The sequence below is a fragment of the Labeo rohita genome, chromosome 16 (assembly GCF_022985175.1).
Source record: "Labeo rohita strain BAU-BD-2019 chromosome 16, IGBB_LRoh.1.0, whole genome shotgun sequence".
In the NCBI taxonomy this organism is placed as follows: Eukaryota; Metazoa; Chordata; class Actinopteri; order Cypriniformes; family Cyprinidae; genus Labeo; species Labeo rohita.
Window position 1 is genome coordinate 10547796 of NC_066884.1, and position 59160 is coordinate 10606955.

A 59160-nucleotide genomic window follows, 5' to 3' on the forward strand; every position below is an offset into this window, starting at 1 on the left:
CGTAGCACAGCTAGCGGAGAATGTGTGCCAGATCGGGATCCAGATACCCACCCGGCATCCAAGTCTGACTCGTTTTTCCCCCGCTGACAAATTTTCTGTGCCTCTCAGTCACACTTTCTCCTTCGAACGTTCACACACTCGCACACACACTCCATCATACGCACCTCGTTATCTTATTTGCCACTGTTGGATTTAGCAAGCCACCTTTCGTTGTGTGCGATATGCCACACAGCCTTTCCCAGAATGCTTTGCTCACGACACCTGGCTTGCATTAATTCTGGTCTGAGAAGTCTGGCTGAGAAGTGAACGAGTGTTATGCACTTTGCTCCACTGTTTTTTGAGCTGGAGTGTGAGGAGGGGAGAAGGGGTGAGGAAAGGTTCATTTGGTTTGGGGTTCTGCTCAGAGAGCTGCTGTCTTTAAATCATAAAAAATATCATTCACAGGCAGCTGAAGGTTTTAACCCTTTAAGAAACTGCAAGAAATGGTTAAGAGGAAAAATCTATTTTCTTACTGAGTGAAATAACATTATTGTACTAGTTTTCATTTTTCAGCTTTAATGAAAAAATATTTACCTTTCACAAACTTGGAGTCAGTAAGTTTTTTTAAAGAAACTATACTTTTATTCAGCAAATTCAAATTGGTCAAAAGTGACTGTAAAGGCATTTAGAATTTTATTAACTATTTTTGTTTCAGGTGTTTATAATTAGAAATGTTCCTTAAGCACCAAATCAGCATATCAGAATGATTTCTGAAGGATCATGGGACATTAAAAATTCAGCTTTGCCGTCATAGGAATAAATTACATTTTAAATTATATTCAAATAGAAAACAGTTATTTTAAATTGTAAAAATATTTCACAATATTACTGTATTGTACTGTATGTTTGATCAAGTAAATGAAGGCTTGATGACCATAAAGAGACTTATTTTTAAAAAAAAATCAAAAAAAAAAAAAAGAAATCTTACTGACCCCAAACTTTTCAACATTTGTGTGTGTAATATTGTTTTTAGTGTTCGTATTTGCAGGGTGCGATAGCCTGGGGGATAGCCCTCCTCTGGTTTATGTGCCTCTGCTTAAATTATTTTTATCTCCTGTTAGCATAAAAAAAAACATCCCGTGAACCTGGTCCGAAGTCCGGTTCTGAATCAAATGATTCCCTATATGCACTTTGAAGTAAGTCCCGTTCCGAATCAAACGATTCGCGATTCGCGCTTTGAAGTCCTGTTCTGAATCAATTGGAGCGCTTTGAAACAGTGAATCACTTTGGGACGCAGTGGTTTACCTGATTCGGAGTTTCAAAAAGCACCGCTGATACTGTTAGTAAATTGTGATCACGTTAGACACCGTTTCCGTCATATTACAAACATTTCATGACATGACACTCATCTGGTACTTGCCTAAAAAAGACGCTTTTTTTGTTAACAGAACACAAACACTGGGTTACTTAGGCTATTGCCTTAATGGATTTGGGTTAACCTTGAAATATGTTTAAAAGATTGATCCAAAAAAGGATCCCTTAAAGGGATAGTTCACCCCCCAAAAAAAAAAAAAAAAAAAAAAAAATCCCCATGATTTACTCATCCTCAAGCCATCCAAAGTGTATATGACTTTCTTCTTTCAGACAAATACAGTCAGTTATATTAAAAAATGACCTGCCTCTTCCAAGCTTTATAATGGCAGTGAATGGATGTTGATACTCAATATTTCAACAGAAGTCCAATAAAGTGCATCCATCCATCATAAAATATGTTCCACGTGGCTCCAGAGGGTTTATAAATGCCCTCTGAAGTGAATCGATGCATTTGTGTAAGAAAAAGGTTCATATTTTAAACTGTGTACACTGTAATCTCTAGCTTCTGCTAACTGTTGTACGTGCATTTATGAGAGAGTGGCGTTTCAGTAATTTGCTTTTTCTGTCTGTTTTGTTATAGGAGGTTCAGGGAAGGGCCAGCGGACCAAAGACCAGAAGAAGAAGTCCAACAAGCAGAGGCTGCGCTTCCGGGCTCAGAACCAACACAGCGACCACCTCGCCTCTCTTCGAGCCAGCCAGTAAAAAAAAAAAGAAGAAAAAGAGACTTTTCGATGGAACAAAGACCACAAAGCTGCTAACCCATGCTCCACACACACCTACCCTAATGAAAACACACCCGCGCATCCAAACGGGATTATTCACACTCATGCGGTCACACTGTGTCTCTGTGCCTCCTGCTGCTTCCCTCACCGGTGACACGCCCCCCCCCGACCCGTGACCCCACTGTGATATCATGGAACACTATAGCAGCTGTTCATATAGCTCATATCTCGTCCTGTTTGAGGAGGAAGAAGAGAGAGACTGAGCTGGAAGCACAGAAAGCTTGGGCCTGGAGGAGCAGAACGAGCACAGAAAGGAGCAGAAGGGATTAGAAACGTGATTGACTGTTAATGATGCCCTGAAAAACAAGAGAGAGACTTATCTGTATTTATGTACAATTTACACCATTCCCTTCATTAAGAAATCAAGGCAGAGTGTGTCATGTATTGCCTTTCTTGTCCGATAGGTACTTTGTTTTTCATAGCAATGTTGCGAACCATGCATAGTTGCGAAATTATTATTCTCAGCACAAGATGTTTACGTCCAGACCGCTTTATGCTTTAACTGTATATTGTGGGTAAGAATCTTAGTTGTTCAACTAGCATGGCCACAAACTCATGTGTACATAGTTGGTGAGTTTATCTAATAACGGTAACATTGATGATAAATATAAAAAAAATTACTGTATTTTCAGTATTGACACCTTCGGCGTTTAAATGTGTAAAGGGTTATAATACCAGCTACAGTTAAATGAATTTAAAAAGAACAAAAAGCTAAATAAAAAGCATAGCCTTCACATAGCTGTTACATTATATGGTATATAATTGATTTATTTATTGATCTTTTTTTTATTATTATTATTGTTATTATTATTTTTATGTTTGGTGAAAATTATGTCTCTGTACCTGATACTCCTCAGTGCTGAAGTATGCTTTCAACCACTTATAACAATACAACATATCTCCAACAGTGGAAACCGTGTCTGATTTGCCCATAAATGTCCTTCAGAAAATCATTGTGTAAACCTGGTTTAGCATCTTGTCCTTTATGTTGATCCCACATCCTGCAGCAGCTGAAGTATATCGTCAACTGATTGATAATGTGTATATTGTGTGCTATTAAAACGCAGTTCATGGTGCACATCATGGTGCTGTTGTATATTTTCAGAACTTTGCCAACCTCCCGTCTAGTCCCAAAGCTCTGTTACATAACATTTGTCATTTCACAGCACACCAGCAGATATGCCCAATTGGCAGCATAGAATAGGGCTCTTATTGGAATGTGACATCATTCGGAGCGGCCGTAAGTCTTTCTGACAGGTGCAAATGGCATCAATCTGTCTGTTGCTACAGACACTAAAACCACTTCACGAAACCTCTCAGAAAGAAAATGAATAAACATTTTCTTCAGGTAGGTTCTGCCAAAACGGTTTAATTTGAGTCACGGACAATTAACCCAGTGCTGTGTTCTGTATAATCATTGCCTCTGGAGAAAAAAAAGCAGGCCTAATCTTCCAGTCTCCATTTATCATGTATGAAACGTCAAGACAGTAAATATCCAGATTCTAATGCACCTGTAAACCTAGAAATTAATTCCAGAAGAAAATTAGGATTGCTAAATAAATACATTATTTGCACTGATCATTTATATATATAAATATACATAAGGATTTAGGTGAGAGGGAAATTGAGGCTTTTTATCCAACCTTATTACATTTACAAGAAGAAAAGTATGAAGGATCTTTTCACAATTACTTAATTGTATGCTTTATCCTCCTGATTATTTTAAAAGACACCTGGACCAAACTGAACTCATGTCACAACATCAGTCAGCCATATTGCTGGCACTGAACATAAAAGACACAACTGAACCGAATGAAACTTGCATATTTTGCTGATTATTGCTGCTGAAAATAGTCAATTATTGTCACGTTTTGGGCTGTACTAATCGGTCGGACTGGGAAAAACATCTGGAGTACTATAGACTGCCAAAAGTAACAAATCAAGGAGAAGAGTGCAAAAACGGCCTTATCATTTCTGGTCAGGTAGGTAAAATATTTAACTATTAACTTTAGTTTGTGCCCTTTCCTGCTTACCAAGTCCCTCTCTATATGGTTTAGCAGCTTTCACACATTTTTCCATGGGTTAGACATCATAAATTAGCTGAACGTCATATTTAGTAGTATATTAACAATGCAATCCATGCTGTTGTTTACATCGAGTATTGCCAATATGGCCGCGCCGTAAGTGCAAACCCTCTATATTAGTCCATCTTTGAAGTAGGAGTAAGGTTCATAAACCCTCCATGTAGTGAATGTATATGTAAACTTAACTTTTAAACACCCATCTGCTGTGGGTTACAGGCTAATGAACTGCACACAGATGCCACCTCGGGGGCCACACCATCAGCAAACCAAACTGTAAACTCATAATCAAGAAAGAGGCACACTTAAGTGATTCATTAAAGAAAAGGCCACCAGCAGGACAACATTATATGAATTTAACTGTATAAAAATCTCCTGTGAACTTGTACAACATTATAATATGAATTATCTGTCTTTCTTTTTCTCTAAACCAACTAACACGTCGATGTTTACTCACCGCCACGTCCGTCCAAATGCACAATTTGTGATTTAGTCGTACTTTTGAATCGAATCTTTTCAGTGAGTCTGAAAGATTCGTTTGCTAATCGGACGGATCCGGTTCTCGAGTTCAATTCGCTGATTCAACGATTCACTAGAGCAAAATATCAGTAAAGAACAACTTAAATCACGTTTTTCCTCACACGAAACTATCATATGATTTAAGTAGAATTATATATGGTGCATACGCCGTTTGGACAAATTGATTCTTTTATGGAACTTCTAGGTTACGTCCTTTTTAAGTTTGAAAGCTGCTTTCAGCCGTAAATGAAATGTTAGAAGAAAGAAGGTTTGGAGCGACATAAGGATAAGTAAATGATGACAGATTTTTTGGGGGGGGGGGGTGAAGTAATCATTTATATCCAGGACCAGGACACACATGCTAATGTTATGGTATCTAATGCCTGTCCACACATCAGAGGTTTGTGTTGCCCGTTTCCTCTTGGCGTTTTGCACTTTTCTTTTCATCATTAAACCACTTCTGTAAACTACGCGGCAGCGCCTTAAAGGCAGAGTATCGTACTGGATGTCTGTATTTTCCTGGTGTGTGTCTGTGGTAAGAGGTTCTGGTTTAGTTGAGTCTATGGCTTCCTTTTAATCTGACGGAGTGCGTTTTCATTAGCTCCATTTGGTTCTATTATTATGGCACACTTCAAAGACTGAACAAGTGGAACCACAAACAGGAAATGCTGTTTTGTGAGGCCTGAGTGCTAGTGGTCCTAGCGCGATTTCCCTCTCATCATTCGCTCATGTACTGTACAAAGCTGCCTGAATGACACATTTGTTCCAAAGCAGATGCCGGAGATGGAAGTTATGACATCGCATCGCCAGATTATTAACGTTGCCCGGGACAATAAACGTTGAAATAATTTGCTGTTTTCAATAACTGTGTAATGGGGTACTGGTTGCCTACCGAGGCAAAGAAAATCATGGGATCGTTAGCCCTCTCAATGAAAAAGACATTTTTGGCGAGACATCGCGCGTGGATGTATATGCTTCGATATAAAAGTGTCCGCCGGTGTAAAGTATAACTTTACCATATGTCAATGAATAAAATTGCTAAGAGAGAGAAAGTGCTTATCCACCATTTTCTTTGAGTAAGAGTGGGCACAGCCATTCGTAAATTTTGGTCTGGCTTCCGGTCTCATGGCCAGCTATTTTTAGCTGTACAAAACAGCTCGATTTGCTGTGCAATATTGCAAATTGGTGTAGCTTACATATTATTTATTATATATGTATTATGTTAATTATGAACATACTACTTTGTAGTGCAAACATCAATTGGCCATATTTGCAGCACAGAACGTAAACAATGCCACTGAACTTAATGAAACTCGCCTATGTGACCCTGGACCACAAAAACAGTCATAAGAGTCATTTTTTTTTCCATTGATGTATGGTTTGTCAGGATAGGACAATATTTGACTGAGATACAACAACAGTATTTGAAAATCTGGAATCTGAGTGTGCAAAAAATCTAAATATTGAGAAAATTGCCTTTATAAAGTTGTCCAAATGAAGTTTTTAGCAATGCATATTACCAATTAAAAATTAAGTGTTGATATTTATGGTATGAAATTTACAAAATATCTTCATGGAACATGATTTTTATTTAAAATCGAAATGGTTTTTGGCATAAAAGAAAAATCGATAATTTTGAGCCATGTAATATTTTTTTGGCTATTGCTACAAATATACCCGTGCTACTTAAGACTGATTTTGTGGTCCAGGGTCACATATTTTGCTGATTATTGCTGCTGAAAATGGTCAATTATAGTTATGTTTTGGGCTGTACTAATCGGTCAGACTGGGAAAAACAATTGGAGTACTATAAACTGCCAAAAGTTTTAACAAATCGAGGAGAAAAGGGCAAAAAACAAAAGGCGTTTGTGGTTGAACAAACCAAACCAAGAATCTTGACAACATTCGTGTTTCTTTTTATCATTTCTGGGCACGTAGGTGAAATATTAGACTAAATCTTAATGAATACTGCTTGTACATATCTTTACCACCTATTAACTTTTGTCAAAATATTTCGCCCTTTCCTGCTCACTAAGTACTTCTCTATATGATTTAGCAGCAAATCGTGACGTAAGTGCAAACCCTCTATAGCGGATAATGAACCGAAAGTTTCACCCATAGGCTTACTTCTGCATTGAAGAAAAAAGTGGATACTAAAAAATTAAAAATTGGTTATCATACATTAGTATGTTTTGCATTTCAGTAAATATATCCATGGAAGTGGGTGTAAATCAAGAGTTTATTAGTCCTTTGGGTGGGTGATGTAATATCAGGTAACATTAATGATGCCTTTTTTTTTGAGGCACGAAGTGTTTAAGAGGCACCATTGTGTTCTTTCAGTAATGGTTTTAAAAGACTGTGTCTGTCTGCACTGAGGAAACATATCAGCTCCATCCAGTGGTTTTAATGTAACTGTATCTGCATACTGTACATGAGAATTATGTCATTTAGGTGTTTTGATTCATTGTCAGAATTCGAGAAATCCTCTTTTATGCTTTTTTCATTGGAAAGGCCTGGCCTGCTTAATGTTCACTTTGAGCCTTTGAGTCAAGAGGGAGTAAAATAATATTTATGGCCTAATTTTTCAGCCTGGTCATCTTGGTTTCATTATGGCAGGTGCAGCGGTGGATATGGGCTCGATATGATTCCTGCTGGAAAGAGAATTTCTTGGCACAGGATATGATATTATTATGGGGCATACAATATTATTCCTAGCGTCTTTTCCCTCGCCATGGCTAGTTTCCTTGCAAGTGACCACTGCACCGCCACACTAAGTCAGCTGTTTTATTTCAGTCAGACAACCGCACAAGACCTCCTGTCTTCCGCTGAGGCCTTGAGGTCTCGTAATCACATGAGAGGTCAAAGCCGTGAGTCGACCGCACCGTCACCACCTTCCTCTGGACTCCAGGTCTTACCAGAAGGATCTTTAACATATGTTCTTTATCAGCGCCGCTGAGTACAGTTACATATATTTAAAAGACATTAGCTAGAGCTCTGAGCTCCCTTTATGGCCAGACAGCGGTATGTGGAGACAAAAGTCACTTTTGGCCAAGCTTCCGTGCCTGTTGCTGTGGACGAAATTAAAACCTCCGTCGTGATTCTGCGTTCGCCTTTTTGTTTGGCAACAGCTCTCCATTTATTGAATTTTATAGGGGTCTAGTAGCTACATTAGCTAAAGGTTTCAAGGGAGGATTAACACAAAACAGTCCTTTTTAAACCATAATAGAAAGACTGCTGCCTATAGAATTACCAGCAAGCACCCAGAAGGGCGATATCAATCCCGTAGCTGACACAAATAACTGTGAGGAATGAGGGATACTGTTTTGCTTTGGACATGAGGGACATAACCAGGAGTTAAAGTAGCGTTTTGGATGTGAGTAACCTCCAAAAGGTGGTGCAAAATGCAATATTTTGCTAAATTAATTTTACATAATGCTTAACATAATTATGTTCTGGATGAAACAAAAAGTGGATTGGATTGCAAAATAACTTGCCAGTAATGAAACGAAGGTGCCAGAATGCTGTTACGGATTGTTCCCGACTCTGGACATAACAATACTAACATGCAGCAAGGGTTTTTATAGAGGTGAAACTGTGTACAGGAAATGGCTGGAGGTGTAAAACCAGAATATTTTTCCCACATAGCAATTCTTTGAGTAGTTAGCTAAATCACACCTCCCTCATGTACTCACACTTACAGGTGGTCTCTGATAAAAATCACTCTTAACATAACCGCAGATTACAAAAGGAAACACAGAGTACTGCACACGTAGAGTTTAGGGTTTATTAGCTGTATTATTGACAGGTTTTTTTGTGCAGAATGGGGTGGCCATACTGAGCTGCCGTCTACGGTCTCTGCTGTTTTCACACTTTTCTGGTGCCATAACACCCGGAGTTTCAGTCTATCACCCAACTCAGCCTCTGCCAGGCCATTGTGTCCTTGTTTCTAAATGGTGCGTGGAATAATTTCCCTGCGTTCTACACATTTTATTGCCACAAAATTAGGATAATAATGTGACGATGAAATAATGAAATATGACTTTTGATTTGTCTCCTTATTGACTCACTTTCAATTTTGTGGAACACAACATTTTTTGAAATCTGCTTAAAGGAGTAGTTCACTTCCAGAACAAAAATTTACAGATAATTTACTCACCCCCTTGTCACTCAAGATGTTCATGTCTTTCTTTCTTCAGTCGTAAAGAAATTGTTTTTTGAGGAAAACATTTCAGGATTCCTTTCAGTATAATGGACTTCTTGCATTTTGGAAGTTCAAACTCAGGGGCACCATAGATGTCCACAATATGGAGAGAAATTCTGAAATATTTTCCTCAAAAAACATAATTTCTTTACGAATGAAGAAAGAAAGACATGAACATCTTGGATGGCAAGGGGGTGAGTACATTATCTGTAAATTTTTGTTCTGGAAGTGAACTACTCCTTTTAAAAAATACTTGATTAATATTAAAAATATTAAGCATATTTGCCATTTTATTCAAAACTTAGCAGTCATTATCACACACAGTCATTTTATGCAACAAGATAAAAATATTGTGGCCAACAATTATTAATTTTAAATGGTACGGAATGGATTACCTCTGTCTTTTTTTAAAATTATCAGCTTGCAAAATTAACCAATAAAAGCTAATATTAAAGTTTTACTTTAAATTCAAATTATTTAATTTAGATTTATTTACAAGACAAAAAAAAAAACAATATTAGATTAAAGTTGCAAGTAGCATTGAAAGGGCTCTCGCACCCGGGATCACCGCCACCCGGTGGCTTTATGAAAACAGTGAACAGTGAGCAATATGCATTTAAAGTGGTAAATATAGGACGAATATGTCAACGTCAGTTATATGCGCCAAACTTCCTGCTGCCAGCTTGAGGCGCTATGACTGTAACTGGATATTGGCATGTAGATGTCATCAGACCAGGACTTTTGTCAAACATGTGAAGTTTGGTGCAGACTGAGTTTGCTTATATGTTTGCTTGAGTTAGTGTAAAACATGACATATCCTGTCACCAACAGGTGGCGCTTTGGTTATACCTGAATGCTGACCTTTAGATGTGTTCAGGCCAGGACTCTATTGAACGTGTGAAGTTAGTGTATGGCTGAGTTACAACAACTTTTTCCATGGCGAAACATCAAACTTTTTATCAGGCCGCCACAGACACGCCCTTTAACGAAAACTCAGGATCTTCACAATTTAATATTGCAAAGGCCTTTAGATTAGACTGGCCAAATGTAATGTTGTTGTCATTAAATCTCTAGGAGTTCATTACAGCGTGAAACAGATCACTTACTGTTGCCAGCAGGTGGCGCTATGACTATAACTGAATATGGGGATGGGCATGTGTTTAGAACACAACTTTTATAAAATGTGATTTTGGTGCAGATCGGACATTGTATGTCTGAATTATAACAGCTTTCTGTTTTATGGCGAAACATCAATGTTTGTCAGGCCGCCACGGACATGCCGTTTTAATGTCACAAAGGGCTTTGATTACACTGACCAAATCTGGTGTTGATCAGTTTAAATCTCTAGGAGGAATTTGTTTAAATACAACGCCTGAAAATGGCAAAAACAGCACTTGCAAAGAAACACTTACTGTTGGGTTTTGGACTTGGTACCAAGGGTTTTTTGTAGGTATTGGTACATGTGTCTACCAAATTTCGCACATGCATATGAAACATAGCTTGAGGGGCGCTTCGTTGAAATTTTACAGGTGGTGCTATCGAGCCATTTTACCACACCCATTTCTGAAACCCATATCAGACCTAAATTTTCACCACTTTTGTCGTGTGCAAAATGTAATGAGTTTTTGAGCATTTTTAGGCCCTCAAAAATGCAATTTATTTTGGAGAAGGAGAAGAAGAACTGAGCAAATTCAATAGGGTCCTCACACCACACACGGAAAAATTAAAAGAGGCTGTTAATGTTATAGAAGCCACAAGTCATTATTTTTTTTAATCTAGTTTAATTGCTAAATACCCGTGAAGTCCTGTGCTGAGAAATGGAGGACAAATGTGCAAATTGCAAAAAGAAAGCACTAACAGAAACCATATGAGTGTCCCTATGGTTAAGTTTCAAATGCCCTGAGATTCTACTAATAAGGTTTGCTAGATTAAATGAAGCTGTTTATCTCTTTAGTGATGCATGGAGAACAGTGTATCATTTTTTAGCTCCCGAGAGGTGTCATAAATATCATTCAGCCGTGTGGCATTTATCTGGCTTACTGAAATAGAAAAAGTCCAGGTGAGTTTATTCTGAGTTGTGATCTGTTTTCTTCATCAGTCTGCTCTTTATCCCCACATTACACGTTCATTACACTCTCCTCTCATCAGCGTGTCTGAAGCAATGACAGGCAGTTTGTCGGAGTGGAATACCGACTGAATACATGCTATCACCGGCCTCTAAATTAATGGCTAGTGTTCTGTGCAAGCCTTTAATTCAAGACCTTTTACTACAGTATGTGTTTAGCCTTTAACCTTTTCACAGAACGTTTGTAAGCTTTACGCAACCTCCCGTGTATCTTCTGTATGTGTTTGCCTGTTTGTACGTCTGTCTACCAGCTTTGGCCGGCACAAGGCATATTTACTTTTCTTGTTTTTCCATCCTGTGAACTGAACAAGACTGTACATTTTCTGAAGAAACTCGCCACAACACAAGGGTGTTGTGGGTGGTTGCCAAGACATGGGTAGGATGTTATGGGTAGTTGCTAAGGCATGGCTGCTGTTCTGAGTGGTTGCTTGCTGGAAAGGTTAATAAAAGGTTCTTAAATAGTTATTTGTAACACTTAAGATTTCAAAAAAGAACTGCTTCCTCATAAACAATATTCTGAAGTTACACTATCCAACTATTTTTAAAGTGAGAGTGGGCATGGTCAGTGCACGAGTCTTAAAGGATTATTTCACTTTCAGAATAAAAATTTCCTGATAATTTACTTACCTCCATGTCATCCAAAATGTTCATGTCTTTCTTTCTTCAGATGAAAAGAAATTAAGGTTTTTGAGGAAAATGGGTTTAATGTCTAAATTGCAGTTTCAAGCCCAATTCAAAGGGCTCTACACGATCCCAGTCGAGTAATAAGGGTCTTATGTAGTGAAGCAATCTGTCATTTTCAAAAAAAAACAACAACAACAAAAAAACAAATTTACAGTTGAGGTCAAAAGGTTACACCCCCCTTTCAGCATCATTTAAAATGTTAATTCTTTCACCAAAATAAGAGGGATCATACAAAATTAACATATAGTCCACAAGATAAAATAATGAATTTATAAAAATGACCCGGTTCAAAAGTTTAAATTTCCTTGATACTTAATACTGTGTTCTTACCTGAATGATTCACAGCTGTTTTTTTTCTTCTTCAGAAAAATCCTTCAGGTCGCACAAATTCTTTGGTTTTCCAGCAATTTTTGTGTATTTGAACCCTTTCTAACAATGACTGTATGATTTTGAGATCCATCTTTTCACACTGAGGACAACTGAGGGACTCATATGCAACTATTACAGAAGGTTCAAACACTCAGAGGTTCAAGCTCCAGAAGGGAAAACCATGCATTAAGAACCAGGGGGTGAAAACTTTTGAAAAGAATGGAGATGTGTACATTTTTCTCATTTAGTCTAAATATTATATTTTATTTAGTACTGCCCTACAGAGACTACAGAAAATAGTTACATGTTTCGCAGAAGAGAATATAAATTAAATTTACCCTGATCTTCAAATTCAAAAAGTTATCATCCACCGGCTCTTAATGCATCGTGTTTCCGTCTTGAGCAACAGTGAGTGTTTGAACTGTCTGTAATAGTTGCATATGAATCCCTCACTTGTCCTCGGTGTAAAAAGTCAGATCTCGAAATCATAAAGTCATTGTTGGAGAGGGTTCAAATACACAAAAATGCTGGAAAACCAAAGAATTTGTGGGACCTGAAGGATATTTCTGAAGAACAGCAGGCAGTTTAACTGTTCAGGACAAACTGGGGACTCATGAAGAACTATCAATAAACAAACAAACAAACAAACAAAAACACAGGTGTGGATCATTCAGGTAACAACACAGTACTAAGTATCAAGGGGATGTACATTTTTGAACCAGGTCATTTTAATAAATTCAACTATTATTTTCTCTTGTGAACTATATGTAAACATCTTTTATGTGAAATGTCTTATTCAGGTCAGTACTAAATAAACCATAACATGCATTTTGTATGATCCCTATTATTTTGGCAAAATAATTAACATTATTAATAATTCTGGAAGGGGGATGTAAACTTTTTAATCACAAATGCTCATCACGCATGACCTTTCCAACTTGACTAATATGTGAAGTCGAGCTAGTGCAAGATGAGCATTTGTGGTTAAAATGTATATAAATTTCTATTTTATTATTATTATTATTATTTTTTAGAAAAATAGCAATTGTTTCGCTAGATAAAACCCTTATTCCTTGGCTGGGATTGTGTAGACCCCTTTGAAGCAGCATGGAAACTGCAAATTTGGACCTTCATATCGCTTCAGTACCACTGATGTCAACTATATGGAGAAAAATCCTGGAATGTTTCCCTCAAAAACCTTAATTTTTACTTTCTGAGTAGATTATCAGGAAATTTTTATTCTGGAAGTCATGGACTGCTGAGAAATACAATGTAGCGATTTTATCATTAAAAGACGTGGAGCAGCATTTTCAAGAAGTCTATGATCCTGAATGCAAAATTATTATTGTATAAGTTAGTATAAAAGCTCATGGAGACCCTGGACCACAAAACCAGTCATAAAGGTCAATTTTTTTAAATTGATATTTATAAAGCTGAATAAATAAGTTTTCCATTGTTGTATGGTTTGTTAGGATAGGACAATATTTGGCCGAGATGTTTTAAAATCTGGAGTCTCAGGGTACAAAAAAATCTAAATATTGAGAAAATCGCCTTTAAGGTTGTCTAAATAAAAGGTTTTGATATATTTACTGTAGGAAATTTACAAAATATTTTCATGGAACATGATCTTTACTTTATATCCTAATGATTTTTGGCATAAAAGAAAAATCGATAATTTTGACCCATAAAATGTATTTTTGGCTATTGCTACAAATATATCTGTGCTCCTTAAGACTGGTTTTGTGGTTTAGGGTCACATATAAGTATAAAAAATAAATATAATTAATCAAATCAGTTATATAATATAAATCAATATAATTTATTTCTGTAGTTCATATAAAGTGAAGTGAAGCTCATGGTCTCCTCCCCTGTTCTGTTTGTGGTTTGAACTGTAGCGTAAAACGGGCATGAGTCTAGGCGCAAGGCATGGCATGAAGCCGAGATCTACCGTGCTGCTTAAAGAGACTGTTTTCTGGGGATGGCCCACCGCTCGGGGGCCTCCCTGTCTGAGAGAGCGGCTACGAGGCACCAGTCTCTGCAGGGGAGACTTAAGCTCCAATCAAAACAGGATTATATAGACCATAGTTTAAACGAGAGTAGTGCCCACACACAAAGACAGTAGCGCTGAGGCAGATGACATTGCGAGGGCAGCTTTCTCTCACACCACACAGTTACAGCAAACCAGTTTAATCTTAGCATACCCCACGGAAACTGCAAAGCCGTTATACAAAACTAGTTCATTCTTAATCCTATTCCTCATTAACAAGCTCCCCAAAGTCAAGAAAAACACAGCGCAAAACTTCCCGTGCCAACAAGTGACGCACTAACAATTAGAAAGCTAAAAGGTGCGGAAGGCCATTTGAGACTTTTGTTAGTTACACCAAACCCCACCAAAGTTTCTTCCCAGTGGCACGGTGCTGAATAAAACGACATTGTGACAGGACATGGGAACTCCGCCAATGCATCTGTAACACAGGAAGAAAATTCAACGGGAGCCTGCTGTAATTAGACTAATAAATGTTTTACCATGGATGTATTGGAAACAAAGCAGGGCTTATTGCAGCGCGCATGGCTTTCATTGCGAGACCTTGTACGCGAATGATGTCTTCTACTCCGAGTCAAAGGGCGTCTTTAGCGTAGCAATGAAACAATTTAACGGGAGCTCGAGCTCTAACAAAAAAAAAACGTTTTTCTACTAAGGAAGGAGGAAATGTGGAACTGCTTTTCTTGTTTTATAATCGACGGATGTTAGAAAATTTGTATGAGGATTTTGTTTAATTCAACCCCATTTTATGAGCATATAAATCCTGATTAAAGGAGGCTCTGAGCGAATGTCACTGGCAATGCATATCAGTTTGACAGCGTTATGATAATGCGTGAAACATTTTGCGCGACGTCAATTAAAAACAAGCCTGCTGCTGTTGCAGAATAAACTGCTGTGTTTTTGGTTTGATGTGGTGCTGAGAGGTCTGGCTCATTATTCGATTTGGCCACACAATAGGACCTGTTTAGACCCGATTGGCCCTCTTTAATGGCCCTGGGGCCGCCGTATCGCATTCCCCCGAGCTTTTATTATTAAAGATGTGGTTATTCAAAGAGTGTTGTGGGGAATAAATAGTGGCACAGAGCGGGTCAGGAATTCATACACCACTGGTTGCTGGCAGACCAAATCATTGCCACATGAATGATGCTTACAGGTAGGTAGGCTAAAATTGGGGTTAGGCCCCAGCGAGAGCAAATAAGATTAAATTGGAGAGCGAGACAGGTAACCTGATGTTTGCATTATGACCTCCATGTGTATACTGTATATCCAACCTCCTACGGTAGCTTACATTGCTCTGTAATTTGCACAGACTGTGTCCTGGAATGGTTAATTAATCCTGAAGTCCAAACCAGAAACAACTGCCTGGTTATTTTGATTGGGACGGTTATATTTAGCTGTCTGGCATGCCACTCTGAGGTGGTTGCTTTGGAAGTAACTGTGAACCTTGGCCTGCTGGGTTACTGGCTGTCAGAGCTGTAAAAAAGTCTGTTTGTCAAATGAAAATGCCCTTGAGGTGTTTCATATCACCCCAAAAGGACTCTTCACTTAGACACAAGCCATAATAAGAGACGAATGAGACAATTTCCACTTATTAAAGACCTGCGTGAGCTATGCCAGAAATAAAATGGACAGCCAAATGTCTAACTGCTTTTGTGGTAAAAACCTTCTTAGATTGCCTGTTATTTTCCAGGATTTCTCATTAGCCATGATTGCAAAGCTAAGCATCACTAATGCACATTTTTTGAAAAGTTACAAATATTTATTTTTGAGGGTTTACAATCGCACTCTTTTATTCTATCTGACAAGCCAATGGGTCCAGTGTTGTTTGGCCCATACACCATTCTTCAGAAGATTTATTTTGTGCTCTATAAATGTTGACATCAATTTTCATTTTTAGGTGAACTATTCATTTGACATGCATTTATATTGGCATTTGAAATGTTTCATCTTCATCCTTCTACATCTGTAGCTCCTCTAGCAAGTAGCTTGAATAGATGTACCGAAAACTATGAATGTTTTATCCATCCTGCTTGATGACGAGCTTTCATAATTTAACATGGCACCTTTTACACATTGAGCATCTAATATATTTGCTCAGCTGGAATACTAGAATCACATTATGAGCTTTGTTCAAGTGTTGAGTTGCAGAGAATCCACATCCAGCGCACAGGAGGGGGGTCTCTGAATAAAACTCTATAAAGGAAATTACATGTCCTGCCAATGAAACATTCACAAAACCCAGACTTTACCCTCTCACGGTGGAGAAATATTCATTTTTAATACTGGGGAAAGTAGGTCTGGACAGACGATTTCATCTCTTGGTTAGTGGAAACTCGACAGTCCGTGGTGCCTCCAAAACGAAGCTACAGCTGTCAAATCAACCTGTCAGAAATTGCTGAGCAGTTGCCATAGATTAAACTATTTGCCAGGTTATACAGATGAAACATGCTGTCCAAACACATTTATTTACCGGTATATTGATAATCCTATTCCTCATTTCAAATAAAAGCTATGCTCATCAGTTTAGCTCCAGACCACAATGGCTGTGTATAAATAAATAGTCACCCTCATATTTCTCACTCAAAACATAGTGGTTAGGTTGACTAACTCAGATGTTGTCAACCATGGGGTTATGGGGGATATTTTTTTTTAGCTTAGCAACAACATAACTAAGAACTATATGTTAAACATACAGTTGAGGTCAAAAGTTTACATACACCTTACAGAATCTGCAAAATGTTAATTATTTTACCAAAATAAGAGGGATCATTCAAAATACATGTTATTCTTTACGTAGTACTGACCTGAATAAGACATTTCACACAAAAGTAACAGAAAATAAGCTGAATTCATAAAAATGACCTGTTCAAAAGTTTACAAACGCTTGATTCTTATTACTGTGTTACCTGAATGATCCACAGCTGTGTTTTTTTTTTAGCGATAGTTGTTCATGAGTTTCTTGTTTGTCCTGAAGAGTTAAACTGCCGGCTGTTCTTCAAAATCTAATGATTTTGAGATCCATCTTTTCACACTGAGGACAATTGAGGGACTCATATGCAACTATCACAGAAGGTTCAAACGCTCACTGATGCTCCAGAAAGGAACACAATATATTAAGAGCCAGGGGGTGAAAACTGTTTGAATTTGAAGACTGAGGTAAATTTAACTTGTTTTGTCTTCTGGGAAACATGTAAGTTTCTTCTGTAGCTTTTAAAGGGCAATACTAAATGAAAAACAATATCATATTTATTCAATGTAAAAAAAAAATGTAGGCCTACACATCTTCATTCTGTTCAAAAGTTTACACCCCTGGCTCTTAATGCATCGTTTTTTCTTCTGAAGCATCAGTGAGCGTTTGAACCTTCTGTAATAGTTGCATATGATTCCCTCAGTTGTCCTCAGTGTGAAAAGATGGATCTTAAAATCATACAGTCATTGTTGGAAAGGGTCGAAATACACAAAAATGCTGAAAAACCAAAGAATTTGTGGGACAGCAGGCAGTTTAACTGTTCAGGATGAACAAGAGACTCATGAACAACTATCACTAAACAAACAAAATACAGCTGTGGATCATTCAGGTAACAACACAGTATTAAGAATCACAGTATTAAGAAAACTTTTGAACAGGGTCAAAATATCTTATTTAGGTCAGGTCAGTGAAGCTAGCTAGAAAAAATATTTTTGTAAAAGTATCTTTTTTAAATATATAGCTCATGACAGAATTTATTATTATATCAAATTTCAAGTTGTGAATGTACAACCCAAATTTACCCTAAATAAAACTAAAAAACAAACAAAAAAAGGAATTAATTTATAAGATCCATAAAATACCTACTGATTAAAAAAAAAAAGCCACATATTTAAATCTTTTGGAATTTTGAATTTGAAATTTGGAATCTTTTGGTTCATTTTCAAGCAAATCTAAATGAATTCGAAAGAATGAATCAGACTTTCTAAAAATACATAAAAGGCAGAGAGAAAGAATGAATTGATTCACTAGAATAAGACTTTTCCAGCACTTTCTCATCTTGTTCGGCAGTGAAGTTGTTTGCACAATACAAATGAAAATAAAATAGCAGTCGCTTGTTTGCTACATAGCTGATCTTCAGATGTTGCTTGCTGCTGGAAAAAAAACTACTGTTTTGATAAAAGCCAAGCTACTGTCACGCTACTTAAGGAAGCCATGAAAACTTAAACTAAACAAATTATTATGATTATAAACAAATGACCATGATTCTTTTGTAATTTAGTTTTATATATAACCCATTATTATATTCTGGAAACTTTGGTTGGATCAACTAGTCATTAATATGGGTAGATTATAGTGGCACTTGATCTTGGAGAAAAAAAAAAAAAAAAGGGGGAGAAAAGAAAAATAAAACCACCCACACAATGAAAAGTGACTCAATTATACTGCAATTGACCAAAAACTACAATAGTAACAGTATTATTTAGAACATGTGATTTGCTGTGTAAAATGTGAGATCCTAAAGTTTTTATCTTAATTCTGTTATGTGGGTGGGTCGCAAGGATTTTGAAACTCTGGAAAATGGGTTGTGTGCCAAAAAGGTTGAAAAATCTTTGGCTGAAGGCTTGCACAAGAGCATCTACTACATGATATTAAACCCATTAAACACAAGCTGACAAAAATTAGACAGTTAATGTAAATCAAATTATATAACTAAACATCATAGAGCTCTTGATGATAAACTTAGCAGACACATAATCATATTCACAGTTCTTGTTCATTTAGAGAGTATGTCGTAACATGGTCAGGCTCCACCAAGTGCAAATTACTCCAAGTTATAGACTTTAAAGTGATCCCTTCCTTTTTTCATTCATGAAGCTGAGTGGGGCCACGAACAGATGAACTTTGTATGTATAGTGCTTCTTATATTTAAATGTTCAAGAGGACCACATTACCTTTTTTATGATTTTGATTGTAATAGGGTCTTATCAAAACCAGATGTATGTAGTAATAATAGGCAGCTGCATAACTCTGCCTCGGGGCTTTTCCTTACATTAAAAAAAATGAGCAAAAGGAAAACTTCCACATGCTAACATTTACACAGTGATTTCTTTTAATTGCACTCTGCTTTTTAATTTGCCTCGGACTAATGCTTTTAAAAATGTGCAGAAGGTATTTTATTGAAGTCTTGCCTAACGCTGGACCGTGTTTCCATGCATGCCCTTCTCTTTGGTGCATACCTGGCAACCTGCATTCCTTGTTTCATTCCCAGAGTCAAACGTGTCACACGGCATGTCGAATGAGCGGGCTTCCGTCAGTTCTTTGCTTCAAAGGATTACTGTAAATTAACATTCCTTATGTTGGGCTGCATGGACAAGTCCCAGTGAATCATGTTCGAGGCTCTGGTTGCAGCCTGGACTAAAGAACGGAGGTTTAAAACTGCATGACCTGCTATATACTGAAAGGAGCATTGTGTTCAACGCAGTGTTTCTATAAACTTCCAGTGTCTTCAGAAACTTGACAGCATCAGAATGTTTTGATGTGTATCTTGGATGACTTTTGGTACCTGGCTTGCAAAAGAAATCAGCATTTTCATGGGCCATGACCAGCACTGCATCATCATCATCATCATGTTAGATTTGATTATAATATATATTTTTCATGTACCATCATGCCATAGGCATTGATAAAAATATGGGCGGTAAAGATTGTTCCAAATTTTGTAGGCCGCTTTCCCTGACAGAACACTGTAACCTCAACCGTCTCCTGATTTAAAAAACCTAAATTGATGAGAAAAGCAACAGCATAAATATTGTGGGTATATTTATGGTTATGAGCTTCCAGTGGTGGTTCCTTCCAGAGGCTCTATATTTCCTGCTTTCAGCTTGTGGAAATGAGGGATTGAAGGCTTGAGGAAGAGCCCGGACCCCCGACCTGCAATAAAGCAGCTTTACAGTATGACAGCCACGGCACCGTCCACAGCTGACCTCCAAATGGGAAAAGTGGGCAGAAAAGTGTGCAGAGGGGAGATGTGCATGAGGAGAAGAAAACCCAAGAAAAACAAACGTTGATCTGAAGAATTATGGTGCAGGTTTAACCTGTGAGTCACAGCGCTACTGTATGTCTTCCTCAGCCCTGTACTGAACCTCAATTTTCCATGAGAACAAAGTTCTAGTCAATGCACGGGTGGAAAGCACTTATTATCATACTACTGTAGATGTGTGTAATGTTTCCTGTGAAATGAGAATTATGTGAAATCAGCTTTAATGGGTACTTAAAACGACTTAGAATTAATCAAAATTATTCAAAAATACAGTAGAGGCTTTGCACTTACATCATGGTTTGGTCAGTTACTCAGATGTAAACAGCGTTGATTGCACGGTTAATGTATAACTGAATAATACGTTGTTCTGCTAATTTATGCTGTCAAAACCATGGAAAAATGTGTGGAAGCTGCTAAATCATACAGAGAAGGATGCAGTAAGCAGTAAAGCGTGCAATATTTTGACAAACTTAAGTTAATAGGTGGTAAAGATACGTACGGGCAGTATTAATTAAAATATTAGCCTAATATTTCACCTACCTGACTGGAAATGATGAGAACAAACATGAATGTCAAGATTCTTGCCCTGGAAATCCTGGTTCGGTTTGGCCAACTACACCTTTTGTTCCTCAGACAGTTTTTTGCACTGTTCTCCTTGATTTGCTAAAACATTTGGCAGTATAGTACTCCAAATGTATTTCCCGGTCTGACCAATTAATACAGCCCAAAACATGACAATAATTGACCATTTTCAGCAGCAATAATCAGCTACCTTTGCCTGTTCTGTTCCATTCAGGTGAATTGTTTACGTTCAGTGCCGCTAATATGGCCGACTGATGATGCATGTGTGTCTGCATATCCCTGACCTACAGCTTTCACATCTCATTTGCATAGTCAAACTTTGTGATGAAAACTATTGTGTTTCTAATAACAGATGTTAAGTGTAGTGCGGAGACTTCTTTCTACATACCCACATGTACTAATTAATAAGTGAAAATGTCGTGTTAATATTAGGAATACGAAGGTCCAGGGCTTCCGGAAAGAGCAAGGTAAGAGGTTGTTTACTTTTGCAATGACGTCAGAAGAAGTAACTTTTAGCATTTAGGGTAAAACAGGGATGCTGATATTTTTACTACTGGCAGACTTTGACAGCTTGAACTGAATTCCTCATATTTGCGTCTTGGATAGAGCTGCTTTCAGACTCTTTCTTGGTCCTGTTCTAAGATAATCACCCATAAATTGCTGACACTTTCTTGGTCTTGTTCTAAGATAATCACCCATAAATTTCTGCCTCATGACAGAGAATTAAAGCTGGTGTTTTACTTCGTCTTGACTGTGTTATCAACACTAACAGCAAATGGCCTGGTTTCATTCAGTGTTTCCCTTGCATAGGGCTCATGTTCGTTTATGTAGTCAAACTAAACAGACAGCACCATCCTGTGGTGAAAGTGAGGTCAACCGTTCTGTTAAATTACTGGAGAATATATTTGTCGTGTTCTGACGCAATTTAAGGTCTGTATAACTATTATATATGGGTTTTTGAGGTAAAACTACTTTTTATAAAGTTCACCAAAAAAAAAAAAAAAAAAAAAAAAAAAATACTCACTCTACGGGAATGCAAGATGTAGATGAGTTTGTTTCTTTATTTGAACAGATTTGGAGAAATGTAACAACACTTTAGCACTACTTGCTCACCAGTGCATTATCTGCAGTAAATGGGTGCCATCAGAATGAGAGTCCAAACAGCTGATAAAAACATCATAATAGTCCACAAGTAATCCAAACGACTCCAGTCCATCTGTTAATGTCTTGTGAAGTGAAAATTAGCATGTTTGTGAGAAACAAAATCAATGTGTGGATTATTATATTGTTTTTATCAACAGTTTGGAGTCTATTCTAACAGCACCCATTCACTGCAGAGCATCAGTTTGTGAGAAAATGATGTAATGCTAAATTTCTTCAAGTCCAATAATGAGATAAGCTCATCTACATTTCAGATGGCCTGAGGGTGAGTAAAGGCACAGCAAATTTTCATTTTTGGGTGAGCTAATTCTTTAAGTTAAAGATTTTTTTAAATATATTTTATTTTTCATGGTTATGCATTGTGTTACTATCAACAAAGAAAACACTGCCACTGCTGCTCACAAAAATTAATTAATTAAAGATCCACTGAAACAGGAAAACAGGGACATATCAAGCAGCCCCGCCCCCTTTTTTAAATATCCAATAGCGTTTTGTTTATATAACAGCTTGGGCCATAGCCACTGAGCTCAGTAAAGCTGCAACTGACAGTTTATGACATCCACAATCTAATCCGTACTGCTATAACATACCTGTGTAGAATTCAAATGGGTCCAATACGTTTTGTGCTCCGCATCTCTGAACCGGAGCAGACTGTGTGCGCTGCAGTGGTTTGTGTGAAACTGTGCATAACCAGCCCCAATGGAAAGCATAGTTATACTGTTTGAATCGTTCCCTATTCCATATATAGTGTGCTACGTGCCATTCACTGTACAGAAAATACTAATTCTGTGAATAAGTGACCGATTTTAGCCGCAGCTTCAGCATGTATTTATAGTGTAGGGGGCGGGACGCTTTGCATTCTAGAGAGTATTTGATTGGACACAAAATTTGATAAGACGCTGGAGTGCAAGGTGATGTGATCAAAATCATTGATCCATATTGGCGGAAGTTAGAGACTGTAAATTTTGAATGCCTATATCTTGTAAATGCGAATTTTGTCATTGTTTTGAAAACTTAAGGCTAACATACTCATACTAAAAGCCAAAAAATGTAAATTTTGATTTCAACACAACGTTTTGTCTTTTAGGTCTTTGTCAGGCAGACAAACATCTACAAAAAACCTTAGCCTTGCGAGGAACCTCAAAAGCTGAGTATCAGAGCTGCAATAAATGGCCATATTTTATGTCAAGGGCTTAGAAATACCAATAGAAACCCACAATCATACATTTCTGTGAAAGTTGTGGACGTTCAGCAGATAGACACCTTTATTCCCTCACAGTCGTTTGAGTTGGAGCATCGTTGTTGGACTGTGGTCCTGCTCAAAACTCATGGTGGTTAATTAGAGGAGTCCTGTGGGAGCCTGGCAAAGCCTCTGTCTAATGAAACCACTTCAGCCAAAGCCACAGTGTCTCCAGCGCATTAGGCCTACAGTAGCAGACTCACAATAACGTCTCCATGTTATTATGCATTCTCAGTAAGCGGAAAACCGCACTGCTGTCTCTCTCCGGTCAGTCAAACACTGGACCGTCTGTCTTTGACAACCTGAAGGAGAGACATCAGCAGTATCCAGGGATTACACCCAGACTGCTCCTCACACAAAGCTGGGCTTCTTCTGGTTTAATGAAGCAGATGATGTTTAATCCGGAGATGGATGTGGAAAGTCTCATCACAGAAGCTCTTATGTCTACTTTAAGACACTATTATGAAGTGTGCTGTAACATTTTGGCCTATTTTATGTTGCAGTTTAATACAGAAATATGCCAGTTTGCCGCACACAACCTCGAACAGCGAACACAATTACCGTGATGTCCGAATGGAGCACAAATGACTCTTACGCATCGGTTCTTTTGAACGAGTCATTTGAAAAGATTCAGGAAAGTTAGAGGTTAAAGTCAGATTCACTCAGAATAGTTCTAAACCGAAAACATTTCTTAGTTATGTCGTATGACAACGTATAATTAATGATACATGTTTACAACATCATTTTAATATTGTATTAGATTAGCTAAAGTTTTTCTTTAAAAGCATTCAAATATTTTTACAAAAAGTATTAATTAGTTGTAACAGGTTGAATGAGTGAATAAATTTACAGTATTGATTTATTTATTTAAAAGAAACATAAATATACTTTCAAAACTGACGTTACTGAAATCCATTTAGTGTAGGTACATAAGTTATCAGTTGAGTACAACAGTATTGGTTAATATTGTTTAGCATTTCAGAACCAACTGTAAGGATGAATTGTTTGGGTACTTAGATTTATTTTACAAACTAAAATGTCGTTCATGACTGTATGACCTGTTGTAAGCTAAAGTAAGAAAACTGAACAACCATTTTTACAAGGCTGTAATTTCTACACGCATGTTTTGAATAAAGTCAGATAAAGGGATAACGAAGGAGAAAAGAATAATTTATCAACTTGTGTTTACCCGCTCCTTCACATCTGTGCTTGACTGGATAAGAATCGCTTTTTGTACATAACACATAGTTAATAATATCAGCCAAACCATTTGATATCATAACTATGTCTGGTGTGGTGAATAACTTGATTGAGAGCCAGTCATATTATCAAATCCAGTAAGTGACTCATTGACGATTATAAGTCAAGGTTTATGTAAATCATGAGGACTTCATTTAGCATTTCCCATGGTGCCAGGTTTCCATTGGAGCATTATGTAAAATGCGGTTTGGTTTGTGTTTCTGTTCCATGAAAGTATGTCAGACCCAACATGAGTTTAAAAATGAAACACTCCATCTGAACTAAAAAATAAGATCTAAAATGCTAACTGAGTGCTTGAGGTGAAAGTCATTTCTTATGTTGTGGGTCAGTGGTTGTGGCAAAGCAGTTTGTCTTATTTATTTATTTATTTATTTATTTTTCTTTTTTTCATTTTCAAGCATGCTTACTATTACAGTCAGATGGCTGAGGAACCCCGTCATCACCATCATCAGTAACATCCACAAGTTCTGTTTGTATAATTTATAATAACGATATGTCACACAGGTTTGTGAGCTAATTTATGAGCTTGATAATGGGCAGACAGGACTGGTTATACTCAAATGTTCAAGACAGTTGTTGAATTTACAGCTCCACTTAAGTTAAAACCGTTTGACAAATAACAGTGGTTTGTTTTTGGTTCCTCTAATTAAAATATATTGATTCCTTCACCTTGCATCAAGAACGGGAACATAAAGGAATGTTTGGGAATTAAATACGAACATTCTAACTAATAATAAATATATAAGAATGTTTGAATTAATCATTTAATACAAGAATCAGTCTCAAAGTGGAATGTTTTTATATTATAATATATATATATATATATATATATATATATATATATATATATATATATATTTAGAATATAAAAACATATATATATATTTATAATATATATATATATATATATATATATATATATATATTTTTTTTTTTTTTTTTTTTTTTTTTTTTTGTATCTAAATATGCTATTCATTTTTAATAGGTTAAGAAATATTGGGTTTTTTTCTACCCAACCACTGGGTTGAGCCTGTCTAAGACGAAACAAGCTGAGTCAGCGCGCGGTCTTTTTGCGTCCTCTACAGGAAACAGCGGTTCTCAGTTTCGATTTGGTGCGCTTCTTCAGCGAAATAAAGGTTTGTACACATTTTATTTCATTTATAAAGTGTTTACTGTGCTGTAAATTATGTTATTTTACGCAACGCAACATGCAAGGACGAGATGTCAGTCAGCTAAATGCCTCTGTAGCGGTCGTTTTGCATTATAGAAAAAAAAAATTGCCTTGCATAACATAAACTGATTTTATTCGATACAATACTAAATATAATTTAATTTAATTATAAAATGTGTTCTCTAATCGCAGTACTGTTTATTTACGGGCAGATTATGGAGTCAGTCACGACATCTTTCAGCTACGAGTGAAATTTCAATGGTGAACAGCAGTCCATCACCGGCTCAGATTCCTGCGACAAACCGGCACGAGAATTAGCACTATTTTGATGAAAAGTGGTTAAAGAGAAAGGTTGAATAAACTAAAATGCTACTTTAAAATGTTTTTTTTTTTTTTTTTTTTTTTTTTTTTTTTGAAAATGCGTGTTAAACGAGTTTAAATTTATGTAATATTTTTGTTTATGCGTCTTTTGATTATTGCTATTGCTTCAAGTAATTCTGTGTGTGATTTTTAATTTGCAGCCTAAGCAATATGGTAATTTTAAACAATAGTTGACATAAATAAAACAACCTAGCATGTTGGATAAAAACATTTATCCCAACCAGCTGGGTAAAAAATAACCCAGCATGTGTTCTATCCAGTGTTTATCCAGCGCGGGGTTGCCAAATGACCCAAGTTGGGTTGTTTTTAACCCAGCATTTTTTAGTAGTGTTTGTGGTTCACCAGCCACCAGAGAGCGCAATGAAATCTTGTATCCTTTTCCGCATTTGTTCGTAAAACACGTGTTAGTTCCTAAATAATTTGTCATTTCTTGTTGAGTGCTATGGTCCTTCTAAAAGCGAGTTAGAATGTCAAAATTGGAACCAAAACTTGATTGCTCAGATATTGAAATGAATCCTAAATGATGATTTAAAAGAATAGTATAATAATAATAAACTATATTCATGAGGATTAATAATATTGTCTAAGATCTATTAGTTTAATCTAGAATATTGAATATTAAATTCTAAATCTGTGAGAACGTTTTATTAGTTTCGCCAGCCAATTTATAAAATATTATTGCCAATAATAAAATCAATTGAACTAATAATATAGGAATGGATCATATTAAAAATCCATTATTTGTGACCTGCACATTTTCTAAATTCTATAGATTATATTTACAAGAACTATTTAGATTTTGATTTATATAAAAACCATACATGCAGTCTTACCAGAACAAAAATGTAGTGATAACTTTTACAATTTTTAATCTACTTTATTCTATATTCAGTAAGCCTTAACATACAATTCACTTACTGTCATAAAAGTTCAAAAAATCCATAATGTGTATTTTTGACAGGTTTTTTCCCCTTTCAACAGGAAAGTATTTTGAGGTAGTTTTTTTGTTTGTTTGTTTTCTATAACCGTGATAACATTGAAAAAAAACATTTCAAAAGTAATTTTAAAGTATGTGTGTTTTTTTTTTTTTTTTTTGTCTATATAGACTGAGAACTTTGCTATATCATTTCACTAGCTGACAATAACATTGATCACCCTGCATAACATCCAAACATGGTTTGTTTTTGGTCAGCCCTTCTCCTCTTCCATGGCGTTCACACTCCAGTGCAACCACAATGACGTATGCACAATTTTAATACAGAAAAAATTCTTTTTTTTTCTTGGTCTCACTGTCTCTCATGATGTCGTTTTCAAAATATGGTGTTGAAGATGTTGAAACCTGTGTGCGTCCATCTGTCACCGTTTGCTCCTTGACCAACTTATCAAGTAGGTTGCTACTTCATGTGCGTCGACCGATGCTCCTCTTCAGTACAAGTTCTATGGACTGTCCATGTCCTGTACATTAGCTGCCTTTTCTGATGAGCGCTAGCCCATGTACTCTGGTTACCATCACACATACACTTCAGGCGTGGTCTTGCAAATCAAATGATTGGTGATGATCACATTCTTGCCTTGATGTTGCATTTTCAGCAAAGAGTCTTTTAACAGCTTCTTGTTGGTTTGAAATACATTCCTCAAACAGACCTGTGGTAAACATGACTCTGGTAAATAACTTAAAAATACATGGATAATATCTTGACTTGAAATATTTAGATACTTTATATACATCACATTTTTAAATTACTTACATAGCTCATGAAAAACATCAGGAGTGCCATAATGAGTACCGTGATAGCCACAATTATATAAATTGTGTCACTTTCATTAAATTTCAGTTTCTCAGTTGTAGCATTGTCTAAAAATGAGAAAGGACAAAAAAAAAAAAAAAAAAAAAAAGCACATGAACATCAGATTTTCAGATAGTGAGCTTTTGCTCACAGTTGAAGAGTTACAGTGGCGTTAAATGTATTTGGAAGCCACACTTAAAATTGTATGAATATTATCGCATTGAGATGAATTACACCTTTGGTTAATGTACTAGTGAACACACTAGTTAACCTGATTCAGAAATGTCTAAAACATTTGTATATTTTAAGTGTGGCTTAAGTATGTGTTCAAATACTTTTGTGGCTATTATAAATCCCCATACTTACCATTGACCTTTAAAACTATTTCGCCTGCTTGGTTCTGATGGCCAAGGGGAGCTGATAGAAAGCATCTGTATATCCCACTGTCCTCTTCAGTTACATTAGACAGAAGAAGGCTCATTGAGCTCTCAAGTAGCTTGACTTCTCGTTCGGCACCTTTATATTTTTCCACTGTGCTATTGTTTTCAGGTAGCTTCTTCCTTACGAGTCCAGTTAACTTTTGGGAAGGGTCTTCAGAAACCTGCAAAACAAAAGTTTAGCTTAAAGTTAAATGACATCTTCATTGAAACAACAGTAGCCAGAAACATAGGGGCATCTAGTACAAAACATTTAAATGCAATGAAAATGTTCTAGATTAGAAAGATATAGGAATTTGAAACTTTACCTTGTACCATGTGACCCAACGGTACGCGACGTCGGGCTTTGATTTCGCCTCACAACTCAAGACTGCGTCCTCACCACTGGTGAGTCGAATCTCCTGCCGAGCTCCCTCCGCCACAACTGAAAACAAAACACCTCGTGTTAAACTGGATCAACTGAGTTCGCGTGAACAAGTTTTCTGGAATATGAGCGAAGTCTTACCTAAAATGACAAGACAAGCGATGAATTCCGAGAAGTGATGCATGGTTCTGACTGTCGCTTCGGTGTCTAAATGTAACATTTATATAGTGACGCTAAGACGCTTTTTTGGGGAAGTTGGGGATTCCCTGCCACGCCCACAGAGTGAGTGAATCTACGTACAGGTAGTAAACTGAAACCGCTTTGATCAGTGTTGCCAAGTCAAGAATTGGTTTACTTTTACACTGTGCCGCGGGTTGAAGCGACCCCAATAACGTAATATTTATCCCCTGGATGCTAATTTTACCAGAGGAACCCCATCACGAGCATTTTAGTCCCTGGAACGTGATTTTATTTTATTTGTTTATTTATTTATTTATTTTTTACCGGGGGACCTCCTCGAAACGCAACTTTGAGGCTGGTTGTGAGTAGCAATTGGGCGGGTTTTGTTGTGAAAACTTGGCAACCCTGGAATTGATGGAACTGCTTTCATTTACAGTTAAAACGTTCACTGCAAATATTACTGCACGAGAGTAGTCAACGCCATGTCCTGGATAAAAGAAGTGTTTGTTCGTTTCATTACGCTATCAGTCTTTGTTGTGCCTGGTAAGATATATTTCATCCAAATCACCAGTTCGCTCGCTTAACATATTATCTTGACTTTAATAGCTGACGCCTGTGTTATTCAAAAATTAGTGCGTTGGTAATGAATGACGTAGTGGCAAGTTTATTTTCACATGCCTCATTAGCGGTCAAAGTAAGCGTGAGCGTTTGGGGTTACGGTGGGTTTTTTACATGCATATTTTGTTATCGGTTTGCTTTTGTTGTTTGTTTGTTTTTGTCAGTTTGGCTTGTTCTAGATTTTAATTCTTGCTTTGTTGTGGTTTCCCGTTGCGACAGTTCTCAGCAGTTTTCATAGTTTTTTTTTTTTCCCAGTGCATCACAGTGCATCTAAATCTTGTTAAAAAATTATATATGCAATTAATTTAAAAGATGTTTGGAAAAGAAAGTAAAACGACTAGGCTACTTAAAAAAACAAAACAAAAAAAAAAAATGGGATTCCCCCCATGACGTAATGTTGTCGTTGCGTATGTTTTGGTATTTACTGTAGTTTTAAACTGACACAGTCTCAACTAAACATCTCACTTACATCATAGAAACACACACACACACACACACACACACACACACAAAATAGACTTTATTTACATTGACATGCACACTTTTCCTGTATATGCACCTGTGTATGATTTCCTTTCTAAATACAGTTTAAGTCATACAGTTTACACACACTTTGCAGAATCTTAATTATTTTACTAAAATAGGGAGGGATCATACAAAATGCATGTTATTTTTTTTAGTACTGACCTGAATAAGATATTTCACATAGAAGACATTTACATATAGTCCACAAGAATATAGTCCATAGTTGAATTGATAAAAATAACCCTGTTCAAAAGTTTACATACGCTTGGTTCTTAATACTATGTTGTTACCTGAATGATCCACACCTTTTTTTTTTTTCAGTGATAGTTGTTCATGAGTCCCCTGTTTGACCTGAACAGTTAAACTGCCTGCTGTTCTTCAGAAAAAGTCCCACAAATTCTTTGGTTTTTAAGTATTTTTGAGTATTTGAACCCATTCCAACAATGACTGTATATCTTATATGCAAACTATTACAGAAGGTCTAAAACACTCACTGATGCTTCAGAAGGAAACACAATGCATTAAGTGCACAATGCATTATTTTTGCCTAAATATCATATTTATTTCATTTAGCACTGCCATTCAGAAGCTACAGAAGATACATGTTTCCCAGAAGACAAAATAAGTTACCCTGATCTTCAAATTCAAAATTTTTTATCCCCTGGCTCTTAATGCATTGTGTTTCCTAGTGAAGCATCAGTGAGCGTAACTATATGTAAACATCTTTTATGTGAAATATCTTATTCAGGCCAGTACTAAATAAAAAATAACATGCATTTTCTATGATCCCTCTTATTATTGTAAAATCATTAACATTTTGCAGATTCTGCAAGGTGTACATAAACTTTTGACTTCAACTGTATATGCTATAATGAAATAAAACGTCATAATGCATCTTTTTTTCTCAGCGTCCTCTACAGTCACAGAGACAACTCAACAATACAACTGCACAGAAGGCTTGCACAATGCACAATCAGAATATGCGATGAGCAACCCAGACTGTGATCAATATTGGTCTTCACAGGATCATGTGAGTAGATTGAAGAACTTGTAGAAGTTAAGTGTGGAATTCTATATGCTGCAGCTCTCTGACTTTCATTCTTTTGCCTTCATTCTTTCTTCAGTCAATTGCAACATTTTTGAAATCCACCCCAGAGTGCCACAGTCCATGCAAAGAGTTATCCGTTGGAAGAATTGTTCTGACGGACTGCGTCAATATCACCCTTGCTGTAATTTGCTCAAAAGTGAGTCATTTTCTCTGCACCACAGGTCTTTTATGAGCTTATGAGCATTGAATTTGTATCTCTTTCGATTTTAAAGGATTATTTGACTGAATACCGTGTACATTTTTATGGTAAGTTTATTTTTAACTAATAATATATTATTTGTTATTGATTAGCCAATGCTAAAACATTTTCGTTTGTTTCGTTTTAGGCCAAAGAATCCCTCGATCACTGATCAACCCTGTGCACAGAGATCACTTTGGTAATACAAAACAAACACTCCGTGTGTGTATGTGCATTGTGCAATATATAATACTGTTAGTACAGTTGTAGTTTTAGTTTCATTTCAGATGACTTATCTATATATTTATGTTTTTTTAGGTATTTTCCTGTCCATTCCCTTGGTGGTCATAGCCATTGCTGTGCTTCTGCTGTGTGCTGGATATGCACACAAACAACAGATGCAATATTCAAGTGATATGGGACAGTGAGGCCTCTTAAACTTTATAGTTTTTGCTCTTTGGCATTAGCTTTATTACAACAGGGCTTCTTTATATGTATTTACAGCATAGAAATAGTAGATGTTATTAACAGTTATTTTTTTAAATAATTTAAGCCTTGTATCTACCTCAGATGAATGTGTTACTAATATGCTAGGCTCTTTAACCAGAGTCAATGAACAAATGAAGAGTTCAGATGCAAAACCAGCTAAATCCATCTGACGTTTTTCTTTAAAATTAGTGTTTCTTACTGGCTACTTTGTATAGGTTTCTATGTAAATACTGGCACTTCTGATTGGGTTTAAGCTGGAATTTAGTGAGTTTGAAATAAAAGTATTTGATGGACGTGTACTATGTGTCAGGAGCATTCACTCAGTATCATTATCTCATTTTTGACCGAGATGGCTTTTAGCTGGTTTTGCATCTGAACCTTTCAAGTACTGTTCAAATGAAAGTATTATTTGTATAAAATGTTGTACAGTTTTTATGTATTTTTTTTAAATAATGTTTAATAATAGTTGGAAGAAATTCATAATGCTGGTCTAACCACATTTGCAAATTATAATTTTGTGACACTTTTAATGAGATGTTCTCAGGGATGTATAAATAAATACTAACAAAGCCTTCAATTTGTTTTTTAAACAGTTTTTTTTTTTTTTTTTTTTTTTTTTGCATAGCATGAATTATTATGTTTATTTGCATGAATAAACTATTTCGGTCATTGGCAAATTAAGTTTGTCCTTCATAATATATTTTTGCCGTTATTAAAAAAGGTATGATAATATGATAAACTAAACAATGATCATTCAGTTTTGTGGTTACACTATATTCATGTCACGCAATCAAACACAGTTTAACAAGTTTACAAAAAATTATCTTTAATTGAGCTTGATGAATCAAGAAAATAAAGCATGATATTTCAGGACACAGTAGATGTATATTTAAGATGCTTTACAAAATTATTTACATGTCTGTACTATATTCATAATGAAACCAAAACACTGATGATGAATGAAACCGAAAGTGCTGGTAGTTTCAATTTGTATAGTTTCATTTTTGGATTTCACTTTGGACATTTCTGGGCTCCAGTCTGTCTGTATGTGATGTCCTTCATCCGACAGGTCACTGCTGGAGATTATCTCCTGTCCCGGGTCACTCCAATTCATCCCTGTTGTCAGGCCTGGCTGAGAGGGCCTTTAACCAATCCCATCTCTTTGCGCACTACAGGCGCATGAATGCTGCAGTCTCGTGCCTCGCACACGCCAGGTATTCCTCCATCGCCGATAATGCCAGGCTGACCCACGGGGCCCGGAAACCCACGGGGTCCTCGCGGCCCATCGATTCCATCTTTTGGTTCTGCTGGATGACCTGCCAGTCCTGTTTGGAGAAATAAACCAGAGTTAACATCTAATGCACAGTTATTGAAATAGCAGACAGAAAAATATCCCACCTCTGAGGCCTTGGTGACCATCATGTCCTGGAAGACCTTTTCCAGGATCACCTCTCTGACCCTTTTGACCTTTAGCACCTTTAGATAAACACAGAGAGCTCATTTGTATGCATAAACCCTTTGTTTTTCTTTTTTAAGAGGGAAGGTCCATCCAGAAATAATGTAATTTCAAACCGGTATGAATTTCTTCCATGGAATACAAAAGAAGATATTTTGATAAATGTTGGTAACCAAACAGTTTCGGGTCTCATTATATTTGTTGTTCATACTGTGGAAGTCAATGGCATCCGAAACTGTTTGGTTAACTACATATGCTTCAAAATATATTTTTTCTATGTTTCACAGAAGAAAGACAGTCATGCAGTTTTGGAATGACATCAGGGGAAGAAAAAGGATGACTAAATTTTAAATTTTGGGTGGAACAGTTTCAGGTCCTACACTGTAAAAAATAAAAAACACAATTTGTTGAGTCAGCTTAAAATCATTTGTTAAAATTTTAAGTTCAGTCAACTAAAATAAGTTTAGTCAACTTGAAATGTTAAGTAACAACTTAGATATTTGTGTTTGCTAAACTTAACAGATGGGTAACCCAGCTGTCTTAAAATTTTAAGTTGATTCAACTCAACTTAACATTTCAAGTTGAATAAGTTGACTGAACTTAAAATTTTAAGGCAGCCAGGTTACAAATTATTTTAAGTTGACTCAGCAAATTGTTTTTTTTACAGTGTATGGACAAAAATAATATTTTTTATCCATACAAAGCAAAAATGCAGTTTAAGTACAAATGAAAACAATCCCAGCCGAGGAAGAAGGGTCTTATCTAGTGAAACAATCGGTTATTTTCTTTTAAAAAAACAAAACAAAAAACAGTTTAAATACTTTTTAATCACAAACGCTCGTATTGTCTAGCTCTGCCTGAGCTCTTTGTATTCTGGAATAACTCCAATCATATTTTCTCCCTCAACTTCAAAAATCATTTCAAAATGATCCTACATCTCTGCAGAAGTACCGACCCAGTCTTTGCAAAGTGAACACGCAAAGAAGATCAAAACAACAATATAGGATGATTTTTAAGTTGAGGCAGAACATGAGATGGGAGTTTTTCAACATACCCTAACTGTCTTGAACCGGAAGAGTTCAGGCAGAGTAAGACAAGACGAGCATTTGACATTAAAAAGTATACAAATTGTATTATTTTTATGAAAATAACAGATCGTTTCGCTAGATAAGACCCTTCTTCCTCGGCTGGGAGCATTTACAACATTTTTTGGATCGTTTGAAGCTGCATTTAAACTGCATTTTGGAAGTTCAAACTCGGGGCACCACAAAAGGTCACTATATGGAGAAAAATGCTGAAATGTTTTGTTTTAAAAACATAATTTATTTATGACTGAAGAAAGAAAGACATGAATATCTTGGATGACAAGGGGGTGAGTACATTATCTGTACATTTTTGTTCTGGAAGTGGACTTCTTTAAAGAAACAATTTTTATTTTTGGATGAACTATCCCTTTAAAACATTTTAATAGTGATGTCAGTGCAGTACCTCTGTCCCCAGTAGCTCCTTTCTGGCCCTCTAGTCCTTTCATTCCTTGAGGGCCTCTTTCTCCTTTAGCACCTGCCTTTCCTGCTTTACCCTGAATGAAATACAGTGTGTTATTTTTTCAAGTGTTTTTATATGCCAGTTTTGTGTCAATTTCATATATCAGCTTACAGGTTTTCCTGGACCTCCAGGGGGTCCTGTGACTCCTGGGGGTCCGATAAGGGTACGATTGTTGATCGGACAGCCCTGTACGCATTTGGCACGTATAGATGCAGCATACTGAGAGATCTGAGCAGTGACCACACTTTGACACAGCTGCAATATCTGCTCATCCGTCAGTCCTGGACCCTGTTGTACAAATATATATTAGATGACAGAAATCAATATTTCAGGCCTAAAACACTTCCATATACTCCAAATGCATTTCTTGCACATAATAATCATCATGATACGCACAGCTTCACCTGGCTCTCCTTTCAGCCCACTCTGTCCTTTTACACCCTGATCTCCTATAGGGCCTATGTCACCTCTGGGACCTGGAAGACCTGGAGGTCCAATTGGACCAGGAATACCATCACGACCGAAACGACCTTTCACCCCACGCTACACCGCATAAGAAAAATTCCAGTTACTTAAAGTAATGAACAGTTACAAAATGAAAACTAGGTGCACTTTATATATGTATGTATTTACTTACTTTTGTACTTTTTACTACATTACATTTATAAAAAGTGACAGAAGTGAAAAATTCATTACAGTTTCCACAAACATATTAAGCAGCACAACTTTTTTCACCATAGACAATAATAATAAAATGTTTCTTGAGCACCAAATCAGCATGTTACAATAATTTCTGAAGGATCATGTGACGCAAGACTGAAGTAATGAAGCGAATGAAGATGAGATGAGGAAACAGACCAGATTCAAACCTGCGTTTTTGTACGTCATGAGCTCGTGACCTACCACTGTGTCACGGCTCTGACATCAAATGTTGTTAAACCTCAACAGTGAAACTAACCTGTCCTTTGTCACCACGAGATCCAGCATCTCCCTGTGAAGTGAAATGATGACAAAATTGTGGTTAAAATAAAAACTGACTTGTGTAATGGAAAGAGGAAGAGAAACTCTGATGACTAGTTCAGATTCTACAGCCGTACCTTGTCTCCTTTAGCACCCTTCCCCCCTTTACGTCCTACTGTGCCCTGAGAGAAATCAATTCATACAAATAATTCAAAACATTTTAATGGTGATGGCATTATTTTATGTAATGTCTATACAAATGTTAATTATATTGATATCTGACACCTTTTCACCATCTGGTCCTGCTTCCCCTTTGGCACCCTGTAGAGCAGAACATTTGATGATCATTTTGGGCTTTAAAAGTAATAATTCTAAGTGTGTTTTTAATTGTGTCATCAATTAGACTTCAAAATCAACAAACAGTGAAAATAAGCATTTGATTCATTATTAATTGAATCATCGTTCCGAAACTGAATTCAGTTGCATACTGTTGGCCCAGGCAAGCCTTTTGGTCCAGGTTTCCCTGGAACTCCTGCATCCCCACTGTCTCCTTGTGGGCCCTATGAAGAAGAAATAAATAAATACAACCTCATAAAGTCATTTAAATTCTCAACCCTGTTGCTCTTTTTAACAGGAAGAAAAATGGATGTTCCTGATATTGCAAAACATACAGTATTAATGTTTACAGTGTGTCTCATATAATGAGCAATCTTTAATATTACTTTTGATAGTTTAGTCTAAACTACTTGTTTATGCTATGTTTATACTATGGTATGCATAGTATAGTCCAGTCTCATTTCCCTCAGGGAGAAAAATTTAGGGAAAATACAGATAATCTAAGAAGTAAACAGACCTACACTGCTGTTTCAGGAAATAGATTAGTGAAACTGTTATAAATAGAAGCTGTAGTTTCACTTTCAGTTTTGGGTGTGGCGTACTGTCTGGTAAATTCCCAACGTTTAGGGACATTCCCCTCTGGAATAATATTAACATAACACAACCAGAACATTTGGTGATTTCCAGCTTATAACAAATAATGTGGTGCCTTTGCCACAACTTTGTTTTGATCTAGAAAAGAAGTCAAATGACAGTCAACAGATCAACCATGTCTGGCTTCACACGGTATCACAAGTGTGTCACGCACATAATAGGGAAGTATAATATCCCCTTAAAGAGCCAAATCCCTAGCTTACCACAGATCCTACTCTTCCAGGTCGCCCCCTCAAACCACGATCACCTTTCAAACCCTGCCGAAAAGAGGAAGAGGGAAATGAAAAAACTTTTGCAAATTTTGCTTGCTTGAAACAGTTTTTTACTTGGAAATTGATAGGAAATTCACAAAACGTTACCAAGAAATTGTAAGTAAAACACTGAATTATATATATGGAAGGGCTGGATTCATGAACATCTTAAGAAATAAGTTAAGAAATTTCTTAAGATAAACTCCACGAAGTAAATTCTTAAGAACATTCACATTTTTTTCTTAAGAAGAAAATGACAGTCTTTATTTTAGTGAACCCATGGCTGACGACGGCAAGACGCACTGATAAACTCTCGTCTTTTTGCGCTTCTTGCAGATTAGGTTACCCTAATAATCATAATAAGGGCACACACTATTTTCGTCGTGACCAGCTTAACTGGCGCTCGGCTTCACGTTTTATAATGCGCCATGTTTTACGGTATGTGTGTTCGTGCTGCTACAGTAAACATGTCCTGCACATTTATATGCGCTGAATACTGCCAAAGACTGTCGTATTAATAGGCTAAATATAAAAAACTTTCAAATAAAACTACCTGATTAATTTTTGTAGAGTTGCTACTGAGTTTTGCAGTCAGCGCTAATCATGACTGATTGTTTACATTATCAGTCATTGCTGTGGTAACACTTTAGATACAGATAGTGAATAACTACACAGGAACAAATGGCTAATGCACTATTAACATTCTAGTAACTACTACTGATTAACAAGAAATTCTGATTAACGAATCAGTAAGTAATAGTGCTCAGTTGAAAGTAGTAGTTCATTAAGTACTATCTCCCAAAGAACTACTAAGAACTACTATCCACAGGTTCATAATTAATGTAAATGATGGAAAATGTATAATTAATTCTGAAGTAAAGATCATGGTAACCCACTAGTAATGACTCAGGTAATACCAAATACTTCAGATGGAATTACTCATTTTTTGGATCCGTAATCTAAAGTGAAGATCACGATAACACTCTAGTAATGAATGAAATCATTGTAAGCTATTGAGGTATATGTATGGTTTTATATAGTAATGACTCAAGTGTTACTACATACTTCAGAAGGAATTACTAATTATTTGGATCCTTATTCTAAAGTGAAGATCATGGTAACCCACTAGTAATGACTCACGTGTTATCAAAGCCATCAGAAGTATGACTATCCAGAACCTTACAAAAACCTCAATATTTTTAATGACATTATTCATTACTAAGGAGTTATCATGATTTTCACTTTAGAATATGGATCCAAATAATTAGTAATTCCTTCTGAAATATTTGGTAATACCTAAGTCATTACTAGTGGGTTACTATGATCTTCACTTTAGAATTAATTATACATTTTGTATTATTTACATTAATTATGAGCATGTATATAGTAGTTCTTAGTAGTTCTCCGGGAGGTATGAAAAAAATAGTAGTTACTGATTTGCTAATAGTGAACTACCATGTTCAACTGAGCACTATTACTTACTGATTATTTAATCAGAGTTTCTTATTAGTCAGTAATAGTTACTAGAATGTTAATAGTGCATTAGTCATTTGTTCCTGTGTAGTTATTCACTAATGACGGATCTGTATTCTAAAGTGTTACCATTGCTGTCACTTCAGAAAACTTGCCCACCTCCCTATTAATAGTCCTCCTATGTATTAAATGTAGCTTATAGTGTTGTAATGCTTAAATATAACAATTTATTTGAAATAACCCAATGAATTAATTAAATAATTCTTACTATTTGGGATTTAAGACAAGTCTGGGGCTATCCTAACTTTAATAAAACCCACTGAGAGCAGCTCTACCTTGGCCAGTTGCCTGTAATACAATAATGATGGCTGTTGTTGTTTATTATATGTTATTATTCATAAATGATATTTTATATAAATAACAGTAGTATTTAATAATAGTATTTAGTATTGGAAAACTGTGTGTTTGTGATGGTGATTGACGTTACATTGTTCCGCCATTACATAGCGAGAAGACCGTTTTTACGAGTGAGTCAGCAGTAAAGACTTTTATACTGAAAGTGACTAAAACAGGCTTGTAAAAACAATAAGTAATTTTTACTTTCAGCAACACCTTGTCCTTGGAAATCACCCTTAACAAATGAAAGGATAGTGCGACAAAGATATCATTTTCCTCAGTGGACATTCAAACTGATGTTTTATTGTGAATTTGATATTGAGCTGAAAAATGAATGCTGTGATTTGAATCCGTGGCAGAAGGAAGTAGTTCTGCACAAAAGAGGTTTTTTAAGACATTCTGTTGTTTTTGCCTACCTTAGGTCCAAAGGGCCCAGGCACCCCCTCAACTCCTGGAACACCCAGAGGACCCTGGACAATATATAAAACGTTTTTTTTTTTCCTCCAGAAAGACAGTACTTCAGGTATTTTATAAATAATAACATATATAATAGGTAAATAATGACATATGCATTGAAACATGCTACTCACATCCTCCCCTGGCTCCCCATCACTTCCTGGCAAGCCACCTGTTCCTTTAGCACCCTGAAGATGATAGCAAACGGAAAGATGAATTTGCCTAACAAAACTTAGGTCACCAATTAGTCACCAACCGCTAGTTCATGGCAAAGCTTTTAGATGGAATTATGCAAAATATTATGTGTTTGTGGAACATGATGAGTAGAGGGGATCCACTCTTTCAATTTTATTTACTGATAACCACGATAAGTGATTTTATGAGAACAGACCTTTGGTCCCGACACCCCACGGTCTCCTGGAACTCCTGCATAACCCTGATAGCACAATAAGTATGGTGTCTTAATGAGAAAACTACAGGGATTTTCCTGCTTGTACAATATGAGAATGAGAAATAGAAAGAGAAAGTTTCTAAGTAATTTTATCACCAAGTTGCCCTGCTCTCCATGGTCCCCTGAGAATCCAGGTGCTCCTGTCTGGCCCTGATTATGTAAAGAGAAAATGAAGGTTTAGTCAGCAACAGATGTAAAAAGTCTGACAAACTAATAATTATATATGCCTGTAAGTATTGGGGGCAACCTTTTGTCCCTGTCGTCCCTCAGGACCTTGTTTTCCTGTTTTGCCAACAGAACCCTGATAAAACATGGAGAGATTTTTCAGAATTTTTTTTCAATTCAACGTTTCAAGACAAGTCTGGACAAATCAAGACTCAACTGGAAAGGTATCAGTTACATGAGAAGCTGACAATTAAGATGGATTTTTCCATTGAATATACATATTTAGAAAGTCTATAAGCACATGTATGAAAGGTCACTGCTGTCTCCATTTGAAAGGTCATATCAACCACCCACTACCCACATATACTTCCACAGATGATATATTAATGACCAGTGATAAAAGATGAAAAGAAAATACAGACAAACAAAACAAACTGAAAAACTCCCCGACACATGCCAATGGGAAATGAAACTCGTGACACTCACACTTAATCAGAATGGGGAAGCATTTGACATTAAGATGCAGATATTTTAGATCTATTTTTTCCCCTGAGAATGTCATATAAAAATAAGTGCTAACTTAATAGTCATCTAAGAGAGGCGTACTGAAGGGACAGCCCCCCTTGGAGGCAAACACTGGGTTAACATCTACACTCTTATTGGTAGCTGAAGTCAGTATCTAAATAAGTAAGTAAACACTGGGTATGAGGACCTCTTGACTGGCCTTAAACCAGCAACCTTCTGGTCACATTCTTGTCATTACATTTCAGCAAAAACACCACATAATATTTGTAAACATTTGTAGAGTAAAACATCTTACCTTAATACCTTTACTGCCTGCTTTTCCAGATTTACCTTTTGGACCAATAGAACCCTGCAGTCAGTTGGAAAAATATTACGTCAGATTCATTTGGTAGACAAATCAGAAATTTTGTCATCTATTATGATAACTAGAGGAATTAGCATGAACACACAAATGCTGCTTTGAATTATCAAATGGAATCTAGAACTTCCCAGCTACTGTATGTGATCTACTTTCATGACTGAAATAGGAATGAAAAACATTCAAGTAATGTGTAAAGGAAATGCTGGTGGTGATATGTGTTACTGAAGATGCTATTTTGCTTACAGTTTTTCCAGGGAGACCCATTCCTCCACGCGGACCTTCTATTCCGACGTCACCCTGCATGACACATAAATTCAGTTTCGATCACAATTTTGAATGCAAGCCATAAAGTAACATTAAATTGCAATGAACATAAAATAACACCAAATAGCTCTGCTACTACAACCAAGATTCATAATTTTCCACTCATAACTTGAGTTTTTTTTTTTTTTTTTTTTTTTTTTCAGTGAGACTAATACCTTTAATCCAAGTTGGCCAGTTTCACCAGGATCCCCTGGTAACCCGGGAAGGCCCTATGAAGAAGAGGAAGAAAATTAGTAATAGAAGCATTTCCAGAAATTAAACACAATAGCTAAGGTAAAAGTTTTCCAAAATCTTGGCTCACAATTGCACCAGAGAAACCAGATGCACCATCTTCTCCATCAAGCCCAGAGTCACCCTGAACAGAAGGCAAGTGAGGTTTATAAGGTGAACAAATAAAGTCTTTATAGTCTGAACAGGATGCTTAAGTTTAACAAGTGTTTCCTGTCACTCACCTCAGGGCCAGTGTCTCCTCCTCTTCCTCTCACTCCTTTGGTTCCTTTGTAACCCTAATATAACAGACAGTTTGATCTTGTGAACTTTTTGCATTGGCTATTAAACACCATGAACATTAAAACACAATGTTTGGTCTTACCTCCCTTCCTTGAACCCCAGGAAACCCCTGTTTGCCTTGAAGACCCTTAGAACCCTATGAGCAAACATAAAAATGCAATGCAATAATAAAATTAAAGAATGCATCAAACTTTAAAAGCAAGCAAACTTAAAATTTAAAGACACGGTATGCATAACAATAATTAACCTTGGGTCCAGCAAAGCCTCCAAATCCGGGCTCTCCTGCTTCACAATCACATTCGGTGGGTCCCTCCACTCCCAGTTCAGCGCCCCCTCCATAAGGGACCTGCGTTATCAAGGTTTTATCCTCTTTGGCGTAATCAAAAGACTCCACGGCTGTGGCATATGGGTAAGTTTCCTCAGTGATCATGGTGACCACTGTGGCCGCAGGCGCATAGGGGTCAAAGCCAGATGCTGAGTGTTCATCTTCACTGCCGCGTTTGGACTCTGCAGGATACTCAACTGAGGAAGCAGATTAAAAAAAACACTGAGATGCCCATTGATCCTGACTGGATATACTTATATTAAAACACATGATGACTAATAGTCTAAAAGATATAAGAACAAACCTTCGGGAAAATGATAATATAATATAATATAATATAATATAATATAATATAATATAATATAATATAATATAATATAATATAATATAATATAACATTGTTCAGTGTTCTAAGAGTAGATAAAATAAAAGAAAAATGTATGTGTATAAATGTGTGAATCTTTTAAGGAAATGTCTTATTCAAGTCTAAAATCAAAATGATCAACAAATCAATAACATCAATGATATTTTATTTTACTTTTGAATTAAATTGTATAAATAGAAGCATATTTTTAGTATTATAAAACTGCATTACGTGAGTTTTGCCTCTTTGTCGCCATCTCTGTTTGAACCCTGCAATTGCAGTTACTTGCGGAATTATCTTCTTTACGTGGGTTATACGTCAGCACGGCTTCTCAGCGTGGATCAATCTAATGTTTTGAGGGGTGTACGGTATATGTGTGGGCTGTCAGTGAGACAACGAACCAGTGTGAATATATTTACTTCGGAATTACAAATACTACATCTATTTTGTCCAAAATAACTTTTTGTTTCAGCCGAAAATGCCATATGAGCAGGTAAGTAAAATGTCTGTCAGTTTTGTTCTGACTAACTGAAGAACGATTTTACAAATCACGCTACCAGTCTACAAATCTAACGATCGCAAAGTTAGCTCAGGTCAGGTCAAACCGTGCAAATTATTATTACTGTTATACTTTGTTCATAATTGGTTAACATTAACATCAGAATTGCGTGACTACGTGTATTTAGTGTAATCTGTAGATTTCAATAATTGTCATACCATTAGAATGTCATGGAGACAAAAAATTTAATGTTCTTTAGAACTCGTTCTAAAATGAAAAGCTGAATTATTTAAGATGCTGTAAGAAGATTTGGTATGGCATATGATCTCATCAGCTTCCAGTTATTTTTAGCTGTACAAAACAGCTCGTTTTGCTGCTTGATACTACAAATTGGTGTGTCTTACCATATTATTTTAATGTATTATCTTAAATTTGAAGAAAAGTACAAAAAAACTAAATGCAAAGTTCAAGATCCTTTAATTTGAATTTTAATTTGAATAATTTATTCATGAAGATTTACCTAGAGGTGACAACAAAAAAAGTGCACAAATAAAAAAGTGACTGTGCACACACACACAAAAAAAGTTTTTTGTTTTTGTGTATTTTTCTTTGATTGACTGAATCTACCCACCCAACATTCTTTTTGGTTTATGTAATTTGCACAGAATTTGTTCTTATTTTTTATCCTAAATTTGAACACACTGGTTTGTCGTGCAAACCGTTTTACCGTTTTACTCAAATTGCTCAAATTCTAAAATATTACTATAAGCTTACCCTTGTAAATCGGGCTGAAGTAAGAAGTTTTGAACACTGATTTGTTATGTAATTGCTCAGTAATTGATTTTGGATAATTTTTCAACCAAAAAAGCTACTTAATGCAGCTTTAAGCATAAATTTAGTGCTAAAAATTATGTACTTCATTCACAATTTGTCAAATTCTAAAATGTTTTTGTTGTTGTTGTTGTTGTTTTGTTTAAATTAAATTTGTTTAAATTTAATTTTTAAATTTGTTTACATGTAAAATTGTTCTGTCAAACGGTTGTGATTAATCACATGTAAAACGTTTTTGTTTACATATGTTTACATTTGTTTACATATATGAATACACAGTACATATTAAAAATATGTATATATAAATATCAATTAAAATAATATAAATATATACATGGAAATATTTTCAAAATATAAACTGTATGTGTGTTTATTTCTATATATATATATATATATATATATATATATATAATAAAAATATACACAAATATATTATGTAAACAAAAACTTTATTTTTGATGTGATTAATCACAATTAATCGCTTGACAGCACTATTTTTTTATATTATTATTTTTTCTTTTTAATTTCCACTTTATTTCAACACCAGCAGGTAATGTTCAACTTATAGAAAAATATTTGAAAAGTGAATATTAAAGTATTGGGGTTGTAGTAGTACTAGTAACAGAAACATTTGAGTTACCGCTGTGAGTGTATCCAGATTGTTCATCATATCGATCGACTAAGGAGCCTTCATACATGTGTTCTCCTGTGATTTTAAAAGAGAGGGGGGGAGAAAGGCTAATTAATGCCATTTTAAAAAATTATTGCTATTTATACATATCTAACAAATGTAAACATGTTGGTCACGTGATAGTCTCACCTGATTGTAAACCAGAATAATCATGCTGGGCCTGAGAGGGCAGGACACACAGCAGGAACACAGAGCTGAGTGACACAGCCCATACCTGACATCAGCACAAACATAAACACCATCAAACACATTCAGAGAAACTTATTACAGTAAAATTTTAATGCTGCATACTCTACATCTGTCAGGTGATGTTTAGAAAGACTCAAACGCAGTGTTGCAAATGGATTCATAAACGTTATGAGAGATAAAGATTCAGTGATTGGCTGTCTTTTTTGTTATTTTACTGACTAGTGCAAAGGGGGCTCCCCTTTATGATTTGGGTTTTTCAGAAAGTAATTTTTTAACTGGGGTTTTCCTTGCCATTATCACCTTATTAACAAGTGTTTTTGTGTTTTTCCCTTCACTTTTGTTATAAGTTTTAATATAAAGTTGATTTAAAAAAAAAAAAAAAACGTAAGTACCTTGTGTATTTGTTCTTTTGCTGGAACAAAATAAATATGAACTAACTGAAGCTGAACTGTTTTTTTTTTTTCTCTGTCTCTCAGTCTGTGCTCAAATTAACCCTCTTCCTGTTTCACACTTCCTCATGTGATCACTTTGCTCAAACGTCACTAAAGATGTCATGGAATGTTCTAGCTGACATAAAAATAAATGAATAAATAAAACTTTAAATGATCTACATAAATCAAGACCAATTTATCAACCTTGCCTAGATTTTTTCAGTTGGATACAATGAAACCAAAATTGACTTTTTTTTTACTATGGGAGAAATAATAGATTTTTTTTACATAATGATACATTTTTGAAAAAATATATTACATGACCCCGCAGTGTTTCCCATTTGAAGGCAATGTGTGGCGGTCAGATGGGGGTGGGGGGGAAAAGGTGTTCGATGTTTGTCCGATGGGGGAGATTAAAAGAACGATTGGATGGATACGTTTGGATCCCCTAAAGGGATTTCCTAATTCCTAAAGGTTAAATAAACGGTTAATAATTGGTTACACGGAACTTTATTACATTAATTTAACACCATATACAACAGCCTACTTGCTGCACAGTCTGCAACTTTTGTTAGGGCACCTTATTTTGCGGGGCTTTCTAAAAAAAGATTCTAAAGCCCTATTGATTTACAGCTGCTACATATAGTGTTTTGACCTCGACAACCCAACTAGGCTAGCCTACATTTTACCACAAACTTGCGACTAGTTAACTTTCTAAATAAGGCGCAATCGCGTTTGCTAAGGGTCGGGACTTACAGTAACATCAACACACTGAAACTATTGTATTCAGAATATAAGATATTTTATAGCACTTTTTAATCTGTGATTGTGTGTTAAAAGTGTTCACGAGATACCAAACTTTCGCCAGCCGTCTTCTCTCCACAGATGATCCAGACAGACGTGGTGTGCACGGAGGGGAGGGGCTGTGTGCGTGTGTGTGTGTGAGGGAGAGACGCGTGAGTAACAGAGAGATGAAGAGAGAGCAGGGAAAGGAAATGCAGTTGAACGAATTCGCTGCGTGTTTTAAATAGCGTACAAAAGAATAACGAAACGCAATATGTGTCGGTCGGTATTGATTTTTTTTATTTTTTTTTTTTTTGGTCGGTGTTGAATCTGTGGTGGTCGGAATTTAATCTGTGGCGCACCGCCACAGATTCGTCTATGTGTGGGAAACACTGCCCCGTAATAAACATGAACAGGAACTGGTAACATTTTAGTAAAAGCTAAAAGGATGTTGCTGCATATAGATCCCTCTAGTGGTCGATACTAAACACAGCAGCACATTGCTGAGAAGCGTTTGCACAAGAATCCAAGTATATAAAACTGCAGACCAGAGTTCTCCAAAATGGGGTGGGAACTCCAAAAGTGGGCAGAACCTCCAAAATGGGGCGGGAACTCCAAAAGTGGGCAGAACCTCCAAAATGGGGCGGCGTCTCGTCACGCAAAGACTTTCCCCATTGGCTCTGGCTTCAGCCTATTTTTATTGACTTACATTTCAAAACTAAACTTTGTAGTTGTTCTCAAATAAAATAAACTATGCTATATAAATAAATATGCTCAGTGAGAGCAGAGCCCCAAAGCTTGTGGCCAGTGGTTAATGATATAAACGGGAATCACCCACGAGCTTTGTTTTAAGCAACGGGGGCATCCCGGTTCTTGAAATTCGCAGGGTAGGAGTGGGTAGTGATGCTGAATGTAACTAAAAAGGTCCAATTTCCCGGTGAGGTCCAGTTGGGGAGTTACAAAACAGCCCGACGATCTCATATCTTATAATATTATTAACTGTTTATCTGCCACACTATTCAGCGCCAATCCCGCCGTTCACTGGTTAAGGTTAGGGTAAGGTGTGGGGTAGGTTTAGGGGTTAGCATTTGTGTAGCATAGTGTAGGTAATCAACACTGCGATTGACACAACCAATAAAATCTTTAGAATTAGCTGTGGGGCGGAGTTTGCGCTGAAGTGGATTGGGGGGGGCAATTGCGCATGCGTGTCATGTGCCTGTCTGTCAAAGGGAGGAAGCCACGTCCTATTTTGGAGCGCCCACCCTGTTTTGGAGTTCCCTCCCCCATTTGGAGATCTCCAAGCTTCAGTTATATACCCCTCCAAGAATCCCTAGAAAATCACCTCACAAGAATACCACAGAAGTACAGGCATTAAACTGCTATCTAGAACTGTATCATAACGTTATATCTGTCAGTATCTGTTTTACTAATGGGTTTTGTATTCTCACCCTTACAAATTATAGTTAATTAACCATGGTTTTGTTATAGTAAAAGTGTTTTTTTTTTTGGCATATTGACTACTATTTGTATAACCAGAGTTTTACTACAAATACCATAGTTGAACTATGGTTAGCGTACAAAACATTGGTTAGTTTGTGGTTACCATGTTTTTTTATTTGTAGTAAAACCATGGTTAATTTTCAAAGGCTGTTCAACTGTCAGCTACATGTGTTAATAACTGACGTTTATACAGTGTCTTTGTGCAGTTTATATTAAATTTAATTTGTTTGGTAAAATAGCAGGCCAAGAACATATATGTAAATGCAGCATTGATGGTTTAAGAGTGTGTTCAATCAGGTCATCTGAAGGCAGCACTGCATTACAGTTCTCAGGCTGCTCTCACATTCCAGACTAGACTGTTGAAAGCCAGTTTTCTTTTCACTGTAATACAGTAAAAAATCTCCCACGCTCTGTGAGACAGCAGTACTGCATGTTGCTCATACAGTACAATTTACACAGCACGTGACCTTTGACCTTTCCAACAAATACAAAATTGCAGATATCTAATGTGATTAAGAAATGTATTTATTTATTTATTTAATTTTATTCAGCAATGACATATTTAATTGACCAAAAGTGACAGTAAATACATTTATAATATTACAAAAAAAGTTAAAAATGCTGTTCTTTTGAACTTTCAGTAAATCAAGATTTAGTTTAGTTTTCAAGCCTGCATTTATTTGATCCAAAGTACAGCAAAAACAGGAAAATGTGGATTTTTTTAAAAAAATATTTGAAGTAACAGTTTTTTGTTTGAATGTATTTTAAAATGTGCTTTATTCATGTAATTTTAAAGCATTTTTAGCATCATTACTCCAGTCACATGATCCTTCAGAAATCATTGTAATATTCTGATTTGCTGATCAAAACATTTATTATTATTATGCTGAAAACAGCTGAGTAGAATTTTTTCAGGTTTCCTTAATGAATAGAAAGTTCAGAAGATCTGAAATAGAAATCGTTTTTGTAACATTATAAATGTCTTTATCATCACTTTTAAATAAAAATCCTTGCTAAATAAAAGTATTCTGATATTCATCAAAGAATCCTGAAAAAATGTACTCAACTGTCAAATATTGATGATAATGTTAATAATACAAAATGTTTCTTAAACAGCAATTCGGCATATTAGAATGATTTCTGAAGGATCATGTGAAACTGAAGACTGGAGTAATGATGTTAAAAATTTAGCTTTGATCACAGGAATAAATTACGTTTCTAAGTATATTCAAATAGAAAACAGTTGTTTTAAATTGTAAAAATATTTCACAATTGTAGTGTTTTTATGTACTTTGGATTATATAACTGCAGGCTTGGTGAGCAGAAGAGACTTTAAAAACATAAAAAAAAATCCTTACTGTTCAAAAATGTTTGACTGGTAGTGTAGATAGATAAATAAAGACCAAGGAAACACAAAGAAAGCCATATCTTACAACTTTTAAATCAGTCAAATTTCTTTAAATTCTCCACAATTTGGCAGTCTGAGGAATGGAACTAATAGCTTATACAGCTATTGCATTGCATTGTGTTCCTCACCAACCCACGGGTCCTCTGGGACACTGAGGTGCAGCATGAGTGATACACACGTTTCCATCATCTCCGCCAGCTTTAAATCTGGAACTGGCCTTTAGAGGCTGTTGTAAATTATTATTGTACTAAAATCTGGCCCACATGTGAGATTTTTTACAAGTGCTTAATAAAGCAATTACATAAACACAATCAAAAAAAAAGTGTATTTATGTAACGTGTTTTATGAGGCTCTTATAGGCCAAGTATCCAACATACAATAGTCGTTGACAGCACACATTAAGTAATATAAAACAAACTATAAATTCTGTGAAAGTCTTATAAAAACATGTCAAACTATTTCTGTGGCTGGTAATGTCTTTACTATGCTCTTGGTACTATTTGACAGTCTTACATAAAAAATAATAAGCATGCCATGCCTGAAAGTAAGATTATAACAAACTGTTCAACAGTTCATTATTTGAAAACATAATTTGTAGTAAGACCACCCTTGGAAGCAACCCACTTGAATCTTATAACAATGTACATGACTGTTGAAAGCTTTGCATACATGAAACAAATATAATTCCCTGAATTCTGCTTAGATTCTGGTTACCAATCCTGCATCTTACCTTCACCGTGAAGGCTCCCATGGCCAGCAGCCTCCTCCTCAGGTTTCCAGGCACTGCTCGAACACAGAGCTCTGAGTCCTTGGATCGTTGCAGTCAGGGGGTCTGTGAGAACGCAGGCAGCACTCTTTCAATGAGGGTCTGCAGTGGTCCTCAAAGCATTCTCCCTGCTTGCATGCAGTGCTGGTCCCCCTGTGCTGAGGCAGATGAACAAACCTCCTGGTCCCTCACCAGAATCTCCCAGGCTCCCACCTCTCCTCAACTGGGTGAGAAATACCTGAGCCTTCAAAGACCAAACAAACACACTCTTCCACTGAACTGAGAGTAATGAAGAATAAAGGCAATGTGAAATAATATTCCTATCAGATATGTCACTATTCTTTACTCAAAACAATATTTTAAAGAATGATAATTTGTCATATTCAGTTGTTCTGTAGAATGTGTAGTTCACTACTACAGTAAGTAAAGGCTAAAGAAAAACCTGAATTGCAAGTTATGACTTTGTGATCTTTAATGACCTTTTGACCTCCTTGGAAGAATGTTCCATTGATGTAACAGATTTTTCAAAATCCATTTTAGGTGGTTCTCCTCTCTCTTAGTAAGAAACCAGGGTTGGACATATCCAGTGAACAGCTAAACACTGTATGTACCATGTATGTGGAAGTACCAACCAAGTGTGCAAAAGCCAAACACCCTTTACCAAAAATGTAAAACAACGATGTCAGACGATTTTGAAGTTGGAGGAGAAACTTCCGCCCTATGCATGTAGTAGCAACTTTACATTGGCCGCTCAATCTCATGTTAACCTAGAAAAATGTGCGCTATTGAAGTGTCTGTGTGAGTGTGGAAGCTGAATTGTAGCACGCTATTGCAAAACACAGGTGCCGGTGCGGTCACTTGCTCTTAAAATACCGTCATTTTTGGTCATACAGATAAGAGTAATAGGCATCTTTCGAATCTGTAAAGACTCTACGTTTATTTGTGTGCACTTAGAAAAACAAGGAAACGTTGCGCTTTTGTAAACTAATTAAAGCAAACAGGACGTGCTTTCTGTCGTCTGTCATTGTGAACTTGAGCGCGTCACTTTGAAACTCTGTGTATACTTGCTTTAGAGACATGAAACATATATCTATAGAGAGTGAAATGTCTACTTTCAAATGAACCAATTCAAATAACAAACATGTGTGTTGCATAGATTTTCAGTTCAATAATAAAAAACCCCCCCTACATTTTGGATTTTAATACAACTGATGTGGGCATACTGTGATCTGTACTGAATTTTTACTATAACTGATAGATTTTTTGTGGGATTGGGACGGGAGAGGTTTGAAAATCCACTCCCGTGTCACCCTCTAATGCACATTGCAGAATTATTTTTTACTTAGGAAATGACCAATCATTTCGCTAGATAAGACACTTATTCCTTGGCTGGGATCATGTAGAGCCCTTTAAAGCTGCATTGAAACTGCAATTTGGACCTTCAACTCGTTGGCTCCCTTTTAAGTCCACTATATGGAGAACTTACTGGAATGTTTTCCTCAAAAACCTTAATTTCATTTTAACTGAAGAAAGACATGAACATCTTGGATGATGTGGGGGTCAGTAAATTACCAGGAAATTTTTATTCTGGAACTAAAAGAAGAAAAAAAATAATGTGTGCAAATTTACTAAACTATCACGGTTACCACAAAAATTTTAAGTAGCACAACTGTTTCAACTGAAGACTAGAATAATGGCTGATGAAAATGCATCTTTGCCATCACAGAAATAAATTACATTAAAAAAATAAACAACAGTTACTTTAAACTGTAACAATATTTTACAACACTTCTGTTTTTACTGTATTCTTCTTTCAAAATACAGTCTCTTCTTTCAAAATAGTAAAAATACATACATACATACATACATACATACATACATATATATATATATATATATCAGTCCCAAACTTTTGAGCAGTAAAGTTAATGAAAATCTATCATGGCATGTTATAATGCAATAAAAGCACATAAACAAATATTTATAAAACAAACATTTTATTATAGCAATTTTACTGTACTATCCAAAAAAAAAAAAAAAAAAAAAAATGAAATCCAAACATGTTAATTCATGATTTGTTAAATTATGCTTCAAGACTTCGACTTTAAGACTTGTTTTTCTTCTTCTTTTTCTTGTGATGTCTCTCCACATCTGGAGAGTGTGAATCTCTAAGGACAAAACAAAAGGAGAGAACAAAATAGTCAGTCTATCACAGTTCAACCATCAAATATTATCTTGGCAGTAAAATAAGTGCAGTCAGTGATTTAAGTGTAAAATAGCAAAATAAATTATAATGTTATTAACAGAATAAAAGACTGTTCACACCAAATTTTGGGGGTAAAAAACATACACAAGATAATTTAAAAAGAACAGTGGACTTATGAAATCAGGGTAGGTTAAATGTATAAAATATTTTATACTTAATGCTAAAAATTCAGCTTTAAAATCACAGGAATAAATCACATTTTAAAATATATTCAAATAGAAAACAGTTATTTTAAATAGTAAAAATATTTCAAAATTTTTCTGTTTTTGCTGTGCTTTGGATCAAATAAATGCAGGCTGGGTGAGCAGAAGAGACTTCTTTAAAAAAAAAAGAAACATAAAAAATCTTATTGTTCAAAAATTTTTGACTGTAGGTCAGTGTTAGTGTGAACAGGCATTGATTTGAAATCTGTTTCATGGCATTACCTCCTGCTCTTGTTTTTCCTCTCCCTACTGTGCTTGCGACTTCGACTGCGACTACGGCTGTGTTTGCGGTGCCGTTTGTGCCCATGCTCGTCTCGGGAGCTGACACGAGACTCACGTGATTCAACGGATGCGGAGCGCCCTTTCTCAGATGCCCCTCTGCAACCAAAAACCAACATAAAATCAATATCAGTCACTCTTTGCTGTTTCTGTCAGGAAGGAAAGACATTCACTGCACTGAAATCAGACATGTGACCTGTGAGATGACTGCTGTGATGCTTTGAACTCCTCATCCTTCGCTTCCTGCCAAATCCTGCCTAGTTCTCCAGAGTGGATATCAATCACCTCCCGAATTACCTGGAAATGGTAGGAAAATTAATACAATTATGCAGAATATTCTCTATGGCTCTATGACAATTCAAATGTAAAACGCAGGCAACAAACAGAAAGAACAAACGTAGTGACATAAGACATAAATATATGAGACATAAATTGTTTAGAAATAGTTTTGTGGGTAAGTAGATAAGATTATCACAGACCTCAGTGTAAGACTTCTTGGTGATGTGAACGTTTTTGGCTCTGTAAGACTGTCTGCGCCTCCTGTAGTCCCTCATCTCAGCTAAGACCTCCAGATGAGACTTTGGCCCACTCTGTTGCTCTTCTAAAGAAAGGATTTCCAACAGCACATCATTCTTTACTTATAGCAGTCAGGTACTATGAATTAATTGGTACTTAGTATAACAACATTATATGTATATGAGGCCCAAAATATGAGAAGATGGATGGACTTGGGTACCAAAGTCCTTGAAAGTGGAGGCATACATGAGTTTCGGTTATATGTGAATTAGCCGCAGTTGGGCCTTGTGATGCAGCTCCATGTCAGGGCTCAGTCAGCCCATGGTGCAGCTCTGCCTCAGGACTGAATGGGTCTTATGAAGCTCCACAAAGTATTTATAATGTTTCCCAGTCCCAAGATTACTCTGTTAGATATCATTACAGTACGTATTTGCTGTGAATGTCATTTTTATAGGTAGCTGTCATAACTGGATTACATTCGAAGCATTTAAAATAAATAAATCAAAATCATATTGTAAAAAATGCCCTTGAAAATCAAGCCCAGAAACAAATAGTTCCCTTCATGTTAATCCATTATCAATGATCAGAGCTAGCATTTGTCTGAGAGTGTAATTCAAGTACCTTTTTTAAGCTTTGCAACAAGATCTACATAAAGATCCTCATTGTTGGATTCTCTTTTGGCACTCTGCTGACTGACTTCTTGTATCACATGATCATGAATGGCCAATCGGTCTGCCACAGTGAGGTCACATAATGCCCGCTTATGATTCTGAGGTACGTCAGGGAGATCTGTAGATGTGTCACCTACAAAATAAAAACAGATTTTACACAAAACCACAAATAGTATTAGTAAAAAAAGGTTAGATTAAAAAAAACATATTGGAACTAAAAATTATCAAAAAGTGTTTATTTGAAAAATGTGTTTCCAAATATTAACTGAACGCTCTGCAAAAAGTAAATGCAGTGCAGAACTGGTGAGAGAGAAAGACACTCCCAACAAGTAACCGGACAAATTGACCTTGAGGTTTCTGTATTTTATTTCTTTGGATATTTTTCTTATGTCTATTATGAAAAATCTTATATCAAACAATATTTAGGACCAAGCCTTTAAAAGGATATTGAGCCAAAGGATACAGCAAGTATGAGTGGAAATTTGTCTAGACCAGACTTCCTTTAATACTCACCCCTGTTACTGGAAAAAAACAAAGAACACATAAATGTTGAAACATCTGTATAAATTAAATAAAGACAAGGATATCATTGAAATACACATTTGGGCACACACCATTTAAAATGTGCCATATTGCTTGTTAACCTGAAAAATGATGAAATGACCTAATCACTGTCCAGAGAAAGAATCTTTAAACTTACTTTGTGTGTGAAGTCCTGCAGATCTCACATGAGGGGCATTTTCCCGGGTCTGCAGAATCACTTGATGAAATGTATCTCTGTCTGTAAGTGATAAAAGTTACCATTACAAAATTGCACATCACTAAGCTCTTAAAAACCCTACATTTTATTGTCACAGAAACCTTACTACAAGAGGTTCTAGAAAAGGTCTTTGACCAAGTCAAAAAACTCACCCAAGGTGATGGAAGGAATGTTAGCTTTCTCATAGCACACTGACGGATCAAACATTTCATCCTGGAAACGAACAGCAGGGGGAAAAAATAAATCTAATTTTATATTTCATGTTTATATTGCCCAATATGAGATTAAAATTAAGATGTCACTGGCATTTAGGTGGTTCCTTATTTACCTGTTCCTCTTTGGAGTATCCCATCTTACTGAGCTGACAGGAGGCCTTGTGTTTCTCCATCCTGTCCCGTGGGACTGTGTGGTTTGGATCGTATGGACACACTTCCATCTGTCAAATCAGAAGATAATATAGGGATGTCAAACTTTCAAAGCAGAAGAGATGTATAAGAGATGCTAAATATCTTATTTAAAACAGGGCTCTCAAGTCTCACGCATTCACCGTGAGACACACGCATTTCAACCAGTTCACACGCTCTCACGCCACACGCTATTTCTCACGCTGAGAAAGGGACAACTTGTCCCGCTCTATTTCTCCCACTCTGGTCTATGCATCCCTGCCTCTGCTGAATCTTTTTTATCCCCAGTGGTGATAAGAACATCCCGCGAACCCGCTCCTAAGTTCCGATCTAAATCAAATGATTCGTGATAGACGCTCTGAAGTCCCGTTCTGAATCGAATGATTCGCGATCCGACTGGAGCGCTTTGAAATCATTTTGCGACGCAGTGTTTTACTGATTCGGAGTTTCAAAAAGCTTTGTTGATACTGTGTTCTTTGCTCCTTTCTCTATATAATTTATTCGTTGTTTGAAATGAAATCATTACAATTAATAGGCCTAACTTACAATGTTTTTATTAAATTGCTATCACGTTAGACAGTTTTCGTCGTATTAAAACATTTCATGACATGGCACTCATTATCTGGTACTTGCCTAAAAAAAACAGTATATAATGTGCATTGTTAACAGATTACACTAACATTAGGTTACTTAGTTAGGCTATAGCTTTACTGGAGTTGGTTCAACCTCCGCCTATGTGGAGAGAAAAAAGTTTTCAAAAGCAATCCCCCCTCAGCTTTTTTTCACAAATTACACCCTGGGTAAATCTGATAAAAGACAAACAAATTTATAAAATAAATTGTTTTATATATTTCAAAAATACAAATGTACCAACACTGTTGGGAAGGTTATTTTGGATAATGGGGTACAGAAAACAAGTTACCCTATTTAAAATGTAATAAGTAGCATAACTATTTTAAGTGCTTTAAAAGTAATGTAACTGATTACATTTGATTACTTTTCTAAAATTCAGTTATCAAATAAGCATGTATCCTGTTCTGTGTTCTAAACTCCTGAAACACTGGTGTCTCATATTTTAGACCAGCCAATGCAATTTTGGAAATCAAATCTGTGTGTGTGGATCGTTAACATTTTCTTAAGCAACTGTACTTCAACTGTACATTGTTTCTCAGTAACTGTAACAGATTTTATTTTGTTATTAAATTACATAATTCAACTACTAGTTAGTGTAGTTAAGTTCGAGCCCCTACCATTGTCATCAAGGCATCAAAATGTGCAAAAAACACTTGCAATACAAAATGCCATTCATAAGTGGAAATGTGTAGGCCTTCTCTCTCTCTCTCACACACACACACACACACACACACACACACACACACACACACACACACACACACACACACACACACACACAGAGCTAGACATAGGCTACATGTTCAGGGCAGGTTCTGCAATCCTACTGTATGTGTACAGTATGTACATTGAGCACTGCTGTTAATTTGGCTCGTTTGGGGTCAACTTTCTTTTTATTTTTGATACATTTATATTTTTTAAATATATAAAACATTTTTTTTAATTTTGTATGAATTTGACTTTTATTAGATTTACCAGTTGTGATAAATTCTATTTTGTGCTGGTCAATCTTGAACAATAGATAAAATTGAATTTCTATCAAAAACTTGAGAGAACTGCGTGGCGTAGAGGGGCCAATGCTGCAAATATTTGAGAAGCTCCTCCCCTAATAGTAATCTCACTCCAAACTTTTTCCAAACTTGAGAGCCCTGTATTTAGGCTGTACCTTTTAATTTATATGAAGTATTTAGATTCAAAGAGAGGTGAGTTTACGTGTTGTTAGTGAATATAATGATTCTGATAAAACAAAACAAAAAGAAAATTTAACTCGTGTACAATTAGCAATACAATAAAGTGGTATAGAACACTGTAAACAAAACAAAAACCCTCAAAGATTCTCCTACAATTTGAAGAAGACTTTATATTGCCTCTTTATGAATTTATAGCAATACACTAAATCATTCACTGCTAAATAAGCCATTTTCATTATAGTTTTACGTGTTCGGCGGTTGTTTCTCTACCTGAACTGCATGTGAATCTATTTCCTCACTCCATCCCAGCGCCTCAAACAAACCCTTAAGTTCAGTTTGGCAGCTCTCTGTGAAGTCCGTGAGCTCCTGCAAACGCTGCATGCGCTCTTGGAGACCCAACGAGAAAGATGTTTCACACATTTTACATTAGGAGTGCTCAAAAACAAGCTTCTTGTTTCGGTATTGTTGTCTTCGTGTGTGTTCGTTGGCGCTTTAAAATGACGTAAGCACGACGTCGCCTCGCACCGTGGTTGCCACAACCGTGAAAAACGCACAGGTTAGAAGACTTGAATATGATTAACTGGTGGATGGGAAATACTTTTCCCCAAACAAGGTACTTAAAATAATTTAAAATACGTTGTATTTAACACCGTGCGTCGTTCAGTTTTTTAATCGCGTGTGGTCAATTTTCCAAAGTACAATTTGTTGAAGATTTTTAGATGTTGACACTTTGCGAATACACAAAATAAGTGGGAAAAAATACTAGTTATACCAAATATAGAGGGTTTACACTTATGTCACGTCTTGGCTACCCGGATGCGCGGCTATATTGGCGATACTCGGATGTAAACAACAGCATGGATTGCATGGTTAATGTACTACTGAATATGTTGTTCTGCTAATTTATGCTGTCTAAACCACGAAAAAAACATGCGTAAGCGGCTAAATCATATAGAGAAGGAGTGCAACAAGCAAGAAAGGGTGCAACATTTTGACAAACTAAAGTTAATAGGTGGTAAATATATGCATGAGCATTATTAAAGAAGGTATTAGCCTAATATTTCACCTACCTGACCGGAAATAATAAGAACAAACACAAATGTTGTCAAGATTTTTGCCCAGAAAATCCTGGTTGAGTTCAGTCAACCACAAACGCCTTTTGTTCCTCAGTTTTTTGCACTCTTCTCCTTGATTTTTTACTTTTGGCAGTCTATAGTACTCCAAATGTTTTTCCCGGTCCGACCTATTAGTAAAGTCCAAAACATGACAATAATTGACCATTTTCAGCAGCATTAACCAGCAAAATATGCAAGTTTCGTTTGGCTCAGTGGCATTGTTTACATTCAGTGCTGCCAATATGGCCGATAGATGACCTGCTGTATTTTACATTTATTAATCATTTGATTAAATGTTATGCTTTCAAATAAATGAAATCTTCATTTAAATGTAATATTTTGTTACATGATGAAAAAGGTGCATGCTACTTTGTGATTCCTCATTTGCTTGTAAAAACAATATCAAAGTGAATAAAAAAGCCTAACAATGTGCTTGTTATGTGTTTGTGTGTAAATAAAATGCTTTAGTTCTAATTGATTCCCTAGTCAACACTAGTAAACTGTCATCTTGGAGTTTATCACCAGATGGCAGCACATCTTCATTTAGTGAGCAAACACGTTCCCTAGTTTTGCAGTAGCATATTGATGGAGACAGTCTCAATTATCAAGACTATCAGACTGCCTACGTTGTTAGTCCAAAATAACTCTCAATGAAGTCTTTTGGTTTAACAATATGACTCACTTTATAAAGCGTGGTATCATCGCATTTTCAATTCTCAGAATATGTGACAGCAGTCAGTGAATCATGGATGCCTTCTCTATTTACCAGATTTATTTGAAGGACTTCAGATTCAATAGCAATTCAACATAATTATACCAAACTGAATGAATCACTGTTTTTTTCCCCTTTTCAATAACCTTGAGATGTACACGTGGCAATTAAGTAACTTCTGTTGAAGGATTACAGTCAGATGCAGACATTACAACACCTGACTGAATACTGAGCCAAGGATGAGCCAAAAGACCCCTTGAAAAGTTCCTCCTTTGTTCCTCCAGAAATAGAGACGCTGGTATGGTAATAATGGTGCTCTCTCATTTCATGGGCCATCTGTAGATGTTTTTTTTCCTGTTTCCATATTCACTTCATAACCAGTGTGGGTGTTCTGCCCTGATGCCATGCTAACGAATAATGACGATAGTAGTATAACTTTGCATCTCCCACGCAGAAACAAGTTAGCACTGACGTCTGCTGGCTGAGCGCTAACACCTGCATTAAGAATACCTGCGGAGGAAAAGATAATTGCCATCTAGAATATTCAAATGAGATGTCTAAGAATAGATTGTATAGAACTAATAGAGCCTTGGCTCTCTGTTGGCGGAAATACGTTTGAAAAACAAGTTTTAAATGTCACATTATAATGTTTCTAATACTATGTGTTCTCCAAATAAAAGCTGGGCATTATTTCTAGCTTTTGAAACAGATATTTCTCTTCTCTCTTCTTTTTTATTTTCAGGTGCTTACTTCTATAAAGGACGATATGTTGACATTTACTCATAGGTAAGTGATTTTTTTCTTCTTCTTCTGCTTCTTCTTCTTCTTCCCACCGCCCCCAGCGTTTAAGCTTTTAGCCCCAAAAGTCAGCCCAGGTTTGTATGTGTTTTTTGTTCCTGTAGCAACATCTCTGATAGCCCTTTATTGAGAAGCAATCAAGTTTGTCATGAAAAAGGAAGCAATTTTCTCAGCCCAGACATTGTAGACAGACATCACTGGACAGCAGAAGCTGAAGCGGAAAAGATTTGTGGTAATAAAACCATGTCCCACTCAGAGACCCTTACAGTTCACTCGATTTTCTTTTTCACACAGATGCCTTATTGCTTTTCCC

At 36.2% G+C, this 59160-nt stretch overlaps 4 protein-coding genes across 4 annotated transcripts in view; 1 reads left to right on the top strand and 3 right to left on the bottom strand.

The window, feature by feature from the left end:
• The window catches only part of rspo2 (R-spondin 2), a 69636-nt gene extending 66433 nt beyond the window's left edge, over window positions 1-3203 (top strand). The window contains exon 5 of the mRNA XM_051130356.1: window positions 1934-3203. Coding sequence (XP_050986313.1) covers window positions 1934-2055 — 122 coding nt within the window. The 3' untranslated portion in view covers window positions 2056-3203. The remainder of the gene's footprint in view (window positions 1-1933) is intronic.
• A 24028-nt stretch (window positions 3204-27231) lies between these two features.
• On the bottom strand, window positions 27232-28820 carry cd83 (CD83 molecule). The gene is made up of 5 exons (XM_051130357.1): window positions 28694-28820; window positions 28497-28612; window positions 28118-28352; window positions 27713-27819; window positions 27232-27608 (listed from the first exon to the last, which is right to left on the bottom strand). Exons 1-5 carry the CDS (start codon window positions 28770-28772, stop codon window positions 27474-27476), a joined length of 672 nt encoding a protein of 223 aa, XP_050986314.1. The 5' UTR covers window positions 28773-28820; the 3' UTR covers window positions 27232-27473.
• A 3664-nt stretch (window positions 28821-32484) lies between these two features.
• On the bottom strand, window positions 32485-49402 carry zgc:113232 (uncharacterized protein LOC541546 homolog). Its single transcript, XM_051130346.1, has 25 exons — window positions 49265-49402; window positions 44353-44437; window positions 44173-44238; window positions 41761-42035; window positions 41596-41649; window positions 41456-41509; window positions 41305-41358; window positions 41159-41212; window positions 40923-40976; window positions 40614-40667; window positions 39876-39929; window positions 39725-39778; window positions 39569-39613; window positions 39312-39365; window positions 39138-39191; window positions 36805-36858; window positions 36100-36171; window positions 35897-35932; window positions 35749-35793; window positions 35610-35642; window positions 35048-35194; window positions 34763-34939; window positions 34595-34685; window positions 33049-33126; window positions 32485-32975 (listed from the first exon to the last, which is right to left on the bottom strand). Exons 1-25 carry the CDS (start codon window positions 49283-49285, stop codon window positions 32773-32775), a joined length of 1968 nt encoding a protein of 655 aa, XP_050986303.1. The 5' UTR covers window positions 49286-49402; the 3' UTR covers window positions 32485-32772.
• Window positions 49403-51113: 1711 nt separating this feature from the next.
• On the bottom strand, window positions 51114-56715 carry snrnp48 (small nuclear ribonucleoprotein 48 (U11/U12)). Its single transcript, XM_051130349.1, has 9 exons — window positions 56493-56715; window positions 54324-54431; window positions 54148-54208; window positions 53936-54016; window positions 53186-53368; window positions 52528-52649; window positions 52245-52345; window positions 51992-52147; window positions 51114-51468 (listed from the first exon to the last, which is right to left on the bottom strand). Exons 1-9 carry the CDS (start codon window positions 56640-56642, stop codon window positions 51405-51407), a joined length of 1026 nt encoding a protein of 341 aa, XP_050986306.1. The 5' UTR covers window positions 56643-56715; the 3' UTR covers window positions 51114-51404.
• Window positions 56716-59160: the final 2445 nt, after the last annotated feature.

Coding starts and splice junctions, on each gene's coding strand:
- cd83 (XM_051130357.1), bottom strand. CDS start 28,772: ATGTTACATTTAGACACCGAAGCGACAGTCAGAACCATGCATCACTTC. Junction 28,353..28,496: donor GTTGGGTCACATGGTACAAG/GTAAAGTTTCAA, acceptor TTTGTTTTGCAG/GTTTCTGAAGACCCTTCCCA. Junction 27,609..27,712: donor TGATGTTTTTCATGAGCTAT/GTAAGTAATTTA, acceptor TGTTTACCACAG/GTCTGTTTGAGGAATGTATT.
- zgc:113232 (XM_051130346.1), bottom strand. CDS start 49,285: ATGGGAGCCTTCACGGTGAAG. Junction 44,239..44,352: donor TTATTCTGGTTTACAATCAG/GTGAGACTATCA, acceptor TTAAAATCACAG/GAGAACACATGTATGAAGGC. Junction 40,668..40,922: donor TGGGTCTCCCTGGAAAAACT/GTAAGCAAAATA, acceptor AACTGACTGCAG/GGTTCTATTGGTCCAAAAGG.
- snrnp48 (XM_051130349.1), bottom strand. CDS start 56,642: ATGTGTGAAACATCTTTCTCGTTGGGTCTCCAAGAGCGCATGCAGCGT. Junction 52,346..52,527: donor CCAAGAAGTCTTACACTGAG/GTCTGTGATAAT, acceptor TACCATTTCCAG/GTAATTCGGGAGGTGATTGA. Junction 52,148..52,244: donor TCACAGCAGTCATCTCACAG/GTCACATGTCTG, acceptor TTTTGGTTGCAG/AGGGGCATCTGAGAAAGGGC.